This window comes from Scaptodrosophila lebanonensis, unplaced genomic scaffold, assembly GCF_003285725.1.
Source record: "Scaptodrosophila lebanonensis strain 11010-0011.00,11010-0021.00 unplaced genomic scaffold, SlebRS2 tig00000043-arrow-pilon, whole genome shotgun sequence".
NCBI classification, from domain to species: domain Eukaryota; kingdom Metazoa; phylum Arthropoda; class Insecta; order Diptera; family Drosophilidae; genus Scaptodrosophila; species Scaptodrosophila lebanonensis.
Window position 1 is genome coordinate 5,965,858 of NW_022060545.1, and position 72,089 is coordinate 6,037,946.

Genomic DNA, 72,089 nt, shown 5'->3' on the forward strand with positions numbered 1-72,089 from the left:
AGTCATGTAATCAACCATCTGGAGTGTGTGTCATTTATGGCCAAAAAAAAAAAAAAAAAAAAAAAAATCAAGAATGTGAGCAGGAAAATCGCTTGTGGCTCAGAGTCAGACAGTTGGGCACAAATTGATGTCTGAATTGAACAAAAATGAAGAGAGGCAGTGACCAGGGCATCATATGATGGAGTATTTATGCAGGCGGAATAAGCGATACCAATTCAATTCAATTGTTATACAATATTCTCAGACATGTGATATGAGTAATGTAATTAATATTAATAGAGCACCCGACCGGTCGGGCTTGTTTCTAGGCGTTTGTAGGCCTGTCGCCACAATGGATAATTAAAATCGATCTGAATTTGTCATTAGTAAGAGCTACACACAAGTATATACTTGTATGTATGTACATATGTAGTATAATGCCTAATGACTGCTGAAAGGTTATTGCTAGTTGCCTTTCTATAATGCTAAACAGTAGATTATACATGTGCTCTGCCTATATAGACACCCTACATACTTATGTCATTTATTATTATTATATTTAGTTTCGTAAAGACTGCCACTAATTGCTTCGAGCTCAATAACAGCTGCTGTCTCTCCTAACATGTCAAATCGATAATGAAAAATTGTCAATCTAAGTTCTTTGCGAATTTTCAGCCCTGGCGGCAAATGGCGTTTGCCTCGTTGATTGGAAAAGTTAATTAAGCATGGAATATACAAACATTGGCAGTGCCTGCAAGGAAATTTCCATTGCTAAAATTTTATTATTTAGCAAGTGTAAAGAAGCATTGATGCGGGATGTGCTCATATGACGGATGTGTAATCGATTCTGTCACCCCGTCGTTCTAGGAACCTAAGCTAATGCATAATAATTATATTCATGAATGCAAATTGTGAAAAACTTTAAAGTTGCTTTCCTTCAGAAAATTCTTTGTAAATTATGGCTCTAAATTTTATATATTTGTAGCATTTTGGCACTAGTGTTCAGCATCCAAGAACTATTTGTCATAACAGTGGTAGTGGTTACAAGAATTTAGCATTCCATGTCGGACTGGAAAATAAATTTCCCCCACCGGGTTGGACATTTTCCTTTATCTCTTTTCGTTCCCTAATTATTTGAAATAGCTCTGAATTAGAATTTAGTTTTCTCCTCTAATTATACTCTGTACATGAAATGTACAAGAGTATATTAGGTTTGCGGGAGCTGAAAAATGTAACAGGCAGAAGGAGGCGTGGCAGACCCCACAAAGTATATATATTCTTGATCAGCATGACGAGACGAGTCGATCTAGCCCTGTCTGTCTGTCTGTCTGTCTGTCCGTCTGTCCGTCCGTATGAACACCTGGATCTCAGAGACTATAAGAGATAGAGACACCAAATTTTGCACAAAGATGCGTTATATGTGTATTCTATACGAGTTTGTTTTATTTTTTTGATTTTCCCCCCCACTTCCCCCCTATGGGGGTTTTCCCGATTTTCCATTCGTATAATCGCCTATATCTCGGAGACTATAAGACCTAGGAACACCAAATTTTAGTCCCAGATGCCTTATGTGAATACGCAGAAAATGTATATTTTGGAATTCCCCTCCCTCCCCCCTCTACCCCGCAAATCGTAACTCCCGTAATTCTTGGAATTTCGAACTAAAATTTTGGAAATACCCCCAGTTGGTTATTATGTGTCCGTATGCCAAATGATAGACCGATTTAACAAGAAGTTATAGCCATAAATATATTTGCTGATGCAGCGCTGCTGCAGCGCTGCTCAAGCGCTGCCCGCGGCTGTTGTTGATGTTGCTGTTTGGTTGACTGCGAAAATGCTTACACAGACACGAATTGATGCGCATAGGCATACATACACTCACACAGACGCAATTGCTATGTAAATGTGCAATTATACACCCTTTACGTGAGTTCGAATACCGAGAGAGGTAAAATCGATCAAATTTTTTTTTTTTATTTTCTTAATTTTTTTATTTTCTATAATTATTGCAAACATATGTACAGAGTATTTCAAAGTCAGGACACCCGACTTTAGCTTTTTTACTTGTTTCTATTTTCTGTTAGATCTATGACGTCTCTGATAACATTTGGCTGTAGATCGGGGCATAGCTGGCCGAATATGGCGAATAAAGTTCCTTCAAAGCGACGGAGGCGTTGATAGACCCATAATTGTATATATTATTGTAATTTGCATGAACAGCATATTTTGTTGATTTAATAATTCGCTTCATTTCATCGATTGCTGCAGAGCATAAAAGGCACTCCAAAATATTGGAATGTGTCACACTGACTGGAAATTAATCTGCCAGCTTTTCCCTTTGGGTCCAGGGCATAAAAAGGGTATATTAAGTTTGTGCAAAGTATGTAACAGGGAGTAGGAAGCATCTTCGACCCTGGCCTGAACTGGACTGGACAATATTTATTGAAATTAAAAATTTGTCAAAGGAAATGTTATGGCTTGCATTCATTCATAAATATCTTTTGAAGTGCACAAAATGTGAAATTCAAACTAAACATGCTGTTTTTGCTTTTGGTTTCTGCAGGGATATGGAATTCTTGTGGAAAAGGCTAGGAAAAAGATGCATGCACGAGCATGCATAAATTTGAAAAGAAGTATATATTGTATATTGTATATATATTATTATTTGATTAGATTTTGCTTAAGCTGTTTAATATCGGTTGTATTGTGTCACAGCTTGTGTTTGTCGAGATAAGCAAATAATTAAAAGTTCAATACGTTCGCTTGTTTAAACAACGCAAATATATAATGAAATGAAGCATTAATTTTAGGCACATACTTGTATGTGGAATTAACAAGGAATGGTAATTTTTATTTTACGTTCAGAACTTGAAAATTTGCCATATGACATTCACAAGACCGACAAAAAAACATAATTGTGCCGAAAATTGAAATGCCACAATCACTCAGGCATTTCCCAAGTACGTGCATGCACAGGGGCTTTAAGGAGCATGGAAACACACACTGCGGCACATCTGTACAACATTTACTCGTACATACACAAAATTACAAAATACTCTTACACATGTATCTTTGGTGCTCATGCTGCGTTCTTGAAAATAAAATAAAATTAATTTTTATGCAAAAATCTAATAAACTCAACATGCCTGTGCCGGCGACCACTTCTGGAGCCACCTAAGCCACTCTACGTCTACTCAAACCTGCCCCCACCCAGGTGAGCCATTCGGTTCCATTTTACATTGAAACAAAAAATTATGCGCGGCTGCGAGCTGTCGGGCAAGAGACTTGCTCAGGGCGCCGAGACTATTCCCTGCCCCAATCATCGGAATGTCAACCCAATTTTGTATTTACTTTGCCAATAGTAAGTGACACAAACATTTGACATCTTTTAAATTGAATTAGGCTAATGGTATTTCAAATGAATATACAAATAAAGTAATGTGAAATGAAAAATGTATTTTTCTAATTTATTTAATGTTGTATTGAAATAACTTCAACCGTTTTTCTATCCTTGGATTTCAGTAATCAACCATTTTTATTACTTGACATCTCACGTAAATATTTTGATAATACTTTACACAACCTTTTGTAAAAATAACTGTTATTTTATTTTATATTTTTTGAAAAGCAACTAACTCAACCGGCTCAGGACAGGCATTGAGTTATTTGCATATGTCCGTCCATACATGGTTTTGTTTAGTTTTGTTTATCTTTTAAGCAAGAACCACCTAAAAAGTGTTCCCTACATAGATCGTTTTGACTTCGGCTCTTTAATTATTTTAAAGTTTGTAAACAAATAGTAAACACACTTAAACATAGGGGTTTTACAAATATATTCACAAAAAATGCAAAACTTACATATTTAAATATTATTATTTTAGTTGTATTTTGGGTTATATATTATTTTTTTTGTTTGACTTTTACAAAGCTACAAAAATTTAAAGCTCTACAGCTCTTTACATAAATTTAATATTTTCAAATTTTCTTTAACCTGTTTATAATTTTGTTTTACTGAATCAAACAAACATTATTGGCAACAAACATCTCGAAATATTGTCCATCCTAGACAAGTACTCTTAGCCTGGCATGTAAATGCTCTGCTTTGGTTACCAGGTGTCAGCATCACAATTGCAATTATATGGTTTTGGCCTGCAGACATGCCTAGGGGCTTAAAAATATACAAAAGTTACTACCCAACTTAATTGCCATAAGCTGTGCTGTCTGGACCAGTGACGTCAAATTGTTCGCCAAAAACTCTCAGTGGAGGCATGAGAAAGTTGAAGGTTTTGTTGTGTTTTGGGTCTTCGAAAAAGTTATAAATAACAATAGCCATCTCCTCTACGATGCCTCACTGTGTAGTCCTTTCAGTTTATTAAACCATATACTTTATTTCAAAGGGTTCGTTTAAAAACTGTTGAGATGATTTTCACATTTTAATGAGCTGAAGTGAATGGCCTGGGAGATGTAAAAATGTGTAAAATGTACATTTTAATAGAGCTCCCCAAATGGATTCTACCAAGTGTTGACTAACCATTTTCAGGCAAACATTTAAATTTGTAATGCTGAATAATTTCTTGCTTAAGTGCTCATCCCTTCCCAACCCTTTTTGATTAACCAATAAAGTGCTTGCGGTTGTGCCGAAAGGTGTTGTGCCTGTACAAGACCTTCATATTGACGTTATTTTATGTAGAAAAGCAATTCCTGTTTTGCCTTTTGTAATACGATTTTTTGATAGCAAAAGGTCAACAGATTAGTACGAAAAATACAAGAAAATGTTTTAAACACTCTTTAAAAACTAGTAAATAAATATATGTATTAAAAGTGTTTGGTTATAGTCAGAGATATAGGCAGGAGTACACAAACAAATTATTATCAATTAAGACATTTCAAAACCTCTAAAAACATATATATAAATATTTGTTTGTAAGACAATGAAACTTAATTAAAACTTAACTTAAACCAATTGCCAAACAAAAGTAGCTCGTGAAATGAACCGCTGTCCCAATGACGGTCATAAGATCTAAAGCTACAACCCAGGGCCAATGTGTAGGGAATATTTTCCGATGAGTATGCTTGGCAACGTAATTAATTACGAATATGTAATGAATTCATCAAAGAAAAAACGTTCGAGTTATTTGTGAACACAGGTCTCCAATGGGGATGCTAGGCAACATAAGAAACTTATGTAATCATTTATTTAGTTAATAAAAGAAGCAGGTTACCTTCTTCTATTTAGATAGTCCTGATTTGGGCTTTAGATGGCTGTCCAAATAAAATGAAATCTATATAATTTAAAGAAACTTATATCGCTTGCACTTGACAATACTATTGATTGTTAAAGCTATTTTGATATAAAATTCGTTAGTGCTAAAGAAATAAACGTGCGTTTTAATCAAAACAATCGAGTCAATCCTGTATTTACTGCTAAGTGAGTTCTCATCCTTAAGTTCTCACGTGTTGTTTTTCAGATTTGTCAATCATGCAAAAAGATAAAAGGGGTGTCTTCCTTTCTTAATATTTGGGCGCTGACAGCAAACACTTAGCTAAGGAGCCATAAACCTTAAGTGAAGCACACTTCGAATATTTTATTCGTGCTGCTTGATTTTGCTTTTATTTCTGCATATGTCAGATTTCATGAATTGCTGTGCTCGACGAACTTAATTTACAAAGTAAACGTAAATGCTGATTTAATTCTCATTCTAAACAGCACACGGGTGCGCGCACATGTGTGTATCTGTATTCGTATGTGTCGCATAATTTACTTTTGAAGCATACTTTTTGGGGCTGTATTATTGCCAATCGGAAAATGGCAGCATCTTGCCGCTCATGTGTGCGAAGGTGTAAATGGCAGTTCGATCTTTTATGACTTTTGTTGTACCTTTTTTGCGAACCCATACACGTTTTGGAGGCGTAGACGAGCCCCAAAGTTTATGATGCGGAAAAGCATGATAAGCTAGTGGGTGAGTTGGGTGCGGGTGTGCGAGAGGGTGTGCGCAGCTCATTTAGAAACAATTTTCTGTAGCAACTTGTGGGAATAACATGCTCATTAAATTAAAAATATAAATAATGTAAAACGCGGTAATTAGCTCTTGTGATTGTGTATGTTGCACTTTTTTCCGTCGACTTTGTAACTTTTTGCTTGAATTATAAGTAGAAATACCTTCAATTAACAAACTACGGCTCCCATTTTAATATTTTTACATCGAACATGTTGCACAACGGGCCAGGAGCAACAAGTCTGCGCACAACATGTTGTGTTTTGCCATTGCCTGAAAATGGCCCGAGCATTCTGAAACTTTAGCTTGACTTGTCCTGCTGTTTCCCATTTTCTTTAGACCATACATTGTTCAAGTCCTCCCCCCTCCCCGCACGCGACATTCGGCGTTCTCGTCCTCGCTCGCTTGATAAAGCCGAAGACGACTTCAGTCAAACAGTTGATAACGCACACTCGCCCGGTTCGGATGCGCGCCTCCAACAGCAGCAGTAGCAGCAGCAGCAGCAACAGGAAGAGCTTCAGTAACAGGAGCGACGGAAAATGAAAGTGAAAGCGAACACAAACCATTTAATCGTAGTTCGTCTATTTCGGCGCTAAAGTGAAATCGAAATCACCATTCAAAGAGGTCATTATGTGGTCCCATTATTTTTGAAAAATGTATGCGCGATTTTGAAGGCAATGGACTTTATGTTGAAATGAAATTATATTTTGACACGCATGCAGTGAATTGGCAACTAAATTTATAGTTGATGTTGTCTAGATGTGCGTGCAAGTGAAAGTGCTGGAAATTCGGTGAAATCTTATAGGTGTTGTGGCACAAGGCTGTGCAAATAAGCCTTTTCATCGATGACTTAATCAACTCAACGCTGCCCATCCCACAACATTGGTTTTATTTAAGGCAAAAAGGACTTTCTTTGCCTATTGTGCGTAGGTTCATGTGTAGGTTTTTGTGTGGCTGCGTGTGGGACCGTCATAAAGACTACAACAAGAACACCTACGGGTATCATTGGCATTTATTACAATTACGTTTAATATGATGCGAGTTCTCTCTTCTTTTTTTTTGGGATGGTGATGTTGCTTCAACATCAAATAAAAGCAAATCTTTCTGTTGCTGTGCTTTTGATTATAGCTCCATGACCTCCTGGCCTTATAAATACGCGAGGACAAAGGATATTTGAAGCAGTTGCAAGGCGACGTGTGTTTACTGTCACCAATTTTTTGCCTCGTCTTTGGAAAATAGCATGCGTTTGGGAGTTTGTACCCTTTTGGTATTGTGGCACTGTGTGTAAACATATATGTTGGTGTCTGTGGGATTTATACAAATACAAATATCACTGTGCTAAGCTGGGTCCAAGGACAGATCAGACTACAGACAGGCATTTAATTACGCCTTTATTCACAAAAGCCAGAACTTGTCGCATACAAATGCATATTTACCACTATAATTAATTTTTAAAGATTTTTCTCGCCCACATTTTGTGAGCCGTCGGCAACAGCAGCTGGAAAACGGCAAAGGGTTTATTAAAAATCTGCCTTTTAAGCATTCCTCAAAGTTTCTCTGTGAATTTTACGACAAAAATTCAACATTTTGAAGCTTTTCGGAATTTAAAAATACAAGTAGACTTTTTACTCAGAATCAGCAAAACTGTTACTGCTTTTCTGTCAAAGTTATTGCATGTGCGCTTATATTGGAAGGTTTTTTTTTTTTGTGAGGGAAATTTATTTCATTAAAAGTCAACAGGAAACTTGTTCACTTTTCTGGTAACATTGTGATGTTTTAATTAGGCTCTGAACTGTGTTAAGTACTCTTCGTACTGATTTGATTACAGAGCTCAAGTTATGTCACAAATTTAATGAGTTTTTAATTGTCTATGCACAGGCCTTGAACTACGTTAAAATAAAGCACTTAAAGCTATTTGCCGAAATTGCCAGTTCCTGTTTCAAAAATTCACTTTAAAGAAGCTTGTATAAAACTCTAGTCTTAGACTGTTCGCTTTTAATCAGGCATGCAGCATTTTCCAAATAAAATCATATTAGTTTAATTAGCAGGAGATAAATAGTAGATACACGAGGCACACAAATAAGTCCGCAGTAGTCTAAAATATTATATTTTTCCAACACCAGCAAGCAATCTTAATGCAAATTTTAAATTAGTATTTAAAATTAAGTTTAAAATTATATGTGATAAGTCTGTGGAACATATTTTAGAGCTGTGAAATAAAGCATACTATGTACTTGAAGTAGTATTTGCTACAATAAATCCATCTTAGTATGGTGCTAATAACAGTATGTAGGAGAAATATGAGTACAAGAAGTTGGTGAAGACGTGATAAACGAAATCAAAATAATATATTTATGATTTAAGGCACTCATTACACGGTTGTGCTCATGTTCATGATGTATGCAAGCCCCCACAAGCCCATTAATCAATGCAGCATCCTAGACACACAGTTTGCAACAATTTTAAGCAAATGGAATATTTGAAATATTTAACTTCCAGCTATTCGGGCTTGGTATACGAAGTTGTGCTTAGGCCGCGTTCCAATTGTTTATTGCTCGGGTCTTGAAGGTGAAGCTGTAAATATACACAACAATGGATCTTGTTCCACAAACTGAATATTTGCATAACATGGTAATAAATTACATCTTTTGTTGCTCACAGCCACATGAAACTGTGCTTAATTAGTGGGAGTTGTAGGGGTATTTCAGATTATGCCTGGATGGGGAATACACATTACGTCTAATTAAGTCAGTAAAATGGTATAAGTGTTTCTTAGGGTTGTAACAGCAATGTAATATTAAAAGAGCTAAAAAGGCAGTGCATAATAAATAACTTTCGAGGAAATAAAACATATTGTAGGCAAAGTTTTGTCCATTAGTAAAGGCTGCTGTCGACGTACAGGCACACTTCAAAGGCAACAAGAGTGGGAAAAATGTGTTTGTGAGTGTGTAAAGGAGCGAATCAATAACAAAAACATAAGCACACACTCAATCAAATCAGGCTTAGTTATCGATGTGTGGTCGACGGTGGGCAGGAGAGCTGTCTGCCATCGTACAGTCTGATAAATGGCCATAAGACGCAGGCCCAGGATTCACGATATACGCCTGGGAAATCGATGCATTTGATAGTGACAGTGCTTTTATTGCGGCTGTTGGCGTTCAATGACTCTTGATGCAGTGAGACCTAAATAAACTGGCTACGCACGCTTTTAGAATTTGTGGTATACTTATTCATACTTCTATACTCACTTATCTATATTTTTCTAGAATTTGATTTAAGTAGTCCATCGAATTAGTATAGGTTGCTTGCTATTCATGTCGAATCCTTAAACATTCGTAAGTTTTCAACTTGACTGATTTGTTTCCAAGTATGTTTTTGAATTAACTATAGATATCCGAGTTGAGCTCTTTAAATAATGATAAACATATGATTGATCGTGTTTAGAACATTATATTCATTTATGGGAAAACATTACAACAAAATGAAATTGTTTTTAAACCTTTATGGTCATATTCCAATATTAAATATTTCATACTACTTGTATATGTTCTTCAAAGCACAGCCTTGGTTAGCTGCTCAATACGTAATGGTTTCGAGGAAAGGCAGTCAACTTGGAAAAGTAGCCAATTTAAAAGGGGAGCTTGCTAGTTGCTGTTTGATGTTTCTGCTGAAGCTGACCCGACTCACAATATTTTGACATGTATCATTAAATTCTTGCAGTCTGTTCGTCAAAGGGAACATACATAGAAGTTGAAAGTTCATTGTCAAAGCACGATGTCTCACTCATACATTCTCATACATGCAATTTTGAACTGCCTTATAAAAAATGTGACTTGTGCCCATATACATATATTAGAGCAGAATCACCGATTTTATCCCGAGAGAGAGAGAGAGAGACCGATTTAAGGTGGAATCTGTTGATATTACTTAGTGTACCTATCTTGAGTTTTTCCATGCTGCTCGTCTGTTTTTTGTATTGGGATTTTCTGAGCCATGCAAGCACACACGTACATGTGCACGCTTATGTGTGGACTTAGACTGCGAACACGTCGTATGTGCAATATTTTAGGCCAAAATGTTATTGCGTTGGCAACGAACTCTTCTTGAGTGCATACATATTGGTCTTTTCTAGGCTATTTAATATCAGCCTTTTGTCTTTTGTTTGTTGTTGCTGCTGTTGAAGACATTGATGTTCTTTGTTGCTCTTATGTATTTTCTTTTTTTTTTTTTAATAGGATTTCCATTCTGAAGTATTATGGCCGACAGGCGAAGTCATGGCCAACTCACGTACTTAGCCATGAAGCTATGTATGTTTGGGGCCTACTTGACTATTTGTTGCATTATTTCATGCTTTAATTAAATGCTTCTGTAGCTGCAGACACATCATGCGTATATTTGAATACTCTGAGCAAGCGAGTTTATTATTTTAACAAACTTTTCTTCTCGTGTTGACGGTGTGTACACAGGTTCCTCGAAAATGGTGCCCGACAACCGGATGTTCGCCAACAGCCTACACATTTTTCTAGCTTACGCATTGCATGACTTTTCGTTTTCTGGAAGTTCGTTAGCAATCTAATGACCCATCTCACCTCATAGACAGACCTTAAAAAGCGCCACAAAAAAGTTGTGCATTGTCCTTTCGTTGCTCATGAATAGACAATTTGGAACCTTTACATTCCAAAGTCCTTCATTAAATTATTATACTGTTTTTAAGCTGTTTTTGTTTTTCGTTGTTAAATTGGCTCCTGAAGAAGATGTTTAGTAAATTAAAATACATGTTTACGTTTTTATGTTTGCGTGGATGTTACAAATTTCTGAAGCCTACATAGAGAGGAGTAATTTTTCATTCACTTCCACATCAGATGCAAATCGAATACACAAACACACACATAAAAGCACATTGCACACACTCAATGACCCGTGCAGAATTGGCTTAATGGAGAGACTTCACTCCAGTGATGACGGTAAGTGACCAGCGGGCCATAAAATCGTCACATAAAAGCGCCGACCATAACGAACTTTTGGCATTTCAAGCAAATGAAGGAAAAAATGTTGGCCAACTGCCTAGCAAAGCCAGACTAATTGAATTTTCGAAAGAAAACATGCCTGTGCCTAACAATTTGCCATTCATTTACAATTTGGTATAGCATGACACGCTTCTAGGAAGGCTGAATACAAACCAAGTTTTTTCTTTTTGAAATATACATGTACATGTATTTGTCGCTATTTGTCACTTAGTTGACTTTTCATGCAAGCTCACACACCGAGAAGAGCATTGGCAAGCAGCATAAAGACATTTAAGGCACGCACACGCACTCATAAATCCTTTCAGGCAAGGACACAAGTTGTAAAGTGCAGAGTTGCGGCTCAGATTTGCAGATAAGGCAAAAAACTTTAATGATTCGCGAGTAGTTCAGCTCAGAAACAGCAGTTTTCTGCACAGAGCGTGCAAGTAAAGCCGTAATAATTAAATTAGGTCTCGCATCCTTCAAAGTGAGAACAGCCTGAAGAGTAATGGCCTGGGAGCCTGGGTGGAGTTCCGAAATGGTGCCATTTTCATCATGCTAATGGAAAAGAACTGAATTGTGTAACATACCCGTATGTGAGGTTTGTAGTCTCTTCAATCAATGCCTTTAATCCTATCATATGGCAGCTCGCCTTATCCTATCAAGCTTAGGTGTGTGAGCGTTAAGAAATTTATTCAGGCGTGTCTTTTGCTACCGATAGGGTTATTTTTAGGCAAGAAGCAGATTACAGTGCCTTAATGCACACATTGTCGGTCCTTTTTACATTTCAGATAAATAAACACATTAGAGCACGCACTGAGTTACGAAAAAGTTTACTTAACGAACAATTTCACATAGGTTTGAAATTCGTCTTTTATTAACTTAGTATTTGTGTGTACACACTTTGTTGTTAGTGTTAAAGCAAATGTAATGCATGGGTAAATATCATAAAAAAATATGTACATACATGTATATGCATTTATTAATATTCATGAACAGGCTTACACATAATTTATTGACTTATACAAAAAACTACACTGTTTGCAAATTATGTATATTTTATTAGGATTAATGTTATTTTTTATTTTTATATTTTTTTAATTTGATTCAAATAATTTAAAAATACCATTAAAATTATAAGTTATATAGTATATTGTGAAGATGCAAGTTTCAATAAACTTCATTTAACAGCTCTCATAACATTTTTCTATTTATAATTTAAAGTCCTTTCACTAAAAATTAAGCGACATTGAGGTTCTCCATTACTATTTATAATTCAGAAAGAATATTTGAAATTCGTAACATTCTTACATTTGATTTAGTTTTTTTATTTATTTTAAAAATTATTTTAAATTGCTACTGCTATTGCTCTTAAAATATAAATTTTTTTCCACCAGCTTTAATATACAAGTATTTACAAGTATATATATACTAACTACGCGAATTTTTTTTCACATTCATTTTTGAATCAGCTACAAATTATTACACAGTTTCAATGAAGTTTTAAAACGTATTTACATGGGCAATATGTAGAATTATAAAATTCCTATTCGATATATATATCTACCTGCTTTCAACCTTAGGTTGTTTTTATTGTAATGTGTTTATTTATACATTGCAGAGCATAAATTCATTCACGTAAGAGCTACTCCAATGCACATAAAAATAATATTGTGGCTTTTTCAAAATTCATTTTAGGCAGCATTTAGTATAATAAAATACATTTACACATAAAAGTCAATCCATGCCGACGCCCGGAATTTGCTGACCAGCAAATGCTTTGGGCCATATTGACCAACGCTATTCCTCAATAAAAACAAGGAAATATGTATTGTACGAAGTATTAAAACAAATATTACGACATGTTTTACAACAACAATAACAGCAAGGACCAACATGGTTGCGACCGTCAGTTGTCCTCTATCGTCTGCCCATTGGCCTTGGTTGCACGTAGGGAAAAAGCAATTGTGTGGTGGAAAGTATAAAACCACATGTTTACAGCCGGTACAAGAAACGCACACTGGCTCTGCCACATGCAACAAACGCGCCAAAAACGGAAAATACTCGTAAAAATTACTATGTATGCAAATGAACGTAATTGAATGAACGACAATTGAAGTTCGCCTTTACAATGAATTTGGATTGCAGGAGCGGGTGAGCAGTAGCAAAAAGGTGTGCTTGCAACTTAAATGAAGTCTATAATTGGGGAAAGGGAGGAGGGGAAGCTGAAAATATTATTCCGTGGAATAAATACTTTGAATTACAGAAAAAGCAACACAAACTGTATTCTTCTGATTGTTGAAAATAGTCGGCTCGCAAGAAACACATTTCTTAAGAAATTATCAGAAATTGCATAAATATTTACTCATATATATATAATGCTTAAATGCTTACAACTGTGGAGTTTTAGTCCATTGGGGTAAGGGAGAGATTGGAAGGATGTAAGTAGGAGATGTGCCAAATAAATTTCAAATTTAAATTCTTAGAATCAATTGTTAAGAGCTGTGCCAAAATAAATTATTAACCTAAATTGATCGAAACAATTTGTTCAATATTGTTTGATTATATGTATTTAAATATTTTGACACTTAGCCCAAGGGTAAAAGGCTAAACACACCCCCAACTCCCCGCTATTAGTAATTATCCATAACTCTGAATTTCTTGGAATTTTTCAATCAAATTTGGCAAATAGTTGTACTTCCAGTTTGTGGTTATATGTTCGTACGTTGAATATGGTACGTTAATTAAGAAGTTTTAATCATCAATATAATCTCTGCCTAAGCTCTGCCCACAGCTGTTGTTACTGTTGCTGATTTCATTTAATTCTGTGCGGCATAGAAATGATTCTGACGTAAATTATACTGTTGAAACTGTACATGGAAATATGTGCCTACTTATACAATACATACATTGGCCATTTTTAATTTAATAAATTTATTAAATTAATTAATTTTTTTTAAATTATTTTTAAAATGTTTTTTTGTAATAGTTTTTTTTTGGCGGCACAGTTGAGCTCGCTAGACTCGCACTCCTTTCTTCTTATTATAGTACATCGCAACTAAAATAATGAAATCACTTGATTCCCCCAATCATGATATAGATATTCGTATATTCACCAGCATTTTTGGCTAGATCTACTTGTATATTTAATGTGATGGTATGCGAACATTAGCGTTTTTACAGACTTTCTGAGTTCTTTATAGGATGTCGCTTTTCACGGTCAAAAAAGCACACGAAAACGGAATCGAAGATGAAATCAGCAAATAACTAAAATTTAGTCAACTCTATTTGCTCGACTTAACCTTTAGTGGGAAATTACCCTTCTGCTTTCCATGATGTTTCCATCAGTCTAGTATAATGGACTTTTGTCTGGCTGTTGACCAGTGTGCAAGGAGAGAAAGTCGGTATTAAATACAAGCGTGTACGTTAAACGGACTTTTGTCCGTTGACCAGTGTTTCGAGAAATTTGGATGCGCACACAATCTGCGATAAAAGTGTTCAATTATGTAAAACAAACCATGCCATGTGAAAACTGACAGCTGACAGAAAAATGTTGCGCTTTGAATTATGTGCAATATTCATACAGCTTTCTGCTGCTTTTGCAGGAATTACAGTCAAAAGGTGGCTTACAAGATGGCCGAGTTTGTAATAGCTTCGTTTTAGTTTTTGGTCTTACGTGCGCATTTGATTTATTTCACCTGACTGGAGAAGGTCATAAATTCAATTTTCCAACTGGGAGATTTTGGGGCACTGATTAAGTGAATGGCAATGGCAGTGGTAGAAGGCAAATGGCAGACACTGGCAAATGGGTGTCAAAGATTGATTATGCGAGGCAACATAAATAATTTTTGCAATTAAATTATACCCAGAATCGTGTTATTTTGGCTGCCATTAATCTTCTGCAGTATCTGTCAAATTTTTGGTTCAATTATTTTTAGAGAAATTTCTCTGTTTGTTGATTCTTTTATTGCGACACTCATTGAAACGCAAGTTGCTAATTTGTCTTCCGCGTTTTTCATTTATCTTGCAGCCTCAGGGTGGAAAACGCGCTGGGAATTAAAATGCATTGCGAATCATAAATAAAAGCGCTAGAAACGAGAAATATTTCATCACTTACCCTATCGTTGGAGAAAAGTGTTTGCGAAATTGTAAAATTTTAACAACTGAACACAACTAGCAAAAACTATAAAAAAACAAACAAAAAAAAAAAAAACATAAAGTTATACAAAACAACTTGGGCTCAGCATGGAAGTGGACATAACAGATCAGCAGCAACAGCAGCTGAGGGAGGAGATGCTGCCTGGCGCTGAAGAGGAAGCAGAGTTTGGTAAGTGACAGCAAGATTTGGCACTCAATTTTAATCCGTGCCAGTGAAGATTTCCATTACCCCGTCCAAAAGAGGATTAGAATAACTCCGATAGTGACAGGGGCAGCATATGCTTGTTTTATTACAGTGGACAAGATGCTTACTACTTTGCAATTTTTTCTGCTAAGCATTATGGTAGGACTGTGGCTTGACCTAACTGAAGTAACAGAAAGTCCACAGTATTCAGAAGTGGATCAGAGTTATCCTTTTAGGATTTTGGTCGTCATGGGATACAAGTGCCAAACGACAGTATAATAGATTTTTTTTTGAGAAACGAAACAAAATTGCTAAAAGGCGAAGAAAAAGGTGACAAATGCTCACGGCAAATTAATGTCAACAACAGCTTAATTTCAAATAAAGTCTGTGTTGACATGACTGATAAAATCTTTAGGTACAAATATAAATTGTTTATTATTACATTATTACATAATTACATCTTATTAAATAAAAGAACAGAGCCAAGAGAAGAGAAACCCTTTACTAATTAACGACGCCTATAAATAAATTGAAATTTTAAATGTAAATGTTTTTCAAAGACATTTAATTCCTTTTGCTCGGTGTTACACTTATTAAAAGAAAAATTTTAAAATTTAAAATAGGTCTATAGAACGTAAGGACGAAGAAAAATTTAATTAATTTAAAATTGCAACAGCAATATAAGTGTCGCGTTTCAAATTCTTTTAATAATATGAAAGAACCATACTGTAAAAAAAAGAACTTAGATGAAAATTCTAATTTGAAGTCTTTTAGAACAACATTTTCTAAAAATGTATTTATAGATAATGTTAAGTCAAAGGATTCGATCATTTTCCATTTAATAAATAATAATACATTTTATTTTATTTTAATTTTACATTTGTTTATGTTTTGGAAATTATATATTTTAAGCAAGATCATAAATTTGTTGATTCAATTAACAGTTCGTAAAAACTTTCTTTAGTACTTGTTATTTTATTAACTTAGAGAAGAACATTACTTAGTGCAACAGTAGAAGTGCAACAGGAGTAGAGTATGATAATTGTGTTATGTCTGAGCTTGACAAACTGACTAATTTTGACTTTGTTTGCACATTTTTCTGCTTACTACATACTACGCCATTAACCTCTGGATCCACTCGCAAGCGCCAATCAAGAGTAAATGTCACCAGCGGGCAGGCATTGTCTGGCTGGCAACTGATTTTTATTAATGTGCCTCTGTCACTTTAATTTCTGGCAAATTATTTTTGTCGCTGCCCTTTGTTGTGCCAAAATACAGCTTTTACATTGTTTCCTCTCCTTTCAGAACGCCTCTACACCGCGCCAGCCGAAATAATCGCATTGCTGTTCTTCTTTTATGGCGGCATTAGCTTCATCGCCGTCATTGGCAACACGCTGGTCATTTGGGTGGTGGCCACCACACGACAAATGCGCACAGTCACCAACATGTATATTGCGAATTTGGCCTTTGCTGACGTCATCATTGGACTATTTTGCATACCATTTCAGGTAAGCGTGGGCAGGCAACAAGTGCTCCATGACGGGTGTACGTGTCTCAAATTATATGCTGCGGAAATGGTTGTTGTTGCTGAGGATGAAGGATACTTGTATGTGCTCGTGACGCTGGAATTTTTGTTATTTCTACCTGCAACTGTAACGGCACATATTTAATTGGTTTTATAAAGAACGTATTACACGGTGGAGGTCGCCCAAATATAGAACAAAATGAAAATATTTAATTTCTCGTTTAGCTTTCCTTTGAGGAAACTGTTGGAATGTCAAAGGAATATATTAAAGAAGATTATGTAGTGCTTGGTAAACTAATTTGCACAACAATTTTATGGCACAATACTGTTAATATCATTACTTTTGCTTACGACGTTTTGTATCACCTTATTTTTGGATAAACATAACTATTCCGTAGCATTATTAGCAACATTAATATTCAGATTTGTTTAAAGACTTATTACTGGGAGTTCAAATCCTTAATATCACTGGCAGATTTTCAATATTTCCTTTCTTATACTGAGCATTTATACTGACCCTTGCTCTACCTTAAAAATGTGAAAATATTCTTTAAAACGGCACTTCCAGATATTCTTAGAGCTGAAAGTATTTTCGTAATCCTCCATACTGTGCCTATTTCAAGTCAACTCCTAATAATATAAATGAATCGAAAAAGAAGGAATTCATTATATTAATTATATAAAAATTAAATTATTGAAACTAATCGGAATTTAAGTTTACAGTGTGAATGCTTCCATTTCTGTGACTCAGCCTGCTCTCAAAATTTACAATGTCTTATGTATATATTTATTATTTTGATGAAGTAGCAGTCCCACGTTTAAATATTTATTATGTTGCTCATATCTACTCGGGTCATCGGCTTTGCGGCGGAGGCTATTTAGCATGCATTTTCAAAATGTTTGCTGCTCATTAGTGGGGTCGGATATTCGCGGCATTTTGTATCACATATTTTCAGGTTTAATAATTAGGGAAATGCGTGCGCTTCAGCGCCTCCACGTGGCCGGCCACAGTGCACTCCATTGATGGTCGGCATGGGACGCCAGCTCCACATTAACCGAAGTGTTTGCCATCATCATAGCAATTGTTTTTGCCATTGCAGCGCGCTGGCGGTCGAAATAAATGTTTTATGAAATCTGGCTGGCTTCGCATTAATTAAACATTTCCATTTGCATGAGTTCGACAGCCAACAGGGCGTATGCGCAATGGCCAGAAGAGAGAGAGAGGCAGGCGTGTTAAATAAATTAAGTTTGGTTATTTGTGTCTCTCATTTGGAGCGGCGGCCTGCACATTTCACACTACGGGTATATGCGCATAAATCAGGGTAATAGCATTAGTACATTCTGCTGTTAGCGCGTTTTTGCATGAACATAAGCGCTGCCGTCGACTTAGTTCACGGATGAGAAGGCCAGGTTGGCACTGCGAATCGCTTTTATGACAAACCACAGCGGCAAACATCAATTTCACTATAATCAAGCGTCAATTTAATTTCCGGCGCATAAGCGATATCTGTATACCCAAAAAACACACACACACACACAAGTACCCAAGTACATTAGATCGGGGCATTGGCACGACATTTTGTGGACTGTAAACTTGACAGTAGCGTAAGCTCTGTTTAGATAGAGGGTAAACATTTGGGCATTCACTTATATAGTTGTACAAAAAGTCATAATGTTTTTTATATTAAATGGCACCAAAATTTATTATAGTTGCGAGAATATATGTAATGTAATAAGCTTAACATTCTGGCTTCGTATAGAAGTCACTCGAATATGCAAAATGCAAATTACACACAGGATTTTAATGTATGCTCCTTCAAAAAGCAATTGAAGGCTTTCACAAACGCAATTAGCATGTACACATGTTGTACTATTGCAGAATATTGATTTCTGGTTTTGTCTTAAATGAACAAGTAAAATATTCAAACGCAATATTTAAAAAGCAAAATCAAGTTGTAGGTATTTGTTTGATAAGTTAGTTCAATAATTATTTGGTTGGCCTTTAATTTTATATTTCTTAAAATATTTCTAAATTTGTTTAATTAGAAGAATGGTGTGAGTCCTTTAAAATATCTTAAAATTAAATTAAATAAAATTATAGGTAAGAAATTAAAATCAGAATTTCAACATCGAAAAGGTTAATTTCCTTACTTTTAAAAATTAAATACATATTATTTTGTTTAAGGTTGGGAAATTTAAAAAAATAAATGTTATTTTTATTTATTGCTGAGCATTGGATTTGTTCTGCTTTATAATTTTTGAGTAAAACTAAAAATTTGAAAAAAACATGAAAATAATAATACTTCTTATCGAAAATATATTTTATCTTACATTCTCTGGAATTATTAAGTTTTGGAAGTTTATAGATATTTTAGTGCTTTCTTATTTTAGCTCATTTACTTGGTTTCTCTTACCTAACCAACTGATGCAAAATCCACCTTCGAATTATCAACTATGGCCTTTTTTTAAATCGCACATTTCAAATGAGGCGAGACAGTATCAATAGGAGGTTAGAGAATTTGCCGCACAATGCAGCTTATTGGTTCAGTAAATATTCAAAAGCACCGCTGACACTTTGACATCCGTCTAAAATGTTTAGTTATGCATGCTGATTTTCCATTTTACTTAAATAAAACAGGTAGATTGGTTGCAGTTGGTGACAAACGTTGACTAACACAATAAAATGCACAGTTTTGCAAATAAAGTTTGTCAACAACATGCCAAGAGAAGAATAGAGAGTCGCTGGCAGCGTTCGACTTTCGTGCACAGTTTAAATATTACGAATTCATTTTGTTATTTCGGGCTAAAATTGAGAATTGATTTCCTAATGTGGATTTGGGGCATGACAGACTGTTGTAGTGTTGTTTTATTGCAGTTGTAGTTGTAAATTTGTAGTCAATCATTGCCTTTTGTTAACATATTCATTGAAAGTCAGTTGTGATTGGATTTTAACTAAAAACAATGTGTAGCTCAATGAGTGACCTGCGTATATTTAAAATTGAATATTCAATTGAAATATTTCAACTGAAACTGATGTAAAATACATGTAAATGAGAACAATATAGACGTATATATACAATATAACAGACTGACAGCCCAAGCATTGTCTGGTATATGCGCACTAGGGACATCGAAAGAGACTTATGTGTCCCCAAGGTTGGCGAACCTACGAAGAGAAGACTGAAGAAGTGCCATCCAAAGCATCTCCCCACAAGATCCCTTGTATAAAATATATAATATATATCATAAAATATAATTTCATTTTTCATGTAAAACATTGTAAATATTGTATATACACATAGATGTAAGTGCGTCCTATAGATGCTTACTATAGACAACTTTTGTATTCCCTAACTTTCAACTAGCTTAAGCTGCCATATTGGTAGTAGAAAACTAGTTTAATAAATTGTATATATGTAAAGGAATCAAAATATTTGAATAGAAAATCATTGTACTGAATTTAATTTAACCCAACAAGTTAAATAGTTAAATGTTTGAAGATCTTAAATATCCATCAGTTTGCACGCTTAGGGGAAATATTTCAGCATTAGAGTATTTACAGTCGGAGTCTCAATTTATCACCCTGACGTGAGCTTCTACTATTTCTCAATTGAGTCTGACAAGAGTTTGTTTGCATTTTAAATTGCACTACATTTCTGATTCAATCCATTCGTTTCTATTACCTGAACCTTGTTCAAACACAATGCACTAAATTTCATTTTGTAGAGTTGGACATCCCCACTGGACACTGTCTTCGTATGCTAGGGGCAGAGCACATTGTTCGCACATTGTTCAAATATCCGCTAATATGAACTGCACAAATCACAGCATCGACAGTGCTCACTACTACTATTTCCCTTTGCTCAGCCATATTGCTTTTCAACTAGTTTTGTTTGGCGTAAATGTTGATTGAAGGACACTGAGCTATTGTGTGTTGCTGCAGCCGCTGCGATTTTAGTGCGTTAGTAGAGAGAGTGTGGGCCACTGACCGCAATGTTGTTTGCTCTTGATTTGCAGTTGATTTAATAAGGATAAGGGAACTGCTCTTTATCTATCTGAAGTCCACCCTTGCGCAAATCATTTCAATGGTCGTCATCTCGTTTCAGTTCCAAGCGGCATTGCTGCAACGCTGGAACCTGCCCTGGTTCATGTGTGGGTTTTGTCCATTTGTGCAGGCCCTTAGTGTTAACGTCTCCGTCTTCACATTGACGGCGATAGCAATCGATCGACATCGTGCCATTATTAATCCATTGCGGTAAGTTTCTAACATGGTCAACAGAGCATGAAATCGTGAAGCAACTGAATACAACTTCTTCCATTCGATACAGAGCACGTCCCACCAAGTTCGTCTCGAAATTCATAATTGGGGGAATTTGGCTGCTCGCTCTACTCTGTGCCATACCCTGCGCCATTGCGTTTCGTGTTGAAGAGGTGCACGAACGGTTCAAGGGTAAGTTCTCGCCCTCAACTCACTTCTTTCATGTGTTTTTAATATTTTCGCAATGTATTTGCAGATGATGACGTCATCACTAATGTAACGCGACCGTTTTGCATGAATAAGAATCTCTCGGACGATCAATTAAAAACGTATCGCTATTCCCTGGTCTTTGTGCAGTATCTGGTACCGTTCTGCGTCATCAGCTTCGTTTACATACAGATGGCCGTTCGCCTTTGGGGCACACGGGCGCCGGGAAATGCGCAGGATTCGCGAGACATAACGCTGCTCAAAAATAAAAAGAAGGTCGGTTGTTGAGTGGGGAGCTGGGGTTATAGTGTTGGTCGACCATGTTATTTTTAGCATTGGCGCGCTTCAATTTCCACTCTCTGCTCACTTTGTTGCATTTGCTCTCCATTGCAGGTCATCAAAATGCTGATTATCGTTGTGATTATATTCGGCCTGTGCTGGCTGCCGTTGCAGCTCTATAATATTCTGCACGTCACGATGCCGGAAATCAACGAATACCATTTCATTAGCATTGTCTGGTTCTTCTGCGACTGGCTGGCGATGAGCAATAGCTGCTATAATCCCTTCATCTATGGCATTTACAATGTGAGTGGGTCTTTGTGCATGAAATGCAAAACTTTCGTTCAGGGACTACTTTAATATCCTGCTCGCTGAACTCTTCATTATATTTGTATCTTGCAAAAGTGGTGGGTAGTAGTTGCATGCATCTGACATAAATATGCAATATGATAAAAGGTAGGTGGCAGTACAAGAGCTTGAAAGTAAATTAAATTCTTTGATGGTATTGAATTAAATTTAGCTTCTTCATTAATTATCTGCTGTCGATATTTTGGAATCATACTAGTTTGTGTTTTTTCTTGAATTATAAAAAATATAAACGTTTGTCCCAACGATAACAAAAAATGAAAAGCTTACCGAAGCATAGCGCTCAAAGCGTTCACGCGAATGCTGTTCGAGATACAAACATTTGAAGTTATAGAAATTCTCGAATGAAGTGATGAATTTGAAACATAGAAAATATTAAAAAATATGTGCTTAAATAACTTTGCAAGACATAAGCAGATTTACTTCCGTTTCTTGAGGTCGTTGTTTTTGCGAGTACCGCGCACCTTGTTTAAAACTGAATCGCCCAGAATAGTCATATATTGTCTAGAAAAAAACCAAGGTAAAGTGGAAACAAGATAAAATACATATTTATGAAATAGCCAGCTGTGTTAGTTTCCCCCTTTTTTGTTGTTGTCTAAAGGCCCTCTCATTGTCTTTTATTATGATCCTTGAACTTCCATAAAAATGCAAAAAGCAAAACATACCATCATCTGCAATTTACGACTCGCGCAATTTGATTAAACGAATGCAGTGTTCATGGCAAGCACGTTTGACTGTTGCCAATAAACACCTGCAGGCAATAGCCTGAGTGCAAATGGCAAACTTCTTAGCCAAGCTTGTGTGGGCTTTAATGAACAGAGAGTGCAGGGAAAGGGAGAAGGCGAGGGCAAGGGCGATCAAGCGAAAATTGCCGGTGGCTGTTTAGTTGGCAATGAAATCGATGGAAAAGAATTTGGCAATCGGCCGTAAACTTTTGAGCAGATACGAGTATCGAAATAGAGGGCGGCGGAGCATGAGTAACCGAATTCATAGCCATTTTGCGGTATGCTACAGGATTACGTGCAGGATTTCTCTAAATTAAAGATGTGCGTGTGGGTGTCACAGCAGCAGCTGGCAAGAAGTGGAAAAAGTTCTTCAATGCTAGCGAATATTTCAGTTTATTGTCAATATAAGACAACACAGCACAGCACAGCACAGCCCAACGAAAAAGTGAAGATGTTGCGAAGGCATGGTGACAAATAAGCTTCCAAGTACAATCAATTAGGTTTTGAGAGGGGTGTGAGGAGCATTTCGTTCATGTGTCATTTGCTGGCGGCTGGATCTGGCTGTTGACGTCGCTTCGTCAACTTTTCCTATGTACGCTGATATAAAACTTTTTGCATCTTAACCACAAAAGCCAGTTGGCATTTAGACCTTATTTGTGTGCTCGGAGCAAGAAAATTGATTTTCACTGATGTTGTTTATTTGTTGTCTTCACAGGAGAAGTTCAAGCGTGAATTCAACAAACGTTTCGCGGCCTGCTTTTGCAAATTCCATACTAGCTTGGAACCACATGAGCGCACCTTCTCAATGCACACACGTGCCAGTTCCATACGCTCCACGTATGCCAACTCATCGATGCGTATTCGCAGCAATCTTTTTGGTGGAAGGCATGCTTCAAATGGTAGCTCCAAGAATGGCATTAACGGTGGTGCAGGTGGCTTGCAGCTTTCCCGCAACGGTGCGCCGCTTTATAATGCCATTGTCTATACGAATGGACAGCGACACACCAATGGACTTGGTGCCATACCGTTGACTCCAGGCGGCTACCACAACAATAATGGTCATCAGAATATGGTCACCTTTGCGGGTGGTGCAGCAGCACCACCGTGGCGTAGGAATCACTTCAAACCACTGCATCCGAATGTCATTGAATGCGAAGACGATTTGGCACTCATGGAAATGCCATCGACGACACCACCCTCCGAGGAACCATCGAGTGGTGCAGGCGCCGGGGTGCAGCTGGCGCTCCTCAAAGCCGATTCATGTGAGAGCTCAAGCTGCATCTGTGAGCAGGAGTTTGGCAGTCGTACCGAATGCGACGGCACCTGCATTCTCAGCGAGGTGTCTCGGGTGCAGCTCTCGCCACCGCCTTCGCTCTCAGAGGGGGGTGCCCCCATCGAGGGCGAGTCCCTGTGGCAACCACTGTAAGGGGACTGGATTGACATTGCAGCTGGAACTGTCTAGGTGTTTTACTCTGTGATTTCGTAAAAATGAATTGTGATTCCGAATACAATGATGCTGATGATGAGAATGGTGGAACGATAATGCTTCTGCAGTTGCTGCAGACAGCTAAGGATATATCTGTGTGTGTTTGTTGCGAGTGTTGTGTGCGTGTGTGTGTGTGTGTGTGTAAATAATTGGACTCGGCTGTGCGTGCCGCATATATTATTACTTAAAAAACTAATAGATGTCAATAATTAAATTTCAAACTAATATTAAAACTTTTTAAAAGCGATCACTAACTACAAGTATATTTTAACATTAAGATACTTGTGTAATATAACTAATATTTACTATATTTTCTCAAATCTGGTACATCATGTGCCAACTTATAAGAACATTTAATTCTAATTTTTAAGCACGTATGTACATTCAATTTTATTTATATGAATTGTATTTAAAGCGAACAAACCAAAACAATGCATAACTATTTATGGGCATTTACAGATATACATGTATATGTTAAATTCACATATTCAAATATGTTTGTGTGTAAATGTCGTAAAAGGCTAATTAATGTAATTATTGTATTAAATTAACAAAGAAAGAAAAAAAATGGAGAGAGAATAAACATTTCGAGTCATTAAACAGCAACAATGGAATTATTTTTGTTATCCTTCATGGTGGTGGTGGTGGGGGATGGAAAGGGAGAGATTGAGTTTTTCCCACATCCTGCACAGTTAATTACAGTGCAATTGTTCATTTTATTATTATTTTATAAATTCGATTTTTATAACTTCTGCAATTTTGGACACATGAATAAAGCATGTCAGCGTGGTCATAAAAAACAACACGCTGCATAATATCCACATGAGTTGTTTTTAATACGTCGTTTGAAAAAAATTTAAATTAATTTGTCCAGGTTTTCGCTCCAGGGTTGCAGTGAAATGTTTATGGTAGGTTCTGACATCCTGCCATAAAATGAACTTTTTCATGTGCTAAGAAAACTTTCTTACATGCAAAGTATTCCGACTTCTAGTCGGACAAAAAAGCTTTTAGGTGCAGTGCAGACGCAAACCGGAAATGCCAAAATCTAACAGCAAAAAGCACAAGAAAGCAGTGCAATCGTAAAAGCTCTAGGCGACTTGAACAAAAAAAAAATAGTAAGAAATTTGTAAAGCTTTAACCCTTATAGTAAGAGCTTTGTTACACGGAATTTGTAACGGGTATAGACAATAGCCCATTAGTGTAGGCGAGGTGGTGGGTGTAAGATTGAGAGCGCACGCTAGTATGTTCCGGCTCGGGCTCGTCGGCTAATGGGTGGTGTTCGATGACTCTCATATCTTACGGCCTTTTAATTAGCTTATTATTTAAAAACAAAGCGTGCTATCGGAAAAGCCATAAAAATCGGTAAGTTGACACAAATAGGACAAAAAGAAGAAAGCTGGGTTTGCAGATCACAGGACACAAGTGGACACACCTTTGGTATTCCTCTGTTGACGTTGAGGAAGTATTGGCCCACCCATCCTTGGTCATTCATATCCTAAAACAATTATGCGAATGACCCCTTCAAACCTCTACATGCTGCGGCTAGCGGAAATCATAAGACCGGAAAATTTAAGCAATCATTATAATGTTTTTATTAAAAACTAAATTCACTGAACACCTTGTCTTTTCGAAGTTCCATATATAACCTAACTTTATCCAACGGCAAGTTAAAACTAGTTTTCAAGTCTTTCGCCTTAACCTTTACGACGAAATCAAGCCTATGAACATTTCTAATTAAATATCTAGTAGTAAAAAAATATATATATAAGTAGGTATAGCAAAGTGAGTAGAGCAATTGGCGTGGCTGGAAGAAATGGTTATTTATATTCAAATATTAAAGAAATTAGGGTAAGAAAATATAAACAAATATTTGAATTATATAAATTCATGCATTTTCCCCTTTTGGGATGTTTATGTGCGTGCCGATAATAGGAGAATTATGAAACAAAAGCCAAGACTTGGCATAAAGGCGTTAAGTTTGTTTTTATGCCTAGCAGGCAAGCCTGTGTTCCAATTGAACAGCTGATCACTTCCGTACGCATGCACGCAAGTAAGTATGAAAAATAAAAATTAAAACGGCTGTACTTACAGTTTTTGTCCAACGTCGAAAGATCTTTCGGGGGGGACGCGCTGTGTGGGCTCACCGCTGCTTGCATGCATAATTTTTTTGTACTAAAGTTTATGTTCGATATTTACTGGGTGGGCTTTAACGTGTTTTTTTTTAAACAAACCAGAAAAAAAATTGTCGCCATGCACATACACATTTGTAGCTAACGAATTTTGCTTTGTGTATTATTTTTTTTTGTTTTCACTTAGGTATATTCTTTCCCACTTCATCACGCCATGCCGAGTTGCTTTGCTCGCGTGGTTACACATATGTACATTTAAATTTGGATTTAACACAGGGGAAAAAAAAATTAAAGAATAATAAGCGCACTAGAGAAGTTCATTTTTGCGCTGGACACATATATAAATATATATGTGGATATATATATAATGTTGCCTTTAAAGGTTGGGGTAGGCTAATTTATGCCTTTTTCTTTCCCACGGGCCTCCAACCAACACAACGGGGCTTTGCCAATTGCCCAGGCACAGGTTTCACCGAAGACAACACAAAAAAATCACTCGCACTCCGTCATTAGGCGACGTCCGTCATAGACGATATGACCCACGAAACTGCAGAGACGGTTCTTCTCGCCGTTCCAGTGGCCTGATCGGAAAGCCGATCTTACCTCTGGCACGCCTTCGTCTGGCGTACCCCTCCCTTAGCCTAGTCGCTGCATTAGCATGCGCGCATCAAAGCGACAGGCAAAGGTTAATGCCCTATTGGATTGGACTAATTATTAAGTGCCAATTCCGATGTCCGGAAGTGGCACCATGCAGAAAAATCCTTTCGACAATAGAATCCTCCAATTTAGTTTTCGCCAATTTATATACTTTTTTATTCGCTGTTAATACTATCGTTGCTGTATTAGGTTGTAGGTTATAGGTACAAATATAATCTGTATAACCAAAAAGTTGATAACCCCGTTAGCGTGGATAATGCACAACCTTCCTCTAGGCGATCTCGAAGTAAAAAGAAAGATCCGGATGCTAAGGCCAAGCAAGAAAACTTTCTTTTACGGAAATTGCTTCACACCTCTTTTGACAATTTCCTTTCGACAGGTCAAGGTTAAAGAAAGGGCCACTGACAACTCGCAAATATTGCCACTGTGCAACAATGAAAATAAACAATAGGTGGCCGATAGCCGTGCGGTTGCAGAAAATTAACTCCCTTTAAAATAAGTAAAAACAATTGAGAAAATTTGTTTATCTTGTTAACTAAGGCCAAAAAAAAAATGTGATCGTAGGCAGTTGACGCTAAAACATAACGCTAATTCAAATCGTAACTACACAAGCAGTGTGTGTACATAAGCAGCCGAAGCACTGCTTGACCAAGGTAGTGCAATAAAAAAAAAATACGATATTCACTGCCAGCGTCGTTACAAATTCCCCCCTGCTAAAATCAAGCTTGGGTTTCCATGCAAACGCAAGATTGATAACACCAGACGCTGCTAGAAAACAAATTTACTGTCGCAGGTCTTTCGCATGATAACGACCCAGTATTTTCCCTTGCAAATTTTCAACCTCGTAATAAGAATTTCCAAGTCTACGATGAACTCTCGCTTTCACAAAAGCTGGTCCTAACTTTGCATTGTAACCGGCTGGAAAATTACTCTGTTTAAAATTTCTAAGGAAGATTTCTTGTCCAACTGAGTAAGAAACATCACGCGACCGCAAGTTATAGATTTTTTCGTTCTTCTGTTGCTGTTTCTTCATGGTCTCAAGCGCCTTACTAAGCACAATATCGAGCGAATCCTCTCTTGAGAAAACAACCGCTCTATCCTCAATAAGACGCAATGTTTTCAGCAACTTGTACGTTGAACCTGAAGTAATCATATGCTGACCAAAGACCATGTAATAAGGTGTTGTGCCGAGGCCAGAGTGGACAGCAGACCGTAAAGCGCAGCAGATACTGCTCAAACTTTCATCCCAGTCTTTTTGATCTGGACGAATATACGAACGGATGGCTGCTATAACTGAGCGATTCACGCGCTCAGAAGCATTTGCCTGAGGCGAATGCACCGCTGTAAGTGAATGGAAAATTTTGTTTTCCCGCAAGAATTTTTGAAATGCTTCAGATTTAAACTGGGAACCATTATCCGATACTATAGTTTCGGGCACCCCAAATGTATGAAACAATTCTTGCTGCATGTACTTAACAACCGTTTCTGCATTCAATTTCCTTACTGCCTTCAGAAAAACAAATTTAGAGTAATGATCTAAAACAATGAAGATGGCAATATTTCCGCTGCGTGACCGAGGATATGGACCTAAAAAGTCAACGTATAAACGTTGGAAAAATCTCTCAGACTCCGCAGGTTTGCCCAAAGGTGGTCGCATCGGAAAATTCGGTGCTTTTGTCATCTTGCAAGTTTCGCAAGCATTTACGTACGTCTTGACATCATCAACAAGACCAGGCCAAAAATAGTAACGCCGGACTCGTTCCAACGTTTTATGGATCCCGCCATGTGATGCTAACGGATTGTCATGGGCATTGCGGAGTACTTCCTCGACCAAGTTCTTAGGTATCCACAATTTCCAAGCATAATTGTCGTGTAGCTGATCACCCGTTGTATGCACGGTGCGCCTATACAGCATATTGTCAACCACCTTCAAGTCCGGAAACTGGTCATTGTTGGCTTTAACTGACTCGACCATATCCAGATAATCAGCTGACTTAAAATGTTCTGAGTCCAAATTTACAATTAGGCCCTTATTATAGTCAATTGCTGCTAATTCGTCCTCGTTTACGCGTGACAGCGCATCTGGCACAATATTTAATTTGCCTTTTCGATGCTCAATATTAAATCGAAAACCCTGCAGTTTTAACGACCAACGCGCTAAACGGGAATGTAAATCGGTTTGCGACATAAGCCATTTTAAAGAGGCATGATCGGTAATGACTGTAAATTCATGCCCTTCAACATACGGACGAAATCGTTTGATACATACGATGGCTGCCAAACATTCCTGCTCGGTGACAGAATAATTTCTTTGGGCCTTGTTTAATTTCTTAGATACGAATGCAATCGGCATTTCGTCTCCTGCTTCTGACTTTTGTACAAGAACCCCACCTACTCCTGTCTTGCTTGCATCGCAATGTAAGTAAAAAGGTTTGGAAAAATCGGGACTGATCAAAAGTGGAGCAGAACTAAGCATTGATTTTAAAGTTTCAAACGCTTTTTCTCCTTCGACAGACATAGTAAATTTACGCTTTTGCTTCAGCAAATCTGTTAGTGGAGCAGTGACTCCAGCAAAGTTGTTTATAAACTTTCTATACCATCCGGCCATACCAAGGAAACGCCTTAACGCCCTTAAATTCTGAGGTAAAGGAAAATCTACAATCGCTGACACTTTGCTAGGGTCTGTGCGTATTACTCCCTCTCCGATTATGTGGCCTAAGTATTTTACGCTACGCATACAGAAATTGCTTTTTTCGCAATTTATTGTCAAGCCGGCTGCCTGTATGCAAGAAGCTACTTTGCGCAAAACATGCATATGCGCCTGAAAACTATCTGAAACCACTAATAAATCATCCAGATATATAAACACCTCATTCCTCAGAGCCGCTGGTATTACCTTGTCCATCAAGCGGGACATGGTTTGAGGAGCATTGCAGAGCCCGAATGGCATGACCTTAAAATGATATAAAGGTCTACCTGGTATGGTAAAAGCGGTTTTGTCGCGAGATGCGGTATCGAGTGGGATTTGCCAAAAAGCATCTTTTAAATCCAAACTCGTTATGAACATTGCCTTTGGTAGCCTGCTTAGTATGCCATCAATTTGTGGTAAAGGATATGCATCCTTTTGCGTAACTGCATTCACCTTTCTACTGTCTAAGCAGAGCCGCACTTTGCCAGGCTTTTGGACCAACACCACAGGCGAGGACCAGGCACTGTCTGACTCCTCAATGACATTTAGCTTCAACAATCGATCGACCTCAGCATATAAAAGTTTTTCAACCGCTGGCGATACTGGAAAATGTCTTTGCTTTATTGCCTTGGCGTTGCCCACATCTATAGAGTGAGATACTAAATGTGTTTTACCTAAACCAGCTACGGCAAACGATGGAAACTGCGCTATAACATTCTGCAATTCCGATTGCTGAGCCAAAGTCAAATTGTGTGTACCCCTATCTACTTCTGCCAATTGCAAATTAGATGGAAGTAACCCAAAACTGTTCCAAAAGTCTATGCCCAAGTATAAGTCTTGACTAAGAGAAGGTATTATATGGAATACAATGTTCTTTTTCTTATCATTGTATTCAATTGGTAATGTCACTCGTCCCAAAATTGTTTGACTACTGCCGTCCGCAGTGCAAGCGTTGCCAAGAATCTTTTTGAGTCCTATCTTGCTACGTATAACTTCCTGGGCCAATTGTCCACTAATACAGCTCATTGATGCTCCTGTATCTAATAAGCCTGAAACAACTCGACCTAATATTTTAATATCTGCATACGGACGTTGGTCCTTAGCATTTTTGCCAATAGCCGAGATAACTTTCGCTGCATGCCAAAAAGATTTAAGTCTAGCTGTGTTGCGCGAACGTTTACCAGGATGAAGATACGTTGGAAAGTTGGCGGATTCTTTTAAAATCTGAATTCGGTGAGGCCAGCATGACGTAATGTCAGGCATAGTCTCAAAATGTGGTACGTCCGGTATATTTTCAACAATAGTTGAGTTTATTTTATTATGATACTGGTCTACAACTCCGTGTTTGTCGACCGAGAATGGTGAGCGATCTGAGGCGGTCGACTGCCTTGGGTGCTCGCTTTCGCGTTTTTTGAGCATCGCTGACATGATGGCTTGTAGGTATTTGCCACTCCACAACCATAACAAAACACTTTTCTTTTGGCAATACAGTCCTGATAGCGGTGACCCTCCTTCCTACAGTTCCAACAGACTAATGCTAACGCTTCTATATCTAAAGGAACTTCGTCTTCCCCAAACTCAGAAGCCTCTTCCCAATTACCTCCATTGACTACTTCAGCTACGTTAGTTCTGAACGGAAGTGCTTTACGATAAGTCTGCGTGCGATTAATGCTTTCCAAAAAGCATTCGCGCCTGCGACAAATTTCCCGCAACTGCTCAACAGAGTTGATCTGCAGATTCAAAATTTCATGCTGAATTTCTGGTTTCAAGTTGCGCCTCAAAACCTCAACTAACGTTTGCTCCGACAGTGGAGTTTGCAAACGGTCAGTCAGCAGCACAATCGCATCATAAAATGCATCAAAGCTTTCTTTCTCGCGCTGCTTCCTATCGCGTATTAATTCGCGGATATCCACGTCGGTGCGAGTGTCCCTAAATTGTTTGCGTAAGGCCGCGCATAACTCTGGCCAACGTATATGTCCACTGGACTTGTGAAAACGCCAGAAGAAATCGCTAGCTTTTCCCTCAAACAGCGTACTAGCATTTCCGCATAATAAATCGAAATTTCCTTCCAAAGTTTGATGAGTCAAAGCCTCAACCCGGTATAAGAAATTATCAATAGACAAACTACTGCGTTCACCAGAAAATCTAAGTTTCCAGCTAGTAATGATTTGGCCAACTTTATCGGGTCTACTCAACAAGCTAGAATTGATCGAACGAGGCGATGCATTAGGAGGTGCCGTTGATGGTATGTTAATGGCATTGTTAGAGCCAATGCCCAATAGTGGTTGCAAAGAAGCGGTCTGATCTGGTATTTCTAACGATATGTTTCTTGATTCTGCCGTTGCTGCAGGGGCCGCTGGTGTGGCTGCCGCTGGTGCAGCTGACAATTGAGCTGCAAGATTTTCTTGTAGTAATCTCCCTATCTGACCAGTTAACTCCAGCATTAATCCAGTCTGCATTGCTTTAACAGCTTCTGCAATCGCTGCTCCGACCTCAGGAGAAAGGCTTGAATTACCAACAGTACTGAGGTTGACGGTATTAGGTGGGCTTGGACTAACACTAGTTCGCCTTGCCTCACTGGACGTGCTAGCCGAACCTTGTTGTCGAGATTGTGCCCTTGTGTTGTAAGCCGAAGTTGTTGGCTTTGCCAAAGGCTTACTTATGCAAACCTCTCTGCAAACGGGACATAAATTTGAGGCATGGAAATGCGTTGTAATGCATGCCTTATGGAATATGTGTCCACAAGTCACCCTATATGTTTCCAAATCCTGTAAGTTGCCCTTGCATAAAAAGCAAAGGTCAGTTGCCGATTCGGCACTGGTTTCTGTAGACCGATTTAGTGGCATCTCGAAGCTACTATTAATACTTCAATGCATATGCAAGCAAAACACTTGCAAGAATAAATGCAAAACAAAATCCCAAATCAAAACAGCGAAACTAAAATGTCAACAAAACCAAAAAAGAAATGTTGTTGTTGTCTGCACGTCAACAAAACTATTGCTGCAGCTTAAGATATAGGTACAACAAACCCAAAAGCGAAAAACTAAAAATTAAACCTAAAAAAATAAATATAGCGAAACGGTAACGATCAAAAACCAAAAGTCTATGATTTCACGCTTAACCAACAGCATATGTAGAGATTCTTATCAGTGTTTATCAGCCTGTGTACGTATGTGTCTGCTTCCCAAAGCGGGGTAAGAGGAAAGAACACTGGTGTTTGTCGTAAGAACAACAACGCCAAACTCAACGCAAGCCAACGCTTGGCCGGTATGACGGTGTTATTCTGATGCCAAACCTACGTGACCTTGTCTTCATTATGAGCCGTGGCCAGGCGGCAATTACAGAAAATTAACCCAGCCTGTATTCCTAAGCACCCCATAACGCAAACAAAAAGTCTTTAGAAACCAATGATATTGAACTTTTTTACTATTTGAATGCCTACATTATCCGTGGTCAGTAGTCAGCTCTTAAAGCCGATCGTACTGAATTCCTATGCGTCTAATTGCAGAAACTCATATAATAAAAATAGAAAAAGGAATTGGTATCGCTTTAATTCCTATCAGCCGTGGCCTGCTGACATTTCAAAGAAACTATTCACCAGTATTCCTATGCGTCTGACAGTCACCAAAGCGGTACACAAGAAAGGACAGAAGAAATGGTTATAGATATACAGTGTCATTGCAATTTAAACAGTAGCCGTGGTCAGGCGTACCCTCTGTAGAGAACCAATCCCCTGCAGTCCAATGCGTCTAACTGCTAAATATACCTAAATGACGTTAAAAGAGATTTATTTTTCCTTACGATAGTTGCAATTAAAAGAAAACATAGCGATAACGATAAACAAAAATGTAGCTAAACTACAAAAGGGAAAAAGAAATTTAATTGCGACTAACGTACGAGAAGCTATTGTTGGAAAAGACTAAAGATTTTACTGCAGAAAAGAATAAAAAGTGTATCAGTCATATTTATGTTCTTGTGAAGCCTAACATTTGAAAGCCAAAAATACGAAATAAAATTGACAACTAAAAGTTGGGCTCCACACGTTGGGCGCCAAAATAATAAATGAAATTATAACTGTAACGGGTATAGACAATAGCCCATTAGTGTAGGCGAGGTGGTGGGTGTAAGATTGAGAGCGCACGCTAGTATGTTCCGGCTCGGGCTCGTCGGCTAATGGGTGGTGTTCGATGACTCTCATATCTTACGGCCTTTTAATTAGCTTATTATTTAAAAACAAAGCGTGCTATCGGAAAAGCCATAAAAATCGGTAAGTTGACACAAATAGGACAAAAAGAAGAAAGCTGGGTTTGCAGATCACAGGACACAAGTGGACACACCTTTGGTATTCCTCTGTTGACGTTGAGGAAGTATTGGCCCACCCATCCTTGGTCATTCATATCCTAAAACAATTATGCGAATGACCCCTTCAAACCTCTACATGCTGCGGCTAGCGGAAATCATAAGACCGGAAAATTTAAGCAATCATTATAATGTTTTTATTAAAAACTAAATTCATTGAACACCTTGTCTTTTCGAAGTTCCATATATAACCTAACTTTATCCAACGGCAAGTTAAAACTAGTTTTCAAGTCTTTCGCCTTAACCTTTACGACGAAATCAAGCCTATGAACATTTCTAATTAAATATCTAGTAGTAAAAAAATATATATATAAGTAGGTATAGCAAAGTGAGTAGAGCAATTGGCGTGGCTGGAAGAAATGGTTATTTATATTCAAATATTAAAGAAATTAGGGTAAGAAAATATAAACAAATATTTGAATTATATAAATTCATGCATTTTCCCCTTTTGGGATGTTTATGTGCGTGCCGATAATAGGAGAATTATGAAACAAAAGCCAAGACTTGGCATAAAGGCGTTAAGTTTGTTTTTATGCCTAGCAGGCAAGCCTGTGTTCCAATTGAACAGCTGATCACTTCCGTACGCATGCACGCAAGTAAGTATGAAAAATAAAAATTAAAACGGCTGTACTTACAGTTTTTGTCCAACGTCGAAAGATCTTTCGGGGGGGACGCGCTGTGTGGGCTCACCGCTGCTTGCATGCATAATTTTTTTGTACTAAAGTTTATGTTCGATATTTACTGGGTGGGCTTTAACGTGTTTTTTTTTAAACAAACCAGAAAAAAAATTGTCGCCATGCACATACACATTTGTAGCTAACGAATTTTGCTTTGTGTATTATTTTTTTTTGTTTTCACTTAGGTATATTCTTTCCCACTTCATCACGCCATGCCGAGTTGCTTTGCTCGCGTGGTTACACATATGTACATTTAAATTTGGATTTAACACAGGGGAAAAAAAAATTAAAGAATAATAAGCGCACTAGAGAAGTTCATTTTTGCGCTGGACACATATATAAATATATATGTGGATATATATATAATGTTGCCTTTAAAGGTTGGGGTAGGCTAATTTATGCCTTTTTCTTTCCCACGGGCCTCCAACCAACACAACGGGGCTTTGCCAATTGCCCAGGCACAGGTTTCACCGAAGACAACACAAAAAAATCACTCGCACTCCGTCATTAGGCGACGTCCGTCATAGACGATATGACCCACGAAACTGCAGAGACGGTTCTTCTCGCCGTTCCAGTGGCCTGATCGGAAAGCCGATCTTACCTCTGGCACGCCTTCGTCTGGCGTACCCCTCCCTTAGCCTAGTCGCTGCATTAGCATGCGCGCATCAAAGCGACAGGCAAAGGTTAATGCCCTATTGGATTGGACTAATTATTAAGTGCCAATTCCGATGTCCGGAAGTGGCACCATGCAGAAAAATCCTTTCGACAATAGAATCCTCCAATTTAGTTTTCGCCAATTTATATACTTTTTTATTCGCTGTTAATACTATCGTTGCTGTATTAGGTTGTAGGTTATAGGTACAAATATAATCTGTATAACCAAAAAGTTGATAACCCCGTTAGCGTGGATAATGCACAACCTTCCTCTAGGCGATCTCGAAGTAAAAAGAAAGATCCGGATGCTAAGGCCAAGCAAGAAAACTTTCTTTTACGGAAATTGCTTCACACCTCTTTTGACAATTTCCTTTCGACAGGTCAAGGTTAAAGAAAGGGCCACTGACAACTCGCAAATATTGCCACTGTGCAACAATGAAAATAAACAATAGGTGGCCGATAGCCGTGCGGTTGCAGAAAATTAACTCCCTTTAAAATAAGTAAAAACAATTGAGAAAATTTGTTTATCTTGTTAACTAAGGCCAAAAAAAAAATGTGATCGTAGGCAGTTGACGCTAAAACATAACGCTAATTCAAATCGTAACTACACAAGCAGTGTGTGTACATAAGCAGCCGAAGCACTGCTTGACCAAGGTAGTGCAATAAAAAAAAAATACGATATTCACTGCCAGCGTCGTTACAAATTGTAAACGCAATTGTTACAAATGTGAGTTCCTGTGTAAAACAAGATAAAATTAACAAACGAGTTTTACTCCACACCCAATATTTATTAATATAGTATTGTAGGTGCAGAGTAAGCTTTGTCCTCTGTGATTCCAGGAAGATATACCATAGGAGAGTCGTGTTCAACACATTGATAAGGGTAAAGTAAGTTGCTTTTGGAAAGGCCTAGCTTTTACAATACTATAAGTATAAGGTGGAAATTTGAAAGGTGTGAAGAAAGGTTTCTTTAACTGAATATATTATAAAGATCACCAACCCTAAATGAATAAAAAAGCTTATAAAAAAAATAAAGCTGCATTCCAAAGTAAACAGGACTTTTTGAATCTAGCGCCCCCTGGTGGCGCTATCTATATGTCGACTGGTGCGTTAAAATTTGCTATCTTTATCGATTGTTCAGTGAGAATTTCATGACATTTCATCGATTGGAAGTGAAGTTATTTCGTTTTAAGTGTCAGTATGTTTGTGTTATCGGTGCGAAAATGAGCTTCGAACAAAGAGCTCACATTAAATTTTGTTTTAAAATTGGTAAAACTTTTACCGAAACGTTTCAATTTATGGAACAAGTTTATGGCGATGATTGCCTATTCGGTAGCAGAGTGCACGAGTGGTTTCAACGTTTTCAAAGTGGTCGTGAGGACATAAATGACGATCAACATGTGGGCCAATCAAAATTCGTGATCACCGAAAATTCCATCGAAACTGTGCGTGAATTCATCTAAAATCAGGCGAAATCATCATTGAAATTGATGGAAATGGAATTGAATATCTCCAAAACATCGATTTATCGCATGTTTACCGAACATTTGGGCTTACACGAAAGGTGTGTGCACGGTTTGTTCCGCACAAATTGACTGACGACCAAAAATTGCTCAGAATCGATCGACGCTTGTGACCGATTATTTGACCAAAAATCATATTTTAACCATTAACCACTCACCGTATTCACCTGATATGGCACCGTCCGACTTCTACCTTTTCGGAAAAATGCATTTGCCCATGAAAGGAAAGTGTTATGAAGACGTAGAGGCCATTCAAAAGGCTTGCACCGGCATACTGGCGGCCATACCGGCCAACGAGCTAAAACACTCGTGCGACATGCTACCAAAACAGATGGATAGATATTATTTAGATATGTGAGTGGCAATTAAACAAAGTTTAATTAAATCGTATGAGCTTATAAAAATAACCGCAGGTGCAATTATTTTTATGAATAAAAGGCCTTCGTTACACTTTTAATAAGTGTTTAAAGGAAAAGGTGCTTTTTTTTTGGAATTTTGAATTTTTTTTAAATATTTTTGTATTCATCAATATCCATTTTGTCTCCTGCAAAGTAATTCCCCTCAGATACTTATGCCAGCGCTTCTTCCAATCTTCGAAGCACTTTTGAAATGCGGTTTTCGGTAAGGCTACGGCATGGCCATCATGGCTCGTTCGTCGATTTGATTTTGTCTCATCAATTGTCTGTAATGTTGTTTACTCTGCCGCGGGTATACTCGCCGGCCAGAGTCGATGTTTTAATGTTTATTAGGCACCCCAAAGTGCCAAGGCGACCCAATAAAAAGAGGCGGCGGTATGCCGTGAATATAGTTCAAACAATGTGCTTTTATTTTGCGTTGCGCTTCAATGCGCGTTCAACCAACTCCAAGCCAAGACTAAAAACTAAAACTCCAAATTTAAACTACTTATTTCTTCTAATACTTAAACTACCTCTTAAAACTACTCGCCTACTCTGGCATCGTGACGACGCACAGCTGGTTGCTGTGCAACGCGTCGTTACATGTCTTCATCTTCAGTTAATAGAAAAAAAAGATCGCTAGGAGACATGGCATATACTATAAGTCAAAATTGCTTTGAAAAAAATAATGGATCTCTCGGATACCCCGTTTCTATTTTCATTGTTGTTTCCTTAATCCCGTAATCAAAATCATTTATTTTTCTTTCTAGTTTAAAACTATGAAATATGCATTGACATGGAGACAATCAATGTTATTAGGCCAACCAAATGACACAGCAAACAAAGCAGGATATTGAAGACAAACACCAACAAAAGCATGACAGCATGACAGCAACAAAAGCATTAGGAGAGAGAAGAACGCAAAGAATGGCACGCAATATTTAGCTTTCTCTCCTACACACACATATTTCACATACAATCAGAGGACATGTGCAGCATTTTGCCATCAGACACACACACAATCACACACACATCCTTACACACTTTCACTTACAGCACGCGATGAACTGGCTGGACATGCCGACCATGTCAGTGGTTAAAGTGATATACACACACACACCCAAAAATCATACTCCTGCGCACATTTGCCGTGTGTTTGTGTGCCGATGCAGTCTGTTCGTTAACATTGGCTGTTGGTAATTGAATAATTAACAATGTTTAAAATCGCCCCAGGCATGTGCGTATGGATGAGTATGTATGTATGTTTTGTTAGCGTGACGTTACCGCCGCGCCACTGGTGCTATACCTATGCACACACATAGTATATGAGTGTGTGTGTATGGGTGTGTGCTTGCAGTACAGGTCAGCAGGTCAATTGCAACCACAATGTCAGTCAAGCCGCAACCGGCACACACGCACATCATTTAGCTGGTAAACGTGGGGCCAGCTCACTCGGGTAGGAAATATAATGAACTATAATGGGAAAGACCTTTTAAAAGGAACATATCAATCGAAGAAGGGATGCCAAATCTAGTTCAAAAAAAAAGAGGACTGTTAAAAGTGAACTACAATGTAAGCTAGTGGTAGGAGTATTGTTTAAAATGTCTTTCCCTAGCTAGATTTAACTTATTTATAAAATCGAATATTATGGCAATTTCTACAAATATTCTCTTTTAAAGTTTTGAATTGGGCCTTCCCTGTGATATTTTCTGTTCGGGAGTCAAGCAATGTTCATTGTTGCATTCATGAATTCATGAACTTCATTTACAACTTAATTTCTTTAATTTGTTCGTTTATAATGCTTCAGATTTGATCTTATATTAATGATTTCGATTTAAAAAGGTGTGTGGCGTAAAGAGTTAAAATTATGAGAAATCTGTTTAAATAACGGTTCTATATTTGTTTTAAACCCTTAATTATTTTTACATCTCTATCATATTGAGCTTAGCATATAAGACAACTTAAGTATTAAAACATTCGCATCTATTTTCCATTCCAAAAAGGTACACTGAGTTGAACTTCGAGTTAAGTTGACTATAAAATAATTTCATTTATTTTGACGCCGAGTAATTAAATTGTACTAAATACTTTTAAAATGATTCACTTTAATCGTAATGAGCTACGAATTAAAACACCGAACTAGTTCATATACCGCCATATGAACTAGTTAATGGCACAACACTAATCTAAGCATTATTACATATAAGGAAATACAAACGGCTAGCGTTCACATTGTGTGCATTTGTAATGATGGGAAAATCTGGACAAGTATATAACTGTCATTTATTGATTGGCATCAGGTGATATTTGAACACTTTCGAAATTAAAAAACTGGCTATCAATGCGTTCTTTACGTTGGTGACGAACGGTTGTAAAAATTGATTCAAACCAATGTCCAGTGATAGCTCCAAAAACAGTAAGAATTGTGACGTTTTCTCCTGCTTTTGCAAATTTAACGTTTGGTTCCTCTATGCAGCGGAGGCCAGCGGAGGAGCAGGAGGAGCAGGAGGAGGAGCAGGACCAGGAGCAGGACCAGGTGCAGGACCAGGAGCAGGACCAGGAGCAGGAGGAGGAGCGGGAGGAGGAGCAGCTACAGGAGCTCGCAAGGCCTTCTCATCCACATCATCGTCGCGTCGCAGCAGCTATAACACAAGCGCCGAGTGTTTTAATCCAACGTCCATAGCCCAAGCCATCGGTCAACATGAGGGCCAGGCCGATAGCGAAACCCCATTTGCCGATTTCTACAAAGATGCCACAGTCCTCATTACGGGCGGCACTGGATTCGTGGGTAAGGTGCTTACGGAGAAGTTGCTGCGTGCCTTTGGCTTGCGTAAAATTTACATGTTGATACGCTGCAAGGACAACATGAGCGTGGAGCAACGTTTGGAGCAGTTTCTCAATGAGTCGGTAAGTGCTGGACTGCATGCCAATCGCCTCAGGATAATTCAAATCCAATCGTTGCGCTCCTTTCACTCCTCCAGATATTCAATACAATACGCTCCGACTGCCCGAGCCTGTTTGAGAAGCTGCATGCGATACGCGCTGATTACAGTGCCATCGACCTGGACATCGATGCCGCCGACCGTGCAATGCTCTCGTCTGAAGTCCAAGTGAGTTTTTGTTGTTGGCGCTTGCTGTGTTGGCAATTCAATCAATGGACTTTTGTATGAAACTTTTGTGTTTGCCCATCTGTCTGTCTATTTGTCTATCTGCCTGCTGCAGTAGTTTGATATGTAAGTGTGTGTGTGTGTTTGTGTGAGTGTTTGTTACGTATACGCAGCGTGGCCTGCCAAAGGCAGACAGGCTGCCTAGCAGGCAATGTTTACGACAATAACAGACACAGGCACTACTCACTTTATTTCCCTTTTATGCTTTTTTTCTCTCTGGCACTCTCCGTTTCGCCATGGCAACATTTTGTTTGACTTGTTCGCTCATAGGCACGTTTAAAGCGGCGCATAAAAAATGGCAGCACAAAAAGCAGCAGAAACAACGTACCTGCTAGGCTCAACGCGTGAGAGACTTTGAAAATAAAACATGTTTTTCGTTGTAAAGCAAGTCATCAGATCAAAACATAAATATCTTCAACATATTCTATTCCCAGAATTTGATTAGTTGTTGCTTATACATTTTTTTTACAAAACTAAGGACACTTAAATTACATGATTTTGATAATACAACTCATAAAAAATTCATTGATTAAAAAAATGTAAAATGTGTATTAGTACAAATTTGTAACTAAAAATTCAAACAGCTACTGCAATAGTATAAATGCGTATTCTACAAAAATCTCCCTTAAAACTAAATAGAATAAATACAAATTTTAAAAATAATAATTTAGGGATTAAAACATACACGCCATTATAGCGTTCAAATTTCAAAACAATATTTTGCTTATGGTTTGTTTATGTCAGCTCAATATGTGATAGATTTTCCAATTAAAGTTGCACAAGAACATTTGTTAAGTAAATATTTCAGATGAAGTTGGGCTGGTTCTGTTTCAGTTTTCATAATAACTGACACTTTTGGAATGAAAAGCAACATAAACGCCGCATTCAAAATGAGCCCCATTTGTAAGATGTTTGCTTACTTAGATTTGAAATAGATAATTCTTTGCAAACATAAATCAGTTGAGGGAGCGAGATATAACAATTTAAAATCCCAACAGAAAATTCCGCATATAAATAAACATAACTATATTTAGAGCCTTAAATGGAACCTCGTAATAGGGAAGCAAATGAATTCTGTGTTGGCAAAATTGGCATTTTATTAAAAAGTACAATGGCAATCAGCTTTCGAGTTCAGTTCTTTTGGAAAAATTATCTGGAAGGCTGTACAAAATTTCCCTCCAATCTTAACAAAGTTCTTGTCCCATTTCTTTTGAAGAAGCTGGGATGAACACAAACTTGTAAATTCAAAATCACGTATACTGCACATCTCTATCGGGTAATACCTATCTATGCCTGCATGCATATATATATATATATATTTTATACTTTTCAACAAAAATTGAAACTCAGCACGTAAAATTGTAAAATTGTGTAGCCGAGCTGGCTGACTGAGGTGGACACAAGAAAGATAGGGGGGAAGAGTGGAAGGAGGGCAGAAGACAGAACGTGCGAGTATGGATATAAAAAACAATATATAAATAAATGAAAATTCCTGTGCATGCTTCAAGTGTAACGGCAGTTCGGCTGTTTGCCTGTTGTGGTGTACGCGAGCCATTGTCCTATCTCTGCCGCCAGTCAGTAGCACTGCATCCATCCGCCTGGCGTTCTATTTGTATGCATTTTGCAAAACATTTTGCATACAAGTCACTCAGATACCCTCACCCTCCCTCCCGCCTTCATTCCCATCCTGTCGCCAACTCTCCTTCCTGTTTATGCCAAGTGCTAGAGCCTTTTTTTCGCATCTGCCATGTTAAAACTAAAATTGTTTTGTGTTCGATGTTCAATGCACGAAGTATCCAGCGCTCAGTTGGATGGAGGTTCGAGTATGTGGTGTTATGTGGTGGTTCTATTGTGCGTTGGTACGTGTATGCGCCTGCACGCTGACTTTGAGGTTATCACAATGAACCAACAGGCAAGCAGCAAGCGGGCAACACCAAACACACAAAAACATACACACACACACACACACACGTTTACATTCCCATATGTATCGGGGAACCAGCTGCATTCTACAGTTGCGTCCATTTTGCATTCAATTCTCGTGCATTTTGTATGTCCTTGCACAACTGCAGCTGCCTACGTTGTTGTTGTTAGTAGTAGTGATGCTGCTGTTGGCTCTGTTTTGGAATTTAGCAAATTCTAATATGCATTACATTGCTTTCATGTTTCAGATAGTCTTCAATGTTGTAGCATCGGTTAAATTCAATGAGAAACTTAGCGATGCCATTGACATCAACGTCCTGGGCACAAACAAGATAGTGGATTTGGCCACGGAAATGAAGCAATTGAAGGTATGTATAATTTGTATGAAAACCGTTTTATAAAACCCATTAAAACTAATTAATGGAATTAACTTTATAACACTTTCTGGAGCAGACTTTTAAAAAACAACTAACACAAGCAAGAGAAACACCAGAACTAATTTGAAAAATACAAGTAAAACATTGTTTTTGTCTCTTTAGGTTATCCAAAAAAATATAAAACTCAGCAGTTTTTCAATTTTATTCAGAAACAGGATCTGAAACTAAACTTGAAATTAAAATACATATATTAAGAGACTTTCAAAGAAATTTAAGTTATCCAAAAATAAAGTAAAGTATATGAATTTACATTTTAAAGAAGAATATAAAGAAAATAGGAAAATAACAGCTTTTTAAAGCAATTATACATTTTCAATTAAAAATTAATAATAAATAAAAAAACCAATAAATAAATAGTTATTTGTTGCCTCAAAAGGGGTGTACAACAATCTAAAGCTATTTCTCATTTCAATTAAAAATTGAGGTTAGTTATAGAATATTTGATGATCGGCTTTACTTACAAGAGGTATTATTCATCGATAGTTACTAGGAAATAATTGTCCTTGTTTGGATATTTGTTTTTAGTGATCTTTTGCCCACTAAAGTCTGATGTGTGCCAAATAAAGCCCGAACTGGTACACTGAAAACCTCTCTTCGCTGTGTTAACATGACATACATACTCGTTTATGTGTCATACTATATTTACGAAAAATGCCTTTAAGCTACTGACTCTGCTTGCTGTTTAAACAGAAAGAATGCAGGTGTAACTTGTACTTTTATTTTTTGGGAGGTGAAAAATTCATATTGGCACATTTAAGTAACCAAAATACATAAAATACGTGCATGTCTGCATGGAAAATATTTGCATATGAATTTTAATATTTACATCGTGTTATTTTTTGTTGCATATTTTACGGCGCTCGGAAACAATTTCAACACAATTCAATCAACATTCGACATGCGTCACCCGCCCCTCGCACTGTTACCCTGGGCAGTCCTTCGTGCACATTTCGACACTCTACTGCAACTGCAATCGCAAATTCATCAAGGAACAAGTGTATGAGAGTGAAATTGGCTACGAAAAAATCATGCAGGTGGGTTTTCGTTATTTCATTCGTTCATTCGTTCGTTCGTTCGTTCGTTCGGTCTCTGGCCCGGAACTGGCCAAAATTGTGGAGGATTGGAAAGCAAACTGTGCATCAAGCATACGTGTTATTATTTGATGTGCACACATATCGTCGCTGCCGATCGGTCGATGTGCGCAACAATTTATTTAAATTAAAAAATCGCGACCAAATTGCAATTACAACAGAGCACCACCCCTCCTTAGCCCGCTTGAATTGAATATTGGATTGGATGCTACATGTTTCTACCTGTTGTTGTTTCTTTTTTTGTTCAGATCTATCGCATCTTTGACGACGAGACTCTGGAGAAAATGCGTCACTGCCTAATTGGTGAGATGCCCAACACCTACACAATGACAAAGAAGTGCGCTGAGAATTTGGTAAACCATCGAGCATATCACATGCCCGCGGGCATCTTTCGACCGCCAATAGGTGAGTCCCAGCAGTAAGACGCAACAAATGAAACTTACGAGTAATGCCAGTGGCCAGCCAGTTATCTGGGTTGCTCTGGTTTGTGGTTTCAAACTTGACTTCACAAACTAATTGTCAGATAATTAGCCAAATACCCAAGGGCATGCAAAGCACACAGACACACCGACACCGAAAACGACAACGAATTTGGCCAAGAAGGAAAGCCAAAAATGCGCTTGCTTACAAAAATGAGAAGCCAAACTACTAGAAACTCCAAATGCAGCTGGCATTGTGGTCTTTGGCCAAACGAGGCCCCAAAGGATTAGGATCACCGAAGCAGGAGGAGCAGCAGCAAAAGAACTAGAAAAAGGAATATTTAAAATTTGTGAAAAATAGCGAAAAGCGTTACATTTTGAATGCAGGCAAGCAGCTCAGTGTATGTGTGTGAATGTGTGTGTGTGTGTATGTGTGTGTGTGTGACCAACAAGGGACAGCTGGTGGGTGGATGAATAGATAAATGCATGCAGAAAAACTTTGTGCCCCAGCAACCAAACGAAACGTAACGAAAACAAACCCCAGCAAATGCCAAAGTATAAATGTAACGTGGCTGACTTAGCTGGACCAAGAGTCAGGATTTAAAGGCAGAGAAGGAGGCTGAAGGATCATTCAGACAATAAAACAAATTTTCCGTACATTTTCGACTAGATTTTAAATAACAATTAGGTTTCATTCTCTTATAATTATATTTTCGGTTTATAGAACATCTGAAATTCCTAAAAAAATATAAAGTAGTAAAAAAAAAGACAAATATTACTTAGATGAAGGCGGTTTCTCAAAGTTTAAGTTGTTAATGAAGGTGCCGAAAATGTTGCTTTCATTCCATCAAAGAAGTATAGAATATTATTTACGTAGAGGTCTATTTAAATAGTTATAGATGTTTTAAGTAATTCATTCAAGTAGCCGTACAATTACAAATATGTTTATTTTCCTACACAACTGTTTTTTTACTCAGGTTATTTTTCTTGAAAAGCATGTTAACATGAGAAAAAAATATAAAACATAAATCAACAGGCAGTCTTGTCATGTCTTGGCATTTTTTCCCTCATTTTTGTATTTTCTGCTTATTTTAACTCTAAGTGTCAAGCGATTAGGGATCAAAACGTTTACAACTATTTCTTCCAAGCCATCTGGTGCCCTAAGTTTGCGAAATTTATTTATCTGTCTTATCGGAGCCAGTAGTGTGAACGACTGCCAAGCGAGCGTTGTCGTGATACGCTGGGCTGGGCAAAGAACAAGGGTCTGGAACAAAGCACAAACAAATTTTCATTTATTTTAACACAAAAATACCAAAGCATGCCCTGCCAGTGCAGCATGCACACTAAGCTGACTGCCTCACTGCCTTCTGCCCTCCATCGTCTCGTCTGCCTGCTGACTCTTTGGTTATAAAGCTAAAAAAAAATGCAAGTGCAAAACTTGCAATTGGGAGCCAGACATATCAGTTAGCAGTTTTGTGGGCAGACAAGCTGGTGAGCGCACCGTGTGGGTGGCAGTGAACCATTATCGCTTTGCCAGTACAAAAATCAACTGCAACAGTAACAGCGGAAGCAATGAGAAGCGACTGCTTACGAAGCAAGCCAAGTGAGGCCAGAGCAGCCATTAATTCTTATTTATTTGCAGTAATGTCAACGTACAAGGATCCATTTCCCGGCTGGACTGATAATTTGTACGGGCCATCAGGTTTATGCACTTGGACGGCACGGGGACTCGTGCGTTGCATTTACGGAACGGCGAGTTGCAAGGCGAACATGGTGCCCGCCGATTATGTGGTGAATGCAATGATAGCGTCCGCCTGGGATATTGCAAGAAGGTTGGTCCACAATTCGCTGGCTAAGCATAAACAAGCGCTCACTGCTCATGTATACTATACAAGTATTGTACATGGAAAAGTTGCTTAAAATTTTCTAAGTGACATTGATGTACACATGTGATGGGATGGATTCTAGCTAAGGGACAGAAAATCAAGTTTAATTGTTGGAGCTGAAATGAAATTTTAATTTTGCCTTTCTCTATTTTCGAGGCTTCGACCATTTCGCTTCTCAAATAGCCTCATTTAAACTTTTTTCAAGCAAATTAGAATGGTGTCTTAAGTCTTATAAAGCGTGGGATACAATTAGCTTGATAAGTTTTTTTTACAGCATAGTATTGTCTTATTATATTGTGTGCCAGTATTCCTAATCTGGAGCAACTGATTTAAACATTTTAAAATCAAACTTGGTTCATATTATTGTTAACTCGTACCTTTGTAAAATTTAAGTAAATATAAAGTAAAAAGCACTTTGCTAGGAAAAACTTACTACGAGCATGACATACATTTATCTCGCAATTACAAATATGGACATGCTTCAATTTATTTATATTTCTCAAAAGGCCTTTTAGACTTTCAACTTCAATCAGATTTTTTTGCTTAAACTTGTTCTTAAGCTTATAAATGTTAGCTGTGATCGAGTGCCAGGATTATATATATATTAAAGTAATTTTTGAGGATATATTTTTACGGGAATTCCTTAAGTTACATTTGCATTAATTTATTTCCACATACTTGAATTTTTCAAAATTTCGTAATTTCTTGAATCGTCTAAATATTTCAAAAAATGTCTTTTCACTTTGTAGAAAAGCTTTGACATAGAAAAACTCCCCTTTATGGGATAAAGTTATTGGTTAATAAATAAGTAGTGGAACAAATATTTGGACAACTTTTGAACAAGTTACAATTAAGATGACTTTAAATGGCATGAAAACATAAACGAAAATTATCTTTAACCGTATTTATATTTTCAGATTTAAATTGAGGCAGCCCGATGGTAAAGCTGAGTTGCCTGTCTATAACTACGTGTCCGATGTGAACAATATTACCTGGGGTCAATATATGGATCTGTCGCGTAAAGGCTTCCACGAGCCGTTTGACAAAGCGCTCTGGTGAGTACACAGAGATAACTAAAAATTTGAATAAAAAAAGTAAAATATTTTATTGAAATATTCCCTTCCATACGTTTTTTTTTATCTTGCACTCAAACACATGCGAAACCGCAATATCGTATCCATGTCTAATCCGATGCTTAAATATGTTCTACATTTGTATTTCTGTGCAAACGTTTCACAAAATTTATCTACGCTCTGCTAATACCTTGAAACAACTAAAATGGAAATGTAACGCGCACTACAAACAAACCAAAACGATGAAAAACATTTTGAAAAATAAAAAAAATAACAAATACAACACAAACATGCCATGCGCTGCTGGCAAAAATACCAAATGCCAATGTAACCGGCAACGAAAACGAAAATGAAACTGAAACTTCGATGGCAATCGAATGACAATGCATGGTATCCTGGATACGGTGCTGTTCTGGGGACACGGGTGAACGTTCGACCACTCGACCGCATTATTGTCACAGGTGCTTCTCGTACGTTATAATACCCTCGAAGCCTCTGCATTGTGCAATTGCATTTTTCTTGCACAATATCCCAGCTTATATTTTAGATTTAATTGCCATGGTCACCGGACAAAAGCGCATGTAAGTATCCGTAGTACAGTGGGTCACATTAAACATAATTTTGAACACAAATGGGAAAAAACGTATTAGTCAGATTGATCGCTTATTGGTCAAACTTATCAGATATCCTTGCCAACTTAATGTTAGTTAGTTAGTATGCGTGTGTTGATCGTATGTTTTATTTTTGTTTTACGTTCATCTTTAATATGCAATTTAGTTATAATATACAGAAATACAGATTGAAATGACTTAATAACTATAGCTATTAATAATGCAGGTTCCATCTTTGGGCTTTGTTCCATTTAATTTTTCTGAATTTATTTTTAGATTATCTTTAAAACAAATTCGAAATAGAAATAATAACATTGTATCGGTTTTGTTTGTATAATTTCATCATCATCAACATAAAACCGATTTTTGTATAAGTATTCGTATCTACATTTGCTTAAAAAGTAATTTGAAAATTGTTTTCCAAACAAACATTAAAGTACATGTTTTTTACAACAATTTTTAAATATCACAAGAAATGCCAAAAATGATAAGTTTGAAAAATAGACGTAAGGAACAATATTCCTTGACATGGAATTATCTTGATAATTTTTATATTATGTATATGTCCAGGCTGAATTGAAACAAAACTTTACTTCCAGTTAGGTTATGGCTAGGTACCCTTGAAGCCGATTTTATTTTTCTAGATAAGAACGTTTTATGAAAGCCCGATACTTGATTGAATCAGAGACCTGATTTTAAATCAATGTGTACAAGTATTCTAAGAAATGTTTTCTTCCAATAAAGTTCATCCACCCTTGTTGGGAATCTACTCTATAGTGCACTGCACTGTCAACTCACACGAAGTACAATACAATAACACAGGCAGAGGTTGGCAACAGTCCTAAGCAAGCATTGAAAATATGTGTGTGAGTATATGTAGGTGTGTTGTGTATGTGCCTGAGCGGCCAGGTTTGGTTTTTGTATTTGGCTCTTCGTCTGTCTGTTTATTTATTTCCACGTGTGTGTGTGTGTGTGAGAGAGAGTCTAGAGTTGTGTGGGTGTAGCAACATAGAAAGGATTTTAAGCGGTACATAGAAATGCTATTGAATAGAATTTGTGTTTATACAGATACATAGTATGTATCTATTTGTGTGTTGAGTCGACTCTGTGTGCAGGTTGCTTGTGCGCAACATGGCGTATACGCTATATTTAACAAATTGCAATTAGGGCGCATTAGCTGCGCTTTGCCATCAATTACCTGCAACAGCAAGAGCAGAAGCAGCAGCAGCAGCAGCAGCTGCACCAAAGTAGGTAATCACAGACTCATACTCATACACACCCATACACATACATACATGCATACTGATATTCGTCACATTCGGCAGCTACGTGAAGGCATATCGGAAAATTTCGCGCATAATCAATATGATGGCCTGGTTCGGTCTGAAGGAGTGGAAATTCTCGCATCGCAACATTGACGAGCTGAACGCATTGGTGCCGCCAGCAGAAAGACGTTTGTTGCAGTTCAACATAGCGACGATTAATTGGAGCGAATATTTTCGCTCGTATCTCAGCGGCATACGGCGCTACTTCTTTAAGGATAACGTTAACGATAATAAATTGCAGCAGCGCAAAACTATTTATCGCAGGTGAGCCAGCGAGTGCCCCCAGTCAGTCAGCTAGCTAGCCAGCCGGCTTGTGAGCGAGTGGCAGTCACTAAGTACTTTTTAATTACACTTTGTTTGCTTTCATGCTGTTGCCTTTTGCCGTTCGTTGCCATGGCCGCCAACTGTCGACTGCCGATCCTCTTACTGCCCTCGACTGCCCCACAACCAGGATGCTTCTGCTGCACACGCTGCTAAAGACGACATTTGGTCTTTCATTAATTATGTGCATTTTAAAAGTTTATCTTCGAGTTTTCAAAATTATACCAAAGATTGCGCTCTGAGCACCACAAGAGGTGCCCAAATGAACCTTTCGTCATTACAAATTATAATCAGCAGTGGAATGTCTAAATAAAGTTCATTGGTATGATTTAATGTAAAGTATTTCAATTCTTTTCTCTTAGCTGCATTACTCATACGCAGCGTTGGCAGACATTTTAACCATTGCCATTTTTCAGAAAACTTTTTATTCATATTTGATTATATTTTATATTACTGTTGTTGTTACTGTTGTTGTTACTGTTGCTGTTATTGTTGTAACCACGTTGACGCAACACAAAATGCTGTGGCTACGTCTTAGCTGGATCTCACGACGTATGGCTTCTGTCCGTCTTAGCCAGCTGGTGAGTGAACGTGTGTTTTGGCCAAGTGCAGGTAAAAGTTTCCTACGCTAAGTCCTTAACTTTCCACCTTTTTTATGTTTATTTTATATGTATAGTATATTTCTTTTCATGTTGTGTTTTTATTTTTGTCGCGCTCGTGAAATATGATGCAATTTCTGTGCGATAAAGTTGCAGGAACGCCATGACATGCAACACACACAAGCACACACATCTATCGTATCAAATGTTAGCTGGATGGGTTGACTTTTGGAGCGTAGCTGAAAGCATTGTACGCTTCCAAGACTTGACTTAAGAATATTTCATTGTGACGTTTGTGGGAGAATGGGTTCAAAGTATTATTATTAGCAGAATCAATATTTGAAACACGTCGGAAGCATGATTAAAAAAATGTCAAATTTATAATAAAATTAAACAATAATCCAACGTAGGACAGATTTAAAATAAAGATTATTGATTTACAAGTATATTTAATTGATTCTGTTTTTATTGCTGCTATGTGCAGCGGCAGCAAAAAATTAGTCTCAATATTAATGCATATCTGATTTTTACAATAAAAAAAAAAACAAATTTCAATTATAAACAAAATTTTTGGCCTATTTGTTTCACCAGAACTTATTTTATAAAAGCTATTAAGCCTAACTGGCAAAGACTAATTTTGAATATTAAGTTGACTTAAATGAGTTTGAAAAATTATGATGATGAATATTTGCATGTGAATAAGGAAAGTAATATTATTTATAATTCTTCTTAGTAACAAAGAAGCTTGTAATACGACTTCACTTAAAAAAAAAATTATGGCTTTTTTTGCACCAACTCATTTTCAATATTTAATTAAACTTTACTTAAGAAAGTGAATATAGAAGCTTTTCAAATATAGAAAATATTTGAAATTCTGCAAATATATTCTGTTTAGTAAATATTTACACAAAACATCTGCATTATAAAGATAATATTTAATACATACTTCGATGTTACTTAAAGCACAATTATGTTATTTCTAATCTTCAAAGGTAAAAAAGTTTTAAAATATTTCTTTCTTAAAATAATCCAATATTTAATAAAACTATACTTAAAAAATATACAAAGTATTTGAAAAGCTGCAAATATATTCCGTTTAGTAAATATATAAAGATAATATTTAAAATATAATTCGATGGTACCTAAAGTTTGTTATTTCTACTCTTCAAAGGTAAGGTAGTTTTAAAAGTTTGCTCAGTCGTTGTAGGGTATTTTGACAAGGGTGCCACACACTTATACATTTTTGAATGGGGAAAAAAATAACCGTAAACAACATGATAAATACATACAAGGCATACTCACATACATACGCATACACTTGAAATTAAATGTATGTGTGTTTATGTGTGCGCCGCGTTACATACATATTTTTAGTTAAAAGTTTTATTCCTTCGCATATTTCATATTTTTTGAAACTTTTTTCTTTGAGCGTTTCTTTCTGTTGTTGTGCATTTAACATTTCCATGTTTTATGCCACGCGCTCTTTACGCAGACACAAAGTCAAATGGTGGGTGAAGGGAATGAGATGGGAGATGAAGGCACGTGTCTGTGTAGTGGTAGGTCCTGGGAGCAAATGGAGGACACCCCGCGCGCATTCATTATTGTGTAATATTTTTACATTATTTTATTATAAATCAACAAAATGCACTCCACGCCACACCACGCTGCCGCTGCCGCTGCGCTCTCCATCTCCGATTACTTGATGCTGATGCAACTTTTCTGCTGCCGCAGCAGCGTCGTCGGCGGCAACTTCTGTTGCTGACAGCAGAAGCACATTAAACGTCATAAAATGCACGAGCAGCGAAAAGTGGAGGCGCCTTTTTTACTTTCATAATTTATTTTTGCTTGAATTAATGTGCATACTTTTTGCACTTCAGCGCACTTTGCTGCACAGTTGCCGGCACCGAGGCTGGCGGCGTTGCAGATGCTGTTGCCGTTACCGTTACCTGATAGGCGCCCTTTGCCCCCTGCCTCCTCCTTACATTTTACTCAGGCGTTGTGTGATAAGAAGTGAAAGCAAATAGTATTAAAAAAATACAAAATTATCATAAGTGTACTTGTATAACTGGCGTAGGTATTTTTGCCGAGTTTCCCACGATTTAAAACTGTCCAGTCATTTCTTTAATTTGCTAACACTTTGCCACTTGGAAGGCAGCAGCACAGCAGAAACTTCTCAACATTTTCGCGGTCGTTTGTAATGTCGCCTGCCATGGTAATTGCACAACTGTCAGTGCAGTAAGAGAAGCTGGCCTTTCAAATCAACAGGAATGCAAATTCATGCCAAGGATAACTGCCTGACAGCAAGGTATTGTAGATAAACACAATGACAACTTAGCGACCACCTTGAAGTCTTGCGGGACAGTAATTGGTAGTGAAGCTGAAAGGGAAGGCTGTTGTGAAACAAAAATTGGTGGTGGGGAATAAAAACTTATGTATTCAAGGCTTCATCATCCATGTTGATCAATCAAGCATATGCAAGCAAAGGATAAACACTTCATGCTCATATGTATTTACATGTATATTCGATTGGTAGATTCCAGAAAATATTTAAAAAACTACTTTTTCGATTAAAATTAAGGTAAGGTTAAGGTGAAATGTGCAAGGAACATAATTTGGTTACCAAAAATGCTTAATGCATACTGAAGATAATTTGTGGAGATTTACATATTTTCCAAAATTCAATGACCAATAAAAAAAAGTATAGTTAGAAATGATTTGAATCTTATAATCTAGAAAGAAACAATTGTGAGAAGCAAATGAAACACAACATATAGTTACAAAGTGATCAACCAGGGAGTCTGGGGCGTGATCAGGGGGATGCCAAGGAGTCTCCGTATGTTCTTATTCTACTACACAATACAGTATTGAATTATCGAAACAGGACAGCTTCTTTTTAAGGAGTAATATACGTTCCCAGATAAATTGGTGTAAATAATACAGACTATATTATTTCCATAAAACGATTTTTTGTGACCTGCCTGGACCTTCAAAATATCATTTGAAATAAGTATTTGCACTAAGTCCTTTGAAAATTGAATAATCTTTGTCGTGCTTCCTTTGGTGATAAACAAGAGGGAAATAGTTAACACAATTTGGATTGCCTTGCATTTCTAGACGCCTGCCCTAAAGTCGTGGCAATGTCAACCCGTGAGTAATTGCGGTTCGTGTGCAAATGCCGCACAGTGACGGCAACTGGCGATAATTAGTCTGAAAATGACGTCTAGCCTCGAGGCTATCAAAGTGCCATTGAGCACGCACATTTACCCACACACACACACAAAAACACACAAACACACACGCACTATGCTTCTATGCATGCCAGCTCAGCTAACTACGACGCATGCCAGGATAATGTCTCAAAAATCACACACATAAGTCAGAGCATAGAGGTGATGTTGGCGCTGGCGTTGTCGTTGTCGTTGTGTGGCATGTTGTCGACGGCATAAATGCAACTTCATCAACTGCCAAAAACAAATTTGTGCAAGTGCAGCGAGCGGCATAATCAAGTCATGAACTGCATTGGCCACACACCCAACCCGTTCCTCCACATCATCCGACATCGTCAGTTCATTGGCGTGTGTGCGTGTAATTGGCTGCTCAAGTGCAGCGAATTATGTGTACATTGTATGTGTGTGTGTGTGTGTACGTTGCATTCTGAATGTGCACGTGTAGGTCGAATATGAAGAATCCGATACGATTTCGACTTGCGCTACGTATGCGCTATATTTTCCAGCAAAGCCCTGAAGTACATGGGTAACATTTTTTGGTCAGTTCTTGAAAATCGTAAACGGGCACAACAGGGAGTAGGAGAGATAGGGAGAAGCAGGGTGGGATATGAGAGTGCTTTGCCAAAGCTACGTGCATCATCATCAACTACAAAAACAACATCAACAACAACAACAACAATAACAACATCTGCAGCACAAAAAACAAGCTCAGACAAATCCAATAAAATACATATAAGCCGCCCGGGGCATAAATCAAATTTTTAGCTTAAACTGCAAACATGGAAAATATTTTTCCACCTGCAAGCAGTTTGAACGTACATATGTATGTATGTGTGTATGTGTGTATGTGTGTGTGTATGTATTCGTGGAGTGTGTGGATTTTTAATTTAAAACAACATGCCGGCAGCTCGGACGCATCTGTGTCGACCTACTCCACAGACAAAAGGAAAGACAGACAGACAGACCGACAGATAGGGCGGCAGAACGGACAACGAACGAAAGGTCGGCCGTTCGTTGGTCGATCCTTGCATGGGCCGGTTGGCAAAAATCTAAGCAACCAAAATGGAGAGCAATAATACCTGAGCCCTATGAACAAAATGCCTTAAAAGGCCATTAGTTGTTTGCCTAGGCCCTAATGTGCTCTTGTCAAAGTCTGCACACACACACACACATACATATACTATATGTACGAATTTGTATATATGTATGCGTGTGTGTCTCTGTGTGTGAATGTGTCGCGCTGCCCACCTGTCTGTGTATGCAAAAACGTAGCAGCAATAAAGAAGATTTGTGTCGCATTTTGTGGATACATTTTTTGCACAATCTGCAGAAAACTCTGCACCAGCGAGAGAAAGTCAAGTCAACTTGGCTTTGGCTAATGACCAATACAGGCTCGGCCGTCCAAAAGAAATTGCAGCTACCAATAGGTGCATATACGAGCATGTAATATTTGCCAACAAACACAATAGGGTTAGCTTCAGCATCCCTTCTCTTCTTCTATGCCTGAAATATGAAATGAAAGGCCATATATGAATATTTCACTCAGACATGCAGACGCATAGATTGGGCATTTTTCAGACGTGGTTAAGATGGAAACAATATGAGCCCTAACGCATCTGATGACAAGCCATTCAGTCGGGTTGCAATAGGAGCAAATGGCTTGGGATTGCGCATGGGATTTCATTAAAATTCAGTGAACAGTGCCTTCTGAACTTGATTAGTTTCTGAATCAAATAGTGGCACTAATGTAGAAGCATATCATTCAGCAGGATTAGGGTGAATACAGACACAAAAATGTCCTCAAACTGTATTAAAGTAATACTATACTCGTACATAGCATAATTAGTTTGTTTGTGACAAATAAAAAGGTTAGACGTACAAGTATTTGTGGGGTTCGGCGATTTTATATTTTTCGGTCGTGGCTCTCCTAGGTGCTTTCTTTGGGACGATTGCACTGATATGATATGAAACTTCACGAAGATATTCGAAAACAGTTTTCATCACAGCTTCGACAATATCTTCTGTTGTTGATGTGGTGGGCTGTCCAGATCGAGGTTCGCCGTCGGTATCTTCTCGGCCATCTTGGAAGGGTTTGTACCATTTGTAAACTTTTTTTACTCACCATTCGCCACTGCCAACCTTTTCTGTATTCCAGAGCACTTGATTCAATTTTTCACACAAAATTTGATGCAAATTCTTTGCTCCATTCATTTTTTCCATTATTTATTTATCATTTATAATATAAATTCGCCAAGCACAACAAAATACGTCTAACCTTTTTGTCTGTTAAAACCAAACCAAGTATGCTATGCACTTGAAACTGTGAACACACGTTCGAGACATGTGTAACAACAACAACAAATCGATAATCTACGTTGTCCGCGAAGCTTGAAGGGTCACCTTACTTTTAGAATACACTTCGTATATATACATAGTTCATACGAAAATAAAATCAAATAATTAAATTTTTGACAGCCAATATTATCTGCTATAATACATTAATTTTGTTCAAAAATAATCGAACACTTTTTAGCAGCCATACCAGAAATGGCCATGAGAGTACTAGTATATGTCAAAATTAATGGGTTACTACAGCCTTTAACTTTTATGTAATTATGTACCTGTATGTTGAATGCAAAAAGGCGTGAGCCCAAAGCTAACTTAGTTGGGTATATAATGCGTAACACCTTTGCGAGCAAATGTAATTTATTTAGTCTACTTCACGCTCATAATGGCGCACATCTTCAAACATAAAGTACAACTCACTGCTCACACGCATACACGGAAACACACACACATACACACATTCATCATTTACTGATACTCACTCATACTCGCACACACGCGTTTAGTGTAGTATGTAGAGAGATGGCTTTCATGTAACGCGTTTCGTCGGCGAACGCTCAAGCGCAAGTCGCTCGGAAAAATTATGTTGCACGTGATATGCTTCAGCAATTCGTTGCAAAAATGTAACGCCAAAGGAAGGTGAGGCCGGAGGGGGGTGGCGCGATTGGTAGCGAGAGGTAAGTGCGAGTAGTGAGTGGGGCACAGCTTGTGCAGCCAACGGCAAAACGAGCTGCAGCAGCAGTCGCTACAAATAGTACGTATACGACGTGTGTGCCACTGTGGCACTGCCAGTGAAGATGAGTTCTACTTGGGAAATATAAATTGAAATCATCAACTGGCTTTGTGCGTTTTATCAACATTTTTACGTGCCGTTCGCACGCCACGTTACTAACACTGCGTTGAACATTTTAGCAGCAATCCCCGCACCTCCCCACCACCGCCCAACCACCTTTGCTAAGCAGTTCGTGTGTAAGCTTTTGTCTAATGCGTCTCGACTTGCCAGCTCTGATTTTGTATGTTTGTTTTTTTTTTTATACGTGTATATATGTATATGCCAGAGGCCGCGAGTGCCAACTGCAAATTAAGCAATTTCGTTACGCAAAGGACTTTTGGCACAGGTTGGCAGCATTTGTGTTTGCGAGAGTGTTGTGAGTGTGTGTATGTGTGTATCGGTGAGTGAGTGCCGGGCTTTTATTAAGATAAACGATGATGAACGGTGGCGGTGCAAACAAAATGGCGAAGTGGCAAAAAGGCAGTGGCTGGTTGGCTGGCTGACTGGCATCGTCTGTAAGCTTGTTAATTGAGCAGCGTATGCCCTGTCCTGGCAGTCGAGTTCATTCTATTAGCGCATTTGCATGCTTATCTCATTAACACACAAAACATGCCATTTTCTATGCTGTCCCCCCACATAATACACACACACACACATACACACGCACACAAACACAGACATTTGTGTTTGTATGTATGTGTGTGTTTGTTTCGTTGTCACTGCTGCATGCTGTTCATTTTGCAACTTTGTGCTTTTGTCGTGGTTTTATCATCCCCCCATGCTCCTCGATCCCTTTCACTTGCATTGGACTTTGGCTTTTTGCTGCTCATAAGCCGCAACCGTCTGTTGTTCTTTACTCGGCATCCTGTCACTCGTGCCCCATCTCCCCTCGTCCTTTGCCCGTTATTGCTATCCGTGGCCGCCAATGCAGCTGACACATTTGCTAATATTGACTAGAGAAACACACAATAGAGTGACATAAAGTCAAAGAGTGGGATTGGACTGATAATTTTAAGTGTCGTTCAGACAGAAAAATCAATTTCGTATAACTGAACCAGACTAAAAGTTGTTGAGCTTTAAAGGTAATTTTATTCGTCTACCGCATTTCATTTCACGATGAATAGTAGATTGGAAAGTATATTTTTAAGCCATCTGAATAGCACCTTAAACATTTGACGTCAGTTTTGCTAAAGTTTCTTATTAGAATTTGTTATACGCTCGCTTAACCAATTCCTCTCATCATACTATAAATTTTTTCCTGCTCTATGCAGTAAGCTTCTCCACATGGATTAATAAAAAAATGTGAATTATATTCTAATAAATTGGCTTGTATTTCCCTGTAAAAGTATAGTATATTTCCTAATTTAAAAATAATTCCGAATTACTTTATGTATTTATATTAGAAAAGAATATTTTGAAGCCATCTGAACAGCCCCTAAAACATTGTTCGTCACTTTTACAAAAGTTTCTTTATAGAATTTTTAATTCGCTCTCTCGACCAACCTCTCCCATCACCCAACCCAACCCAACCCAACCCAATATGTTGCCTCCTTTCCAGCCTCGGCGCTGCTGCTTTCCGATGTGGGCGATGTAGGAGCCTGGGCCTATGCAAACAGTGGTGGCTGCCATTTTACCACTCATTAGTGACAATTTTCTTGTAGTTGACATTGCGCGCTGTGCTCGTGTGCTCGTGTGCTTTGTGCCACTGAAGCCAACACCAGCCCCCACTAGCTGTGGTCGGAAACTGCACAGGATGCGGTGAAACAAAGTCCAGGACAAAGTTTTGTGGCTGTTCATTTTTTCCCTCATCTTCTTCTTCTTCTTCTTTATTTGCTCTCGGCAAATTTGACTTTTCATTTTTTGCTATTTTGGAGCGGTATAATGAGCAGAAGCCCAAGTGCATATGCAAGTTAAGCAGGTGGGGGAATGTTTGTTTCCTTGCTTATATACGTACGTGTATGTGCGCGTTAAATTTTTGATTGAAAACCAATTAATTGGAAAAATTAAAATCAAATATTTGCCAAAGCGCTTCAATAACATTCTAGTATCCACACAAAAAGTAAAATTAGAGAAAGCAAAAAAAAAACTAAGCCTTGTTGCTTTTTTATCCTTCGTTTATACTTCGCCCTTGGCTATGTGCATGTATTTATTTGTGTGAGTGTGTTTGTGGTGCATGGAAGAGCTCAATCAGCGCACGTCCGTGCAGCAAACTCACGTGCGAACACTCTACGGTGTACGGCGAAGCTCTTGTTTTGAAGTGCACTTTCGCTCGGTCACAGAGTTTTCTACTGTTTTTCAAGTGCGCGGTAATTAATGTCGGCAAAAGTTGTCCAAAGTGCGGTCCGGCGCATGCTGTGCAAATGGATAGCATCCGAGCTGATGGCCAAGGCGGGCGTGGGTGTGAAAAGGCTTAATGCATGCACCTGTTTTGCAGTGCGATACAATTGTCGATATTAGAAGTCGTATAATACCTTGAAACTCTATAAGAGGTTTCAATAGATAGGTAAAAAGTGTTGGGCCCACAAATCAAACTCCTCACTAATTTTAATAGATTTTAAATTCAAGGAAAATGCTGAGACTAGAAGCTTTATTTGTTTATTTTGCCTGCAAATCAAAAATATATACTTGTATGCAGTATATGTGGTTGACTATTTTAGGGTCTTTTAAGTTTTCAATGGAAAACTATATATTTGTGTCATATTTAAGGCAAATACATATAAGTACCTATCAGATGGTACTACCAATAATCAAGAAGAAGCTAAAGAAATAAAACACAACTTGCGTCCTACACAAATCTTAAGAAAATAGTTTATTTTTACACGGTTTTGAATTAACACAGTTTGAAAATTAAAATGTTTTATGCGGTTGCACGACTTTATTTCAGCACGATTAAATTAGGCGACAAACTACCGTGTAAAAGCAGAATTAGGTGTAAACTAAAATTATAAATACAAATTTTGTAAGAATTAATGTGATTAGCCAACGTTTTAAGTGAGCTATCCCGCTTGTAAAAGTATAGAGTTGTCAATATATTCATTAGAATTTATTACACCTGCGTGGATATCTTTGAATATAGATAATTTTTTATAAAATTTGCAGGAAAAATCCGAAATATTTGAAACATTTGTTCAATCTAACTTTGGATTGCGCGATATTCATATCTTATTATTCTAATTGAAATATTTCAAAGTGTTGTTAGCTAGAAGAAGTGGATCTTTTTGCACCAACAATTTGTTTCAGTTATTTCTCTTGTTTTTGTTTACTATACAATTTTTTATACATTCATTGGTCATAGCTTCCTTATTCGTTCTGATCTCTAAACAACTGCGTTGCAAAATTTTGCCAAAAATACCTTTAAATGTGCATCTTTTAAAAATTCGAGCTTCATTTCACGCAGCAATTGAAGCGCCAAGCCATTAAAGCTACACGCTTCAATGTGTACCGCAAAAACGAAAAATAAAGAGAGAAACGCATGCCTGAATGCTGTCAAGGACAATTAAAGATTTCAACACCCAAAGCCGCAAAAATTGCACAACGGTACGCAAAGAGCATTGAGTACATATTCGCACTCGAACGCTGTGAAGAGGGGAAAAAACGAATGTAAAGGCCAAATATCAGAGTGTTTAAACAAAAAAACAAGAAAAAAACCAGAAACAAATAATAAAAAAGGGGCCTGCATGTCAATGTCGGGGGAGTTAAGTCCAATGCGAAATGGTGCAGGACACTGGCAGCTTTAAGATGGGCTGCAAAAAGAGCAAACCGGAGCCAAAATGATATAAACAAACACACAATTTGCGCCACTTAGCAGCAAATGGACGACGCTATTAATAATTCCGTTTTTTGTGTTGGGCTCACTGGCAAGTGAGCTGGAACTGAAGCTGAAGCTGAAGCCGGAGCTGGAAGTGGCCAGGGTCGGGATAATGAGGAAATATGACTTTGTGCCCAGCTTGCGGCCACGCTTCTGAGCCTCAGCGTCTGTGGCCACAGGACAAGTTGTTGGCGACCGCAGAGAGAGTGCGAGAGTGAATGAGAAACACGAGTAAACATTGTGAGACTTGCTTGTAAAACAAGCCTGCCAAGCCAGCAACAGCAACAGCAACAACAATAACAATGACAGAGCGCACACACACACACACACACAATCACACACAGTACGTTTACATATAAATTCAGAATGGCAGAACTCATAAACAATGTAATAATAAGGCCAACTGTGCGTGGCGCTACTTAAGACGTACGCCAATGCCTTCAGGCTCCGCTCCCACCACATCCTCATCCTCGCCGTTCTCGTCCCCACCCCCCATCTTTGGGTTTGTGCGCCCCTCACCCACTGGCATTGTGTGCGTGCTCTTCTTGTTGTTGCTGTTTATGGTGCTATTGCTTTGCTTGCCTTTCGGCTTATAAATCTTACTTAAAGCTGCTCTCTAATTGCACTCTATTAAAAAAATGTTAATTGTCATTAGGACGCCCCATTACTTCTGCGTCGGGTGCTAAGTGAGTTTTCTGCCAGGGAGTGGAAACATTTTAAAGATGTCAGCATTTTGCTCATTGTTAAAAATTCAGTTAATATTCCTCCGCCCCGCAATTCGATTATGAATTTAATTAACTCAATTGTAATTGCATTTCAACTTTTATTTAACATCAAACCGATTTCCGTATGCGCTCAGCGTATTAGCTGTCAAAGCTGCAGTTGTGCGACATTTTTTAATTAAATTCCATTTCCATCTTCTGTTTTCTTTCTGCTTGTCTTTCCTACAACTTTGTGCACGATAACAAAAAAAAAAAAAAAAAGAGTGCAAATAATTGCATAATGAGACTACGCTTCGTACACTATTTTCTCAGCAATTGGATGGTTGTAAGCATGGTATTTGGAATGAGAATTACAAATTGTGCAAATTTTGCTTCACACAAAAGTTCACAAAATTGTCATTATTAACAAGATGATTAAGTTATTGGCAAAGTTATGAATGCACCACAATCCAAGTAGATACTATTTTAAACCCACTGTAGAATCTACCGGGATGTAGAAGACAATTGATAACCTCTTACAGGACTTTTTTTTGTTTTTGTTAGTTTTTTTTTTTTAAAGCTAACAACAAACAAAATATCGAAATATATACATACTTATATTAGGCGTTTATGGGTTTGATAAAAAATAGATCTGTGCAAGGGCGTAGGCAGCTTTTACCAAAGGGGGTGACCAAAAAATTAAAATGTTGATTAAAAAATGCACGTTGCATTTAAAAAATAACTTATGCATATGATCAATGAAAAAACTTCAACAAATCTAACTCAGAACCCCCCCTACGCCCTTGGGTCTGTGTAGGTTGTGACACAGTAATTTCCAGGATATCTTTTGATAAATTTCGTGTTCGCTTTTTAATATCTTTACTAGCTGCCATTACGCCAAATTTTTGTTCCTCGGTTCTCTATTAATGGCGGTATTTTTATAAAGCCTTTGGCTATGCCTTCATTATATTAATGACCACAAATCTGCATATAAATGTGTGGAGGAGAAAATTTATTATTAATGGAATATATGTAGTGAAAGATTATAAAGCCACGTCTTCTTTATTCAATCACTCGATCGAATTCCTTAAATTAGTGCAAATACTTTGGCAAAAGAGATTTTTAATGTAGTTTGTTGTTTTTGAGCCTCGGAAATATAACACAAATTGAATTTCTTTTAAATATCTTTACATTTTTGTTTAACACAACTCGATTTAATGCGCTCCTATAGCTAGGCCTAGGTACGATTGATGCATATAAAGATTATTCTGTTAACAAAACAAGATTGCAAAGTTTCTTCTTTATTATACAATCATAAATAAAAATAATTATTTTTATTTTAAAAACACATTAAAATATATTTTACGTTCAAGATGTGAACTTTACAACTGTTGTTTATTTTTATTTGTGACTGCATTTCACATGAGTATCCAATTAGGAATCCGCAGAGGAGGCTCCAAAAACTCCATCGCAGCATGCGATTCAATCCATGGGACTTTGGACAGACAGCTTGTCCACCACTTATTGATTATAATGTCTGGCACTTTGGTTTCAGTTCAGTTCAGTTGCCTGAACATTATCATCGAAAACCACTTTAACAATGGGCAGTCAACACCGCTCTTTCAATGCCAGGACGCACAAACAAACACATGTCACACACTCACACACACACACACACACACACACCAAACTTAACGGCAGGGAAACTCTCGAACGTCCTGGGCCAACTTTCAGCGGTTATTCCCTAAAGATTACCGCAAATGCACAATGGTAAAATAATCATAATTGCATATAAAATGTTAATGGGCGACGACGGCAAGTGCCGGGCCAGCGAGTTGTGGGGGAAACGCTCTAAAACTTTTTAATACACTAAAGGACACATTTGGGCCATTGCCAGCCAAACCGTATAGTCTGCCAGTCCAGGCTCAGCCCGAAGCCAAAACTGAGGCTGGAACTGGTGTTGAGGCTGATGCTGACGCCGATGCTGAGGCCGATGTGTGCGAGTGCCGCAAATGCAAAAACAATTACGAAAACTTTGTAGCCGCCACAAAAAAAAGTAACACACACACACACAGAAAATAAAATAAAAAATACAAGGCAAGGAAAAAGTCAAACTGAATATAGGGAATTTGGGCGCAACTTTATGTTGTTGCTTGTTGCTTTTTAGTGCTTGTTCCTGTTGTTATTGCTGTTGTTGTTTTTGTCAACGCTGGCGTCTTTTTACTTTCATGTTTTCATTGCCATGTTAAGAGTGGCAAAAAATGGCCAGGCGGCACATTTAGAGGCCAGGGCAGCACGAAAAAAAATAGCAACAAGAGCAATAGCGACAAACAACAAACTGAAACACTTAAATTTACATAATTTCCGGTCCACGTCACTGATGTAATTCCACGCTTCATCTGCACCCAAAGCCCCCATATAGCCAGGCCAGGCAGCCTTAGTGTGGTAAGCGCAAAAGCAGAGGTCAACGGGAGGGAGGTCAATAGGAGGGAGTGGCAGCCACTCAGTGGGCATTGAATTGCGATTCAGGTGGAATGATGCGAACAACGGCCGCACAATTTTCAACTTTTAAACTCTCGCATCCAAGTGATGGCGATATTTTTCACGCTGCCGTTTCGTATTTCTCCCTGCTCTACTGCTATATGGTGTTTTGTGGTGTACCAGCGCAGACGGTTTACCACTCTCCTCCCATTTTTGCTTTGGCAAATATTGAAGCACGTTAGTGAAACTATACTATAGTTGCTTTTTAGCTATGGTATGAACATGTTTGTACATTGATAGCGAGGTCTATTGTATGTGGAGCTATCCCAATTATTTTCATTTTCATGAGTATACCTTATTTGGATTGGAAATCTGCTATTGAGCCTTATTTGTAGATGCTTGTGATTGTTGATCATCTCCAAAAACTTTATAACTAAGCTGGTTTTCTTTATTTTCATAACTTTTCTTACTCACCTACTTTCCTTAGATTACACGCCTCATCAGCGCAAATCTCTCGTTTAAATGGCAACAAAGTTTTCAATTTCCTAAGACACCTGGTCAATGCTGCCGCTCGTAAATATTTAAAGTTAAGCCAACTAAACGCTTCTATCGTAAAAAGCCAAGCGTGCAATGCATGAAAGAGGCGGCAGATGAGCACACGGCAAGAGACAGAGTGGAAAAGCGTGAAAACTTTGCACCACCGACTGGCCAACTTCATGCAATTTTAAATGCTTTTCTTTTCCAAATACAATATTTAAAGTGACTATCGACAGAGGCGTCGCATGTTGCCCCGCCCACCCTTAGGGGCATCACTTCAAAATGCATTTCGCCTTTCTAAAAGTTTTCGGGAAGCAAATGGAGCAGGAAACAGCTGTCCGTTCATATCTTTTGCATATCAAAAGTATCGACGACGAAACTGCATATACATCTATACAAGTATATGTATGTATGTGGGTCTGTGTGTGTCTCTAGTTTTTGTGAAATATATGCAAAGTTTTCGTATTGAGCATAAGGACACGCCCGAAAATGCTCAAAATTGCATTTAGCTGCGACTAACTGTAAGTGGAAGTGTACGTATGTGTGTGTGAGTGTGTATAGTTGTATATGGGAGTGTGTATGTAAGTACGCCTTGCTTCCCATGTTTGCATAGATGAGTGCAAAGTTACAATCAATTTATATGCACTTGCAAAAGTTTACACCAAAAAAGTTTGCGCAACGAAAACTAAACATTTTGTTATCGCTATGATAATGGACCCAGACTGCAGCGATTGCCGAAAGTTACCCACCCATACACACATATATATGTGTGTGCAGAGACACAAGCACACACACACACACACACACATACATAAGCAGATGGCAAGTCGAAGTTTATTGTGCAGGCAACAATTGAATTGCATACGAAAATTTGTGCCAATTTTTCGGTTGTGAAATGCAATTTGAAAAGTTTAAAGAAATATCAACTGTTGCAATGGAGGAGTGGGGCAGAAGTTATTTTATTAAAGCTGTTCAATAGCTGATACTAAGAAATTGTATTGAATTGAATGGACTATAAAATGAGTGATAAAAAGAAATGCACTTACGTTTTTATTTTTTATTGTTAGAATTTTAAAATTGGGTGTTTACGATGGAAACGGTAAACATGGCATAAATTTTGCCGGATTTAAGGATAAGAAACCGACACTAGACACTAATCAGTTGCCACGCAGATCCTAAAAAGCCCAGATATGCAGGAGCCGGCCATATCGCAGCATCTGCTTTGTTAATGTCAGCCAACTAACTAACTAATAACAGACATAGATCCTTTCCCAAATGTCGATAATCAATTACCGAATAAATAGAACAGAAGGTACTCTTATCTTAATTTATTAAGTTCTTAATATTAAAAAAAGATTATTTGCATAAAGTCAAAATTTTGATTAACATCACTCATTGAACTTTATATTATCCTTAAAGAAGAGATTCTCTTCAATTCAATTGAAAGCCTGGACATAATGCGTGCAAAATATTGTAAAATCCCACTTAGTATTATTTTAATGCTACATAAAACATTTTATTATTTATTTTATTAAAAATAATAAGAACAGTAATTAAATTTTAGTCATTTATTCAAAGAAATAATATCATGAAAGACTTTGAGGCGTTCTCGTAGCAAAAGGATAAAAACTGGACAATTCTTTCAGTGTACCAGAGCAGAAATAACGCGCACATGTTAATCTTGGCCCAAACGATCAAAGACAAATCGCAGTACCCTTGACTTGTTCACTCGCCTTGAGGCTATAGACACGTCCGAGCTTGATAAATTAAAAAAGATTTTCAAAGAAATTAAGCAGCATCGATTATGCCAAGGCAGTCTAGGCAGACAAGTGCGAGTAAGAAAGAATGGGAATCAGCGTATTCCTGGGGTAGGAAATCAAAATTAATAAACAAGTGCTTCGAGACAAACCCTAAAACAATGCGAGAATAAAAATGAGTTGCTTTGAAGTTGCAGCCTGCAACCGGTTGTGAGGGAAGACGCAGAGCCAGGGGATAAGGACATCAAAAAACAGCGGGCAACAGCAACTTCAGAAGCAAGTTGAAATGTTTGCTTCATCAATCCACAAGCAACAAGCTGCCGAAGGGCAAGAAAGGAACAAACGTCATCAGGCAGAACGGAGCAAGAAACAAGTTGTACAAAATGCAATAAAAAGTGGGCGAAAAGTCTGAAAATTGCGTACGCGGAAGCATTGTTATTACCATAAATGCATGAAGGGCATTTTAGTTTTGTAAAACGACAAGAACAGAGATTGTTTCAGAGCTTTTTTAGTTTTCAAGACAAGTTATAAGTCCTCTGTTTCTAAAACCGGTTCCTTAAAGCTGATCTAAGTTTAAATACACGAAGGATTTATATTGTTTAATAAACTGTTCTTGAAATTATTTAGACTGTGTTTTGTTTATTTTTCTGGTCTTAAATTAATCTTTCAAATGAAATAGTATAGCCTAAACTATTTATTTCTTGTTGGCAATGTACGGGCATGCATATGTACCATTGGCTGATCGATTCTTTAAGAATGTTGCTATCCACATTCGTTAGAAAATGTACAATATTTTTAAACTTCTGTCAACAATAAAAACTCTTTAATAACAGTAAGCAACTCAGTTAGCTTTAATTTGAACGAAAGGAAGACCTAAAATTTATTCTTAAAAAGTTAATATGCTCTCTAATTCAATAAGCATATAATATGAAAATGCTCTTATGTGCTTAATGGGGAAAAGTAAATGGTCGAACTAAGCAATGATGAGGACTAAAGCCGCAAAGGAAATTGCAAACAGTGGGCTAAACGGACAGATTGCACAGATTTTTAAGCTTGCTGGGCTTTGCTCAATTGCAGTCCATGAAGAGGACAGCAATATTTGCACAACGGTGGCCATGGCAACAACGGCAATCCATAACCATATGAGCGGAAAGAAAACAAACCCAAGTGCAATGAAGATGCTGATGCCTGAGGCAGCTGCCGGTGTGTGTGTGTGTGTGTGTGTTTGTGGGTTTTTGTGTGCGCTTACACACACATATTACTCATTCACCCCGGGCACTGTATGAGCAACGCTCGACTGCGATGCGTGGCGTGTGCGCAGCTTTTGTGCTGCCGTGGTCGGTGCCGCTGACGCTCTGCCCCTTAGCTTATGCTACACTTTTTAATAAATTATAAATTGTTGCAAATATATTTGCGAGTGGGGATTACATTTATCCCACGCTTGTTTGCATCTCACACATATATGATGTTGTCTGTATTAGTGGCTGGCTATGGGTGAGTGTGTGTGTGCGTGTGTGTTTTCTGAGAGCTTCTGTATGCACTAGCGAGTGTGGTGTTCATGCTTAAGTCACGTTTTGCACATTTGTTAAAAGTAGTTCTTAAGGCGATTGCCGCCACACATGGCAGCAGAGCAACATTTTCAAGCAGCTTGCCATGGAAATTGTGTGAAAAGTCTCGAGTTAACTTCAAAAGCTAGTTTAGCTAACTCGATGCACTTCCAGCAACAACAATACCAGCTCCACAGCCATTTGTTTAGTCATTTGTATGGTTGCCAGAGTACGGCAGGTACTGTTGCTGTTGTAGCCATTGCCGTTGCACTTATGCAGACAAGCGGGGGATGGTAGCTTTTTTAATCAATCACACATATGTTTGTGAGCGTGTGTGTGTGTTTGCATTCCCTGAGCACTTCAGTACAAGCGCAGACTGTCCATCACATGTGTTTGGCAAAGTGTTGTTGTTGTCAGTTCAAATTAAGCTTCTTTTAACTGTTCTCTGAAAATAAGACAGTTTTTAAGAAATACACGTATTGTAAAGGAGAAATAATTTCCAAAAACTATTTTACATCGATATAATAGCACAGAAGATAATCCGCTCATATAACTTAAATAGCACAAGAAAAACATAAAAAAAAATAAATTAATTATAAACAAACTATTACAGCTTTACAAATCGAAAAGCTCTGCATAAATATAACCCTCAACATTTTGTGTAAAGTATATTTTCAAGTGTAATTAATGCTGCGTAAAGTTTAAAACACATTCCCCATTTCTTCAATAATCGCACCACAACTTTTTTCTAAACACACTAAACCTTCATCTTAATACTGAAATAAATTCTTCACTGGTTTTTTCTCGCTTTTTATGCAATAAAAATGTCGTTTTGGGATGAAATATGAGTTTAGCATTTATGCATCGAAATCTGCTTTGGTGCGTAGGCGCGTGTCTCATATTTCCAAATCACGTAGTAAATTCACGTAAAAACTTGAGTAAGGTGCGAGCTATGGAAAATTTTGATAATTCGTCGCGAAATAAAACATGTGCTCAAAGTTTTCATGTTATACCCATTTCAAATGTTGCGTTCTCTTTGTTTTGCTTTCCTTTTACTGTGCCTTCTTCTCTTTGCTGTGTGCCTGCATATTAATTTAAAATTTGTAGCATACTTTGCTGCGCACACATTCGAAGCGTTAACAAAGCCATAAATTTACGCCATTGCTGACAGTTTTCATTTTTGACTTTTGCAATGCATGTATAAAATTGCTCAAATATCTAGAAGTTGTGTTTGGGGCGGAGGGGGGTCGCTTGTAAGGCACCTGCAATTCCCAATTTTTTCCTTTTTTTTTTCATATATTTTGACTATGCCAAGGTGAAAAGTTGTGAGCACTTTGAGAGTTATGTATTTGTGCATGTACATATGTGTGTGTGCATGGGAAATGAAAGAATTTGGAATTTTAAAAGGCATGACCTGATGTTTGTGTGCTTGTTACATTTGCTGGCAAGGCGGGTTCCTGTCTGTTTTTCCACACATTGATTTATTGCACTCGAGTGCCGCCACTAACGGTCGCTTATAGGCATTTCGCATACAGGCGTTATATCTAACAAGCTGCGGAAAATTGGAGTATATTTTAGTAGTGAGGATTTTGTTATACCAATACCTTCACACAGCATGCAGCTATTGTTGCTATGAAAATTCCAAAGCATTGCACTTCTGCTCCAGCTCAATCAACGGCATATTCAATGAAATGTTTCGGAGTAACAAAATTTGTGTAAACATTTTAACTCACACGCAAACAAATGCAACTGCGTACTCACCAACACACACACACACACACTTACACACACATACGCACAGACACACAATGTTTACACATTTATTGTATTTATTTGCTCGTTTGTGTTTGCCCTGCGCCCGTTCGCATTGAATTACATTTCGCAGTCTTCGACAGCGTGAAGTACCATTCGAGCGCCACAGCACGGTATACATATAGTATATTGCGGATGCCACAGCCCTACTCAGTTGGATAGGTAAAGTATATTCTATAGTTTTGTTGAGAATACTATTTATATTTTTAGAATCATCGTTGCATGTAAAGGTTAAAAGGTTAAATTATTGTAATGATATAAAATAATAGCTACACTATTTTCTACAATGTATTTATAAGATAAGAATTCCACATTGGTTGCAATAATAAGATCATAATAAATGCATTCCCATCATATTTGCCGAATTTTTAACCAAACTAAATGTATTTTATTAACTGCTGCTTTCTTTGGTTGCACCCATGCATTGCCAAAGTATGGATTTGGCTTAACACAGTTATAAAAATATATTACCACAAAATGTCATTCGTTTAAATTATTAACATTATTAAAAAAAAATAAATAAATCAAAATATATTTAATTTGGTTATTAAAAGAGTCAAAATATGCAACATTTTTGTGATGAACTAATATGTATTAGTCATAAGCTATGTCTGAAGTTTAAATGCTTCATACTAAATACATGAATGTATAGAATTGTCTAGTCATGGATAATTATCAATTTGCAACATAGGTATTGCAATTGCTTACATATATAAATGAACACCATTGTAAGTATTTGTTGAAGTGCAACAGCGAAAAAGTGCAGGCGAAACTTTCTGCCATTTGCGACGACACTTTTGGCCAAATTGTGTGTGAAATTGAATTGCAATTGTCAATAATTCGTTTTCAAAAAGTATATTTCGAGCGCAGCCAGCAAAACTGATTGAGTCAGCGTACGCGCTCGTGAGTTGCGTGGCATGACATGGCGTGAGCACTCACGCAACTGTATTGAAAAGTTGTGGGGGCAATGCGATTATAAAGTTGCCAAAAGTTGCTAAATAAAAAATAAAGTTTTGCGCACGACAATTGCGCGGATTTTAACTGAGGAGCGGCAGTGATGGGTTGAACGAGAAGTGGGTGTGGGGGTAGTTGACGGTGGCGAGAAGGTAAAAATCCGTCTGGCTTTTAATTAAAATCAGTTGAACTTTTATGCAAAGTTTGGTTGGTTGCATCAAATATTTTGCTTAAAAATCAACGTTAGCATTGATTGGATAGCAAACATTGGCTTGGCATCGCAATCTATAATGGCATGGACGAGGTTATGGACGGATGTAGGGGCGGGAATGGGGGCGTGGTAGGTGTCCAGCTGTGGCGGCATGCGAACTTCGTGTCTAAATCATTTCTGCTGCAGTAATAAAAACCAATGACGCGCTCGAAATTTATTTCTTTTTTATGTGCTCACAACTAATGCCAAAAGAGAAAAAAAAATTTCAGTTAGGACACAGATGCCGCGTCACATGAAGCGGTACGAGCTGTAACTGAAGCTCAAGCAGCTGCAACAAAGCATTTGCCTTCTGTTTCGTGCCTTGCCACAGTGGCACGTACGAGAAGTTCCGCAACGCAATTTTTGAGCAGCCTGGCATGTATTCTTTCCCTTGCTCCACACTCCATTCCTCATACTTATTTGAACAAAGCGTAAGATGTTCAAACATATGCGAAGATCAAACATTTTCCAAACTCGGTGAGTGTGTCCTGGACTGTGGGAGTGTGTGTGTGTGTGTATGCATTTGTGCCCTAGTATGTCATAAATTTAAGAAAACAACTCCACAGAAGGGGGCTGGCGGGGGGCAGGCTAACTAGCTTTGGTCGCAACATTTGACACCTGTGACGCTTTTGTTTGCATTTCGTTTTTGTACTGCGGTGAACTCGTGCTCCTGGCACAGGAAGGAAGCACAATGTCTCTCTCCTTAAATATTTACACAATGAAAACGAAACATTTACAAACACACACATGTATTATTTGTATGTGTGCGTGTATTGGAGGCAGCCCATTTGATTTATGAATATATTCTGCGCCATTGAATACGACCTCAAAATATCGCATGAGTGTTTACTCGATTACAAATTATGACCTGTTAAGAGTTTACGTAAGCATAAATCGTAAATCGTAAATGTGTATAATTGTTTGTTGGAATGTTCAATTGACCTATTCATTTAATGGCCTTAAAGGTGTAATAGTGTTTACAGGATTAGGAACTGAAAGGCATTGAAATAAAAATATAGAGCCAAATAGAAATAATTTAAAACGAGTGTTTGTTTTATATATATAAGTATTAATCAGTGCTTAGTAGATTTGAAAATCTACTTCGGTTTTTTCCTCGAGCAATTAAATAATGGAGCTTCCATTTTTGCCTGTCATTGCCTAGGAAAACATAATTTTTTATAGTCAATCTTCATTTGTGGACCTATTTTGAGATAATTAGGGCTTTTTTTTTTCAAATTTCCCTTCCCATTATATTCGTGAACTACAAGTGACATACTTGTATTTTAAAATATGCTTTAGAAACAATGCCTCGGTAAACGTATTTATTACTTTCCGAATTTTAATTTAATCGTGAATATGAGTGCTTATTGATTAGAAAGTAGGACATCCTACAGTATTTCATATAAAATCCGGACTGCAAAATTGTATTTAGAGGAAACTCTCAAAGTTCAAAGCAAATTGAAAAATTGGTCAGCATAAATGCACAGCCATACATTTGAAGAGTTGCTGAAGCATCGTTAGAGCACATTTTACGAGTATGTGTCGACAATTTTGTGCCTAGTCCACGAAATTGAATATTTCATGACAGATGTCACTTTGCATGCAACAGACATTCGTTTCCTGTTTACAATGCTACGCCACATAACCCCTTACAGCAAGTCAGACACAACACATACACGTGTGCATACATATAGTATAGACGTACGACCATATATAGATACATGAATGACAATATGGCAAGTGAGTCGCGCTTTTTAGTCGCCCAGATGCCTGGCACTTGGCGTGGAGTGAAA

General features: G+C 37.8%; 2 protein-coding genes across 2 annotated transcripts; both read left to right on the forward strand.

The window, feature by feature from the left end:
• The first annotated feature begins 15,226 nt into the window (after window positions 1-15,226).
• Window positions 15,227-24,328, forward strand: LOC115622344 (RYamide receptor). Its single transcript, XM_030516256.1, has 7 exons — window positions 15,227-15,308; window positions 16,587-16,831; window positions 20,955-21,103; window positions 21,177-21,298; window positions 21,363-21,589; window positions 21,707-21,898; window positions 23,399-24,328. The coding sequence occupies exons 1-7, from the start codon at window positions 15,227-15,229 to the stop codon at window positions 24,107-24,109; spliced, it is 1,728 nt and encodes a 575-aa protein (XP_030372116.1). The 3' UTR covers window positions 24,110-24,328.
• Window positions 24,329-39,643: 15,315 nt separating this feature from the next.
• On the forward strand, window positions 39,644-49,747 carry LOC115622345 (fatty acyl-CoA reductase wat). The gene is made up of 11 exons (XM_030516257.1): window positions 39,644-39,668; window positions 39,936-40,159; window positions 40,234-40,362; window positions 42,591-42,710; window positions 43,715-43,813; window positions 44,119-44,275; window positions 45,932-46,121; window positions 47,093-47,230; window positions 47,710-47,829; window positions 49,185-49,448; window positions 49,636-49,747. Exons 1-11 carry the CDS (start codon window positions 39,644-39,646, stop codon window positions 49,745-49,747), a joined length of 1,578 nt encoding a protein of 525 aa, XP_030372117.1.
• The last annotated feature ends 22,342 nt before the right edge of the window (window positions 49,748-72,089 follow it).

Bases quoted from the DNA above. Each gene is read 5' to 3' on its own strand.
- LOC115622344 (XM_030516256.1), top strand. From the start codon at position 15,227: ATGGAAGTGGACATAACAGATCAGCAGCAACAGCAGCTGAGGGAGGAG. The intron at 16,832-20,954 runs GTAAGCGTGGGC...ATCTCGTTTCAG, and splicing joins TATTTTGCATACCATTTCAG to TTCCAAGCGGCATTGCTGCA. The intron at 21,899-23,398 runs GTGAGTGGGTCT...TTGTCTTCACAG, and splicing joins TCATCTATGGCATTTACAAT to GAGAAGTTCAAGCGTGAATT.
- LOC115622345 (XM_030516257.1), top strand. From the start codon at position 39,644: ATGTCCAGTGATAGCTCCAAAAACA. The intron at 40,363-42,590 runs GTGAGTTTTTGT...TTCATGTTTCAG, and splicing joins TGCTCTCGTCTGAAGTCCAA to ATAGTCTTCAATGTTGTAGC. The intron at 43,814-44,118 runs GTGGGTTTTCGT...TTTTTTGTTCAG, and splicing joins GCTACGAAAAAATCATGCAG to ATCTATCGCATCTTTGACGA.